This window comes from Mytilus edulis, chromosome 8, assembly GCF_963676685.1.
Source record: "Mytilus edulis chromosome 8, xbMytEdul2.2, whole genome shotgun sequence".
Taxonomy (NCBI): Eukaryota; Metazoa; Mollusca; class Bivalvia; order Mytilida; family Mytilidae; genus Mytilus; species Mytilus edulis.
Genome location: NC_092351.1, coordinates 71,682,636 through 71,741,052, shown reverse-complemented (window position 1 = coordinate 71,741,052; position 58,417 = coordinate 71,682,636). Strand labels below are relative to the sequence as shown.

At 32.3% G+C, this 58,417-nt stretch overlaps 2 protein-coding genes across 3 annotated transcripts; both read left to right on the top strand.

The window, feature by feature from the left end:
* The first annotated feature begins 921 nt into the window (after positions 1-921).
* LOC139484314 (uncharacterized) lies at positions 922-2,274 on the top strand. The gene has a single exon (XM_071268050.1). The coding sequence runs from the start codon at positions 922-924 to the stop codon at positions 2,272-2,274; it is 1,353 nt and encodes a 450-aa protein (XP_071124151.1).
* A 4,703-nt stretch (positions 2,275-6,977) lies between these two features.
* LOC139486205 (ATP-binding cassette sub-family E member 1-like) lies at positions 6,978-38,083 on the top strand. 2 transcript variants are annotated; one of them, XM_071270994.1, is made up of 16 exons: positions 6,978-7,078; positions 11,519-11,635; positions 12,307-12,392; positions 14,084-14,181; positions 14,421-14,538; positions 14,897-15,034; positions 17,305-17,374; positions 19,129-19,225; positions 19,533-19,744; positions 26,285-26,434; positions 27,286-27,417; positions 28,363-28,532; positions 29,458-29,600; positions 32,978-33,100; positions 33,767-33,878; positions 36,033-38,083. In XM_071270994.1, the coding sequence occupies exons 2-16, from the start codon at positions 11,524-11,526 to the stop codon at positions 36,078-36,080; spliced, it is 1,809 nt and encodes a 602-aa protein (XP_071127095.1). In that variant the 5' UTR covers positions 6,978-7,078; positions 11,519-11,523; the 3' UTR covers positions 36,081-38,083. The 2 variants fall into 2 exon arrangements, with proteins under 2 accessions (XP_071127095.1, XP_071127094.1); XM_071270993.1 differs by having other exon boundaries at positions 7,002-7,117.
* The last annotated feature ends 20,334 nt before the right edge of the window (positions 38,084-58,417 follow it).

Sequence of the window (58,417 nt, the reverse complement as noted above, 5' to 3'; positions counted from 1 at the left end):
GGCTAGAAACTTTTTCCAACATCACCCGTCAGACGTCAACCGAAAGGCATACGTTATTTCACGAAACAACTATAATAAAATGAAACGAAAAGCACAATGTAAATACAAACGTCAAAAAGGTATCGAACTCAGCGACTTATCTAGTACCGAACCGCGAAAGTTCTGGTCGTCGTTAAAACGAAAAGCGAACAACAAGTATAAAATTGATAACGAAACCATGATGAAACATTTTGAGTCAATACTAGGAGATAACTCCCAGGATCTATGTGAAGAAGTTCGTAATCTCATAGACAATACGGTATTTGGCGATATAAATGTTACACAATTAGACTCTGATATAACTGAAGACGAAGTAGTAGCATCAATAAAAAAAATGAAGTCCGGTAAAAGTTCAGGTAACGATTTTACCGATGGACTAATAAGTGAAATGTTTTCTGCCTGTCCTGACGTATTTGCGCCAATATTAAAGACTCTATTTAATTACATTTATAGTTCGGGAATATACCCAGATTCATGGTCAGAATGTCTAGTAGTTGCTGTCCCAAAGAGTGGTGATCTATCCGATCCTAATGATTATCGTCCGATTGTATTGATCAGTGTTTTATCGAAGCTTTATACAACTATTTTGACAAATCGTTTACTCAGTTGGTCCGAAGAAGAAGACATATAGATCGATAACCAATTTGGATTTAGACCCGGCAAGTCTAAATCCAAATTGGCGCTATAGTAGACGCTATATTTATTTTATTTGGAATAATTTCGCATACACTTCAAAATAAACAAAAACTTTATTGTTCGTTTGTGGATTTCCGTAAAGCGTTCGACAAAATTAGCAGGAGGATTCTCATTTATAAACTATTACAGAGTGGTGTTAGCTCAAAGTTTGTAACAATAGTTAGATCAGTGTACTCATCTGTAAAAATGCGTGTCAAAACTGCCGATTTACTGTCCGATTCATTCGAAAATTTTCTTGGTGTAAAACAAGGGGAGCCCTTATCACCTCTACTGTTTTTATTTTCTATAAATGACTTGATTGAAGACATGAATATTAGTCCTTCAGCTGACATAGTTAATATTAATGAAGTTCTGATATACTTAATACTATTTGCAGACGATACTATATTATTTGGGAAATCTCCTGAAATTCTACAGGAACTACTTGATAAACTACTTATTTATTGTAATAAATGGAATATAGAAGTGAATATTAACAAAACGAAAGTTGTTGTATTCAAAAATGGCTGGCAACCCGTAACTGCAAAATTTTTCTACAACAACGAAGAACTAGAAATTGTCGATTCGTATATATATCTTGGTATGCTGATACACTGTAATGGAAAAATTTTAAAAACACAGAAGCGATTAGCCTTACAAGGTTCACGATCTTTGGCAGCTCTAAATAATTCTACAAATGGTTTATACTTGACGAAGAAAAAGAAATGTGATTTGTTCGATAGTATGGTTGCGTCTGTGATAAATTATGCTTCGGAAATTTGGGGTTTCCATCGTGGAAATGATGTTGAAATTATCCATAACCGTTTTTGTCGATCTATTTTGAAACTGGGTAAAAGTACGCCAAATGTATTTTTATATGGCGAACTAGGGCGTTTGCCAATGAATGTAATTAGAAAACAAAAAGTTTTAAAATACTGGTTAAAAATTGTAACTCATAAACCACTTATTGTGTATGATATTTATATATTGTTACTCAGAGATGCAAATACTGGTAAAACTAATTGGGTTTCTAATGTTCGTGACCTATTGTTTAGTATTGGTTTAAACTTTGTATGGTACCAGCAGTCTGGTATAAATATATCATTAGATGTAATAAAAACTAGGTTAAAAGATCAATATATTCAAAGCTGGTCTGCATCTATACAGGATTGTGAGAAACTTACTATGTACAGAATTTTAAAATTAGATTTTTGTTTTGAAGATTACGTAGATTATAACTATAATTCACATTTTTTCACAAAGCTACGTAGTGGTACTATGAAGTTAAATGTTGAGGTGGGGCGTTATACAAATATACTAAGAGAAAACAGATTATGTACTTGCTGTAATATGAAAAGTGTTGAAGATGAGTACCATTTTACGTTAGTGTGTCCTGTGTATAGGCATGTACGACTGCAGTTTTTACCAAATTATTACTGTTCGTGGCCAAATGTGACAAAACTTATGTATCTGTATCAAACAAAATCTAGATCTTTAGTTGGAAAATTATGTAATTATTTGAAATCTGCCTGGCAGATTAGATCACATCTAATAAGTTGATAATTTGTCTATTGTAATATCTTATTATATTGTTCTCTGTTGTTTATTGTGTGTCACAATGTAAATATGTTTGTGTTGCTATAGCATGTAACTACTGCTTTGCAAATAAAGAATTCATTCATTCAATTCTCTTAATACTGAATACTGCTGGATAATTTATATTTTCGAAATTAAATTTTTGAACTTTAAAGGAAAAGGAGTAGGTTCAGTATGACCCCTTTTTGGCCCCAAAATATAGCAGTTTTAGAAAATTGTTAAAATGTAAACTTTTAGTTATTGATTGGACAGTAGAATGCTTCTGCTACATAAATGTGGGCTGGTTTTGACAATACAATGCACATATATCAGGGACTAGCACCATTAAGTCATGCTAAATTACTGAAATCCTCATAATTCTAGCATTTTAGTTAAATTTTAGACGGTTTTCGTGTAAAACGAAAGTGGCCGCATTCGTGTTCATCCTTAATATTGAAATGTAAGTTGTATTTTATGATAATACTTAACATATATAAAGGTTGAGGATGAACACGGATGCGGCCACTTTCATTTTTACCAAAAACCATCTGAAAAGTGACATTTTTCGGCATATTATGTAGATTTTTCATATTTGAGCATGAATCGGATCGTTTTTAATGACTAAATCTGTTAAAATCTTTCACATAAACTAATTAATTCAAAATAAATAGACACTTAAGTGTTTAAAAAGTGGTCAAAATCTTTCGTCAGATGAACCTGAAATTTGAGGCCAAAATCGGTCCTTACCGGACCTACTCCTTTCACGGTCGATGGATAAGATAGTCCAGTCCCTTCTGAAGTCCTTGATTTATCAATAAGGGCAGATGACAAGGTTATGTCCTTGAACAATTATGATTTTTTTTTAAGTATTCTTCTTACTTTTATTAAAAAACTTTTTATGTTTTGTAATAAAGCACTGATATGCGCTGGAAATTAATCTTCAAAATGTTGATGGTTTTCTGTACCTAAATAAGAAGAATATAAAGAAGATCTTTAGATGTTTTGTAGAATTTGGGTATTTTTGATGTTAGTAAAATTCGGTTGACATTTTCGATTTTTCGACTCTGTACACTATACACACATCTGTACGTCTTATCTAACCGAATGTCTCTTATTCAAATAAATGCATGGTCCTTTCATAAATCTGGTTTCCGATTTATGTGGTTCAACCCGATCATACAAACCTTATATTTTAATGAAAAACGAAAACTATCCTACAGATACTTATTCAGTCGCTTTGGTGAGACGAATAAAGCCGGTGTAAAATCTCCTTGACAATATCAGTGTACCTTTCAGCAATAAATTAAAAGTTGACCATTGTCGACAGGTTGTAGATATATCCATGGACATCAATTGCATTCCTGTATTGTCATCACAGCTATCTGATTTTGTCAAACTCACGATATAGAGATCCAACTAAGTTATGTGTATGATATAAATTTTCAAATTATACAAAATTACGACAAAACACAATTTTTCGTTTCATATTGTAAATTTCCCCTCTTTTTTATACGAATTGATGTTCCTAAAAAATTGCCTCTTCCTGCAGTGTGTATATTTCACAACTGGTTCGCTATACCAGGCTGTCACGGTCTGTGGTCACGTTTTAGATTTAGAGGAACGTCATTTTTGCATACCTGGTAACTGATTGATAAAACTTCAGGGATTTTGTTACCTGACAAATAAAATGGAACCACCAAACTCTAATTTTAACGGTGATGTTGTAGAGCCCGTAAATTTAGAAACGATCCATGTAAACTAATTTATGCTTTGAATAAACACAGTTTTAAAAGTTATCAATTTAATAACACTTTAGAAAAAGATCTTTGAATATTGCTTTTTTTTATCAGTACTAAAATCGATTTTGTTTTTGAAAGATCAAAATATAACTAAATATATAATAGCACGTATATACGACTAAATATGAGAACTCATGATCCGAAATCCTGTTGATACTTTTGCATTGCACAATAAAGGTCGTGTCTTCCTCAATCTGTTTGTTGCTGTTTGTGGCGTCTTTACATTTAATTTGTTGGATGTATACTGATTGATGCTTTATTCTGGGAGATCATAATTTATTTACATTAGTTTTGTTGTGATTGGCTTTAACTACTAATGCTGGTGCTCTTGCGTCACTCTTTAACTCATTTAAGATGCTCATAGGCGGATCCAGGGGGGGGGGGGGGGGTGCCCTTTCTTTGGAAAAAATTGATTGATTATATAGGGAAGCACTGAAGCATGACTTGAGCGGGCCCCCTTAGGTCAGTCAGAGGGCTTCCCCTTAGGAAAAGTTCTGGATCCGCCACTGATGCTGTATATATCAACTCAACAGAAATATGAAATGGTCGATAGTCTTGTTTGTTCGATCTTGAGCTAAGGTTCTGTGATAGAGGGTTTCATAATGCCAACTTGGACATTTAATTGGATCATAACAAATTTTGTAGATTTGTACTTGAAGTTCGTTAAAATTCACCTTTATATGCTCTTAACGGCGAACTTGGTTATTTGCTAATGCATATTATTGGAAAACAAAGAATGCTTAGTTGAAATTTGTTACCAAGAATTATTGTATTTGATGTATAAAACGGTAGTTAATGATGCTGAGAATGATAAAACAAACTGGGCGTCAAATGTTCGTACCTTTTTTTAAATGATCTTGGTTATAATTTTTTTTATGGTATAGCGGTTATAACTTAAAGAAAGTGTATTTTTTTCATATGATGTTTTGAAACTCTATGATAAGTTTTTACAAAGATGGCCTTCTTGTATGTTGGATTGTGAAAAAATGGATATTTTGAAAATATTTAAAATTGACTTTTGTTTGGGAAAATATTAGTTCTTGATGTCAATGTTAGACTCTTAACACAACTAAGATATGTTTCAACATTGAACCTGCAAGATATAACAACGTGCCTCGTACTGAAAGACTGTCAATGTTGCAATATGAAAACCATTGAAGATGAATATCATTTTGTAATGATTTGCTATACCCATTTGCGTCTAAGATCTTTTGTCTTATTATTCATGTTATTTTTGTTGTTGTCTTAATATGCCAAAATGTTTATCACTTATTCAAACTTGTTCAAGAACTTTTGTATTAAAACTTTGTTGTTTGTTAAATGAAAACTGGAAACTACGGTCACAATTGATAAAGTAGATTATGAGGTAGATTATAAGGTACTATTTGTTTAATAGGTTTTTTTTTCTTAATTATTATTTTGCTCTCTGTTTTCATTTATATTATTTTGCTCTCTGTTTTCATTTATATTATTTCGCTTAGTACTATATTTCATATTACATATGTTGTTGATGCTAAAGGACTTTCTTATATGCAAACTTATTACAATTACAATTTCAATAATTTATAATTGTAATATTTAATTTTTAATTGTAATTTTTTTTTTTTTTATGTAATAATTATTATGTATTCACTATGTTATATATTGGTACGTGACACTATAATAAATTATTCTGATTCTGATTTAACAGAATTTATTTTTTCCCCACGCGTTCAGTTTCGTTTTTTTTTTCATTCAAGGAGAATTGTTAGAGTATGCGTAATGACAAAGATAGGTGCACAGTTAGTTCCCATATTAATTTAGACAAAGTTATATGTCACAAAAACATTTTCAACTTGAAGAAATGCAAGGCCCTAATAAAGTCTGTGTATGTTTAGGAACAATGAATGTACCATAGAAATAACGTTTATCAATTTAACAGACGAGGCGAGTCCGACTGTTAGAGTGGGGCGCTCATATTCGCCGTGGACACAATTTCGCCGTTTTATGATTTTGAGGTGTAAAAACTCCAAAGGATGGCTAAAATGGAAGAAATATGCCGTTTAATTATATTTTTATAACAAATATGATTATTTTTGAAAATGAGGCTAAATTTCGGCACTTACGGCAAAGGACCGAAAAATGAACAACGATTTTCAGCCAATTTCCTGAATGAAAAAAAACATTTCAAAGAAGCATTCCTTAGTAATTCTTTGACTGATTGCCCTAAATTTAAGTTTTTACACCTTTCAAATGTCTGCTATTCGTCTATAATGAATTTTTTTTATAAATATTGTTTAAAGCTGCAGTTATTTGGTTTTAAATAGATATGTAAAAACGGCGAATATGTGTCCCCCTTTGACAAAAAATTAGAAAATTTCAAACACCCTTTAATCCAACTTTTCAGATGATTTTACTAAAAACAAACACGTTTTCAAGCTAAGAATATTTTGCATTTGAAGTTATATCAGTATACTTCAAAAACATAAAGACCTGAACATAAACTGAAGACAACATGGAAAGATATGGCGAAAATGATGATCACCCCACTCTACCGTATCCGTTTATCAAACTGCATCAGCCCTTCAAGTCAAATAGTCTTACCAAGCTATTTTATTTTTTTCCAGATTAAATGGAAAAGGTGTAAACTTCTGATTCAGAGAGTTCTCACATATATCCAAAAAGGTTGAACAATGCCCTCTTGCTGGCCTTAAGAATTTACAAACTTCCTTTAGTGAGCCTCAAATCCTAATTTTGTCCGAATCAGTCTTACGTTTTCATAAATATACTTGGAAAAATAATATATACTATCAAGACAACAAACAAAATTCTTAAACGTCCTTTTTATTACTTTTTTAATAAAAGATGAAAGATATGAATAAAAGAGTTATATATAAATGCAAATTTAGTAACGAAATGCAAGCAAACAATAAAAGCGTCTCTGATACGCTGATGATTGCGAAACATGTGGAAATAGGAGGCCGCCATATTTACCAGCCCTGAAGAAGCCGGTTGGCTCCACTGTGTATTTCTCAAATTTTACTGACATTGTATGAGTTTACAATCGTAACAATTTTTTAAATCATTCTATGATCATGGCATTGATTGTTGTTTACTTTTAATTGGGCAATATTCGATGTACTTTTCGATAATTTTGTCTTGTGAAGTTTTGTCACAATTTGCCATATGTCGGGTCTTCACAAATATAATGCATGTAATTAGAAAATTAATCCATGTTGAGGTAGATTTTCAGATAGTATCCAAATGTTGCAATTATGTTCAACTTCCAGTGATTATCATCGTCTTTCTAAAGAAATATGAGGCAGGCATTACCTGTAAGGCAGCAACCATTTGATTTTCTGGGGGGGGCTATGGTCATCTACTTATGGGATAAAGCAAACCTTCAATCTCTGAAGGCAGATGTCACCCTATTCGTATCTGACTTTGTCTCACAGCCACCTCATAACATGAACACTTGTTGGACTTCATTCCGGGACAAAGTCCTAACTCTGATGGACAAGCACATCCCACATAAACTCACTCGCTCACGATACACAAATCCATGGATGAACACAGATACACGCCGACTTGCACGACGCAAGGACCGAGCTTTTAAAAAAGCAAATGCCACTAAGAGCACTAGAGACGTTCGCAGGTATAAACATCTTAAAGCAGAATGTCAACGCAACATCAGACAGGCTCACAGCAATTATGTTAAAGACATCATTAGCCCGGAAGCGAAGCAGAACCCCAAAAAGTTTTGGTCCTTCGTGAAAAGTGGGAAACAGGAAGCCTCAGGTGTGGCTCCACTTAGGAACACCGACGGATTGATCCACAACGACCCGAAGATAAAAGCTAATATCCTCAACAACCAATTTAAATCTGTCTTCACAGAGGAGGATACAAACACAATGCCAGATAAGGGACCTAGTCCCTATCCCAAAATGGCACCAATTACCATCGGAACCACAGGTGTGGCCAAGCTTCTTAAAAATTTAAACCCACACAAGGCAACAGGACCAGACTCGATATCGTCTCGCTTCCTTAAAGAGTTATCATCAGAATTAGCGCCTGCTCTTGCACACATCTTTCAATTCTCAATTAATGTTGGGCAAGTTCCAGATGACTGGCGCATGGCACATGTGGTGCCCCTCTTCAAGAAAGGAGACAAGAGTACTGCGGCAAATTACCGTCCTGTGTCTCTAACAGCAATTTGCTCCAAAGTGATGGAGCACATACTCCACTCGAAGATAATGGAACACCTAGAAAAACACTCCATTTTAACACCAGCCCAACATGGATTCCGCACAAAACGCTCATGTGAGACTCAGCTGATTGCCACTATTCATGAACTGGCAAATGGACTATCAGATGGCCAACAAATCGACGCAATACTATTAGACTTTGCCAAAGCCTTTGATAAGGTGCCACACAAGCGACTTCTCCATAAGCTCCAATACTATGGAGTCAGTGACTATACTCTCAAATGGGTGGAGAGCTTCCTGAACAGTAGGAAACAACATGTTCTAGTGGAGGGAACAATGTCAGACGAAGCAGAGGTAGTTTCTGGTGTACCACAAGGTACAGTAATGGGACCCCTGCTCTTTCTTGTCTTCATCAATGACCTCCCTGAATCGGTTAACTCGAGCGTGAAATTGTTTGCTGATGACTGCCTGTTATATCGTCCTATTCGATCCACTAGCGATTCCACCAAGCTACAAGACGACCTTGATAAATTAGAAAAATGGGAAAATGATTGGCAAATGGCGTTCCACCCGCAAAAATGCACCACCATCCATATCAGCAAGAAACGCAAACCCACCATATGCGATTACCATCTGCATGGCCATACCCTTGAAAGCGTCCCAGGCGGGAAATACCTTGGCTTATACATCAGCAAGGACCTGTCTTGGCGTGAGCACATTAACCAGACCACAGCCAAAGCCTCCAGATCTGTTGGATTCCTGCGAAGGAACCTCAGATGTTGTCCTCAGGAAGTAAAAAGTCAAGCCTACACAACTTTAGTAAGACCCGTCCTCGAGTACGCCAGCGCTGTCTGGGATCCCTACCAGCAACAACAAATCCAACAACTGGAAAACGTACAACGCCAGGCTGCTAGATTCGTAATGGGGGACTTTTTCTCGAGGGAACCAGGTTGTGTGACTAAAATGACTCAGCAACTAGGTTGGGAACCACTGGAACATAGGAGAGCTAGGAGCAGAGTCATCATGTTCTACAAGATAATAAACCATATTGTAGAAGTTCCTGTTCACCACCTGCTCAGCCATCATGATACCAGAACCCGTGGTTCCGTGTCAAATAACATCAGACAGATAAGGACCAGACTGGACTGCTTTAAATATTCATTCATCCCAGCCACCATCATATCCTGGAACAACATACCTCCAGATATCCGAGCTTCCCCGTCTGTGGAACACTTTCGACACGCCATCCAAGATGTCAGCGTGTCGACACTACTCCACATCTAAATTACAGCACCGTTTTTAACTGTACATACAGATCTCTTTTTAGCTGTACATACTTGAAGGTTTTTAGCTGTTCACTCACGCTGGAGTATATACACTCAAATATGAGTCCACTCCTTGACGGGAAGATAGATAGATAGATAGATGGTTTTTTTTTCTGGACAAATTTTTTTTTTCGCCTGCGGCGAAAAACAATCTATTTTTTTCGCAACAAGTCGAAAACAATTTTTTTCTTTCAATTTTAGCATTACATATAGTGGCAGCTGAGGGGGAAACAAACAATTTTTTTTTCTCAGAATCAAAAACAAATTATTTTTTTCTCCGAAAACTGGAAACAAACTTTTTTTTCCAAAAAAAACCATAGCCCCCCCCAGAAAATCAAATGGTTGCTGCCTAAATGGGGACGAAGTCTGTATGAATTATTTTTTGTAACTTAAATATTTGTTTAAAAAAAAAGAAACGGAAATACCGTAACGTTTCCGATTTTGGTTCTGTTGTTAGGGATTTAGTTGTGACGTTATTTAAATTATGACGTCATATGCAATGTAAACAAAGAAACGCTATCATCAGGTAACGTTTTTTCATATCAAGGAATATTAAAAATGAAATTGGTATTGCGCGTTCCTTCCTATTTTATACTAGACTGATAAATATATATTTTACTCAAAGTTTCATACAAACGAGACCGGAAAAAGGAAGTACATTGTACATTTCTGCGCAGGTCCGGGATTTCAAAACACGACAAAAAAAAAATTGAACGATTTTGAGTTCAATAGTACAATGAAAAATTCAGGAAATTTTCCCGTATTTTTTTTTTTATTGAATTTTCTACTGTTATTGGGGACTCTGTCCCCATATAAATTGAAAAAAGAAAAACTTCGCGGGACCTCATTCATTCAAAATGCGAATTCGGAGTTCCTTACCTGGAAGAAGAAGAAGAAAATTTACAGATTGACTGTATTTTGAATGCAAAAAAAAAATGAACAGTGCATTTTTGCCCCCCCCCCCCCCCCCCCAAAAAAATAAATGGTTAAGGACTGCAAATGAAGAAAAATGCAAGGGATTTACTCATAAATAAAACAAATCTGTAAAAGTTGTTGCCTTTTATGTAAGGATTTTCTCTTGGCAATATTTTGCTGAAACCATAAAATGATATTTTGACTATTTTACTGATTATGTCTGTTTTTTTCACGCATCGTTATTAAAATAACGGATTTTGATGCAACTGTCATACAAGTATGAGGTTTAGCGCTATAAAACCAGGTTCAATCCACCACTTTCTACATTTGAAAATGCCTGTACCAAGTCAGGAATTTGACGGTTGTTGTCCATTCGTTTGATGTGTTTTATCATTTGATTTTGCCATTCGATAAGGGAATTTCCGTTTTGAATTTTCCTCTGAGTTCAGTATTTTTGTGATTTTTCTTTTTCCCTTGGAAGTTGGAATAAAAAGAAAGTAAAATTTTGCGCAGTCAAATTACAACCCATTGTGGGTGTTATATGTGAATTTCCGTTTTTTTAATTTTCCTCTGAGTTAAGTATTTATGTGATTTTACTTTTTCCCTTGGAAGTTGGAATAAAAAATTTTTTTAAATTTGCGCAGTCATATTACAGCCCATTGTGGGTGTTAAATAATACTAGTCTCTAACTTGAGATATATTAAAAAAAATTAAACATCGGGAAGACCATTTAACTCTCAAGGAGTGAAGGGTTATTTTTTGGAAAGAATTATTTCTGATTGACTGTCTGTGCCAATTAATAAAATTGAAAGGTAAATTAATTTTAGCCTACCACAAAAAATTCTATAATTTGATGCTTGTGTGTTGCCAAAAAAAACCAACATTTTGCTTTTTCAACCTTAAATGGTTCCTTAAAGCATTCCTCTATCAGTGACTATTTGGTAATATTAGACCATTTAGCAATATTTTACTGTTTACTTTTACAACTTCTTTAATTTATTTTCAGAAACAATGTCGAAAACACAAGATAAGTTAACTCGTATTGCTATTGTCAGCAATGACAAATGCAAACCAAAAAGATGCAGACAGGAGTGTAAGAAGTCCTGTCCTGTAGTAAGAATGGGTGAGTAGATCTACAAATGAGCTGTCGGATAAAATCAACCTTATTCAAATGAATATCATGATCAGTACATATTTTTATTTGATTTAGGTGGGGAAAAAAAATCTTTGCAAAGTCTTTAACAGTTTGAAAAATACATGATAAAAGAATCCTATTCAAAACATACCACCAATCAGATTTGATTTCGTATTTGAATGTTTCTAAGTCGATCAATGTACATGTATACATGCACTTGCATAATGTTGATTTCTATCTTGACGCAGCTCAATTGTAATTAAATTTTGACCTGTTGTAAAATTAATGTGCCAGTAGAAATATATGAAATCTTTTACTTTTGTAAGAATTGTTCCATCTATTGCTATGATTACTAAGGTAAAAAGTGAAAGTAAGTCCTCTGGCTCAAAATCAGACAAAATATTGACATGATTGTGTTCTACAGGTTATCTCAAGCATCATTTTCAGGATTGGAATTTTAAATTATTTTTGTAGCAACCAGGTAACAAAATCTGTTTATGACACTGACATGAATATATATGCTGCTTATAAAATTGAGTGAAAACCTTCAAAATAAAAAAAACCAACAAATATTGACTTTCAACATTATTCAGATTTGTAACTCTAAACCTATGGCAAGTCACACTGAATGCATACATCATGTTTAAATCTGTTTACAGGAAAGTTGTGTATCGAAGTGTGCCCTACAGACAAGATTGCTTTTATATCTGAAGAACTGTGTATTGGTTGTGGTATATGTGCCAAGGTAAGATTTTATGTATGAAAAACAGAATATCATATTAAGTTGTGGAACACATCTTGTGGTATATATAAAATAATTCTTTTTATGCTCCATTTGTTTTTCCGTCTGTCCTGTTTGAAGCTGCTTCAGGTTAAGTTTTTGGTCAAGGTAGTTTTTGATGAAGTTGAAGTCCAATCAACTTGAACATGTAGAAACTTAGTACACATGTTCCTTATGATATGCAGGCCTCGACAATAACACTTGTCCGATTGTCCAGTACCAGAGGGAAAAAAGGTCGGACAAGTAAAAGCTGGATCAAGCTTGTCCTTCGGGACAAGTACAATTATTCTGCAGAAAATAAATTTAATCCAACTTTGATGAACAAAGTGATATATTATAAACAAAAACAAGAAAACAAATAGTAATTTGACATGTTTCTGTATTCTGCTTATTCAAATGCAAAACCCTTTTCTTCAACAATTTACTTGCAATCGATAATTTTTAACTGGTTCTTTGTCAGGCACTTTTTAACAGGTAAAAGGTATACTATTCTCAGAAAACAGTCTTACTGATCGGAATCAATGATGCGCTTTGTAGATAAGGTAACTTTACAGGACAGTTCGTCACCTCAAAAGATTCAGCTCCAATTGTTTAAGAGACAGTTTGGCACCATAGGAGACATATTTAGTAGACATGATTGATAGACAGTTTGACAAGGCAGGAGACATTTTGGGACCAAGACAAATCTGTGCCTCATTTTGCTACCTTATTCTGTTCCTTATAATAAATACCATACCGGTAATTTTTTCACAAAAATTTTTTTTTTATTTACCATAAAATTCACAAAATCATATTTGATCATAAGTAGAAAAAAACATTACTTGCAATATGGTGACCTATAGTTGTTAATTTCTGTGTCATTTGGTCTTTTGCAGAGAGTTGCCTCATTGGCAATCAGACCTTATGATGGCTTATCTTCTTTTTATTGATTGCATTTGAATAAACTTTTTTTTTAACTTAATAGAAAATTTTTGGACAAGTAACAATTTCATTCGGACAAGTAAATTTTGGTATGTGCTTGTCCTACAGGCCTGATATGGTCTTTCTAATTATAATGCCAACTCTGAGTTTTGATCCTAATGTCTGATATGATCCACTGAAAATAGAAAATGATAGTGTGAGTGGCCTAGGGCATCAGTGTACTATTGACACATTCTTGTTTGTTGTGATGTAGAACATACATACAAGTAAACATTCTATTGTCTTATTGTCGCCAAAGGAAGACTTAGGTTTGCTGTTTCTGGTGGAAATAGAGGGGTTTACAATGGTTTATGTTTGGGACAAATTAACACAAATTTTTATACATGTACAAATGTATTGTAAGACGTAAATCCCAGTCTTTGGTGACAGTAATCATTCAAATGAGGATAAATTGTTGAAATTCTTAATACTTCAAATATTTAAGTATAGCCAACATTTATTACAGTTTTCCATGATTTTGTTTCTTGATGAAAAATATACAGCCATTTTAAGACCAATTGAATGTAATAATTTTCAAGAATTAGATTTTAAAAAAAATATTCATTATACATTAATCGTCCTTACCATTAATTTAGCCAGCGAAGATGTCTCCTCAATACTGTAATATGATGTATGACTCTCAGACAAGGACTCAAAGCTGGACACAAACAGTAAACTATTTTTTTCCATTTCAGAAATGTCCTTTTGAAGCCATTACAATCATCAACTTGCCCAGTAATCTTGAGAGAGATACTACACACAGATATAGTGCAAACTCCTTCAAATTACACAGGTTTGTCTTTTAAGAGAATTTCTCATAATTTTTAATGCTGAAAGTATTTAGAAAACTTGAAATGATTTTTTTTTAAACTCAAATATTGACCCTTAATGTACCATGAATGACATCAAAAACCATATTAAAGTGAAAACAAATTAAAAAAAATGTTGTCATTAATATATTAAATGATCATTTAGCTCATGTAAATGTATGTTTATTAACAATTGCTTCACTGAATTGACATTTTCTTGCAGATTACCCACCCCTCGACCAGGAGAAGTTTTAGGTCTGGTAGGAACCAATGGAATTGGGAAATCCACAGCTCTGAAAATTTTGGCTGGAAAACAGAAACCTAATTTGGGAAGATTTGATGTAAGGCTACGAAAGGGGTGAATCTTAATGATTTTTCGCCATGATTATCTTCATATTGTTTGTATTTTATGTGTAATGAGATGAAAATGTATATAAATTTAAAAGCATATGTCAATGGTATAAGTAGGTGTGGGTGTGAAACATAATAGATTAGAAACAGCAACCCAACAAGAAGGTGGCATTTAAAGGTTACCATATGCTCTACAACAACAGACAAGCACTTGTACACAAACACACAAGTGTAAAAAAACAAATTGGTGAGAAAACTTGCACTCTTTTTAACGATCACTTCAAAAATAGCTTTCTTTAATTTATTAACAAAATGGTTGTGTGACACATTTAGCTGAATATTTTGTAGGATCCACCAGATTGGACAGAGATATTGACCTATTTCAGAGGGTCTGAATTACAAAATTTCTTCACAAAGATCTTGGAAGATGATCTGAAAGCCATCATCAAACCTCAATATGTGGACCAAATTCCTAAAGCTGTCAAGGTGAGCCTTTATTTCTAATTGAAAAGAAGTATGAAATAAAAATTATGAAACACATGAACCATTTAATATAAGATGTTTTTTGAATGAGAATGAACAAAAGGAGTATACACCAATAAGAAATCATCCCAAAGACTCAAATTCTAAAGACATCTTCAGTTTAAACTTTATAACCTTTTAAAATTTCTATCTTGAAATGTGTGAAATACAAACAAAAAATATAATTTCAGGGGAAAAAAAATTATGGTAACAAATATAAAAAAACAAGATGTGGTATGATTGCCAATGAGACAACTATCCACAAAAGACCAAAATGACACAGACATTAACAACTATAGGTCACCGTACGGCCTTCAAAAATGAGCAAAGCCCATACCACATAGTCGGCTATAAAAGGCCCAGAGAAGACCATGTAAAACAATTAGGCCTAAAAAAAAAAGATATGTGTTTCCGGTAACATCATTTTGAAAAATAGGGTCGGTAGGTCAGAATTCTTTTTTTTTTTTTTTTTTTTTTTTTTTTTTTGACATCGTAAATGAAATCCGGAAAATTATCATGTTTTTTCCAAGTCCGGATCCGTAATTAGTTTCAAAAACCGGAAGTGTGCCATTTGCAATGTTTTTGAAGCACCTGCTGTGCAAATTTCTTGGATTTTAACCTATTTGGAATACCTTTTGACATTAATAAAATGTTTTACTGGCTTTCTATGCAAGAGGAAGCAAGAGAGAAAAAATATTATGCCATCTATCAGAAGCCTGTGTCAAAAACAGGGTCGGTTGATAAATTTTTTTTTTTTTTTTTTGGAAGATCCAATAAAAAAGTTAGGGTCGGGGCTAAAAAACAGGGTCGGTCGGGTTACCGGAAACACAGATCTTTTTTTTCTCGGCCGTAAAACGAGAAAACTAACGGCCCTATTTATATAAAAAAATGAACGAAAAACAAATATGTAACACATAAACAAACAACAACCACTGAATTACAGGCTCCTGACTTGGAACAGGCACATACATAAATAATGTGGCGGGTTAAACATGTTAGGCCAGACTTTTTTTATTATCTGTTTAACGAGATCCGCCGACTCCACATTGTCCGATTTCAGAATAAAAATAAAAGTAGTGCTTCCTACTTTTGTTTTTATTTTTTCCGCCGACTGTTACGAAATCCTCAAAAAAAAAAGAAAAAAAGTACGAGTTCGGGTCTGCGATTATTAATTTATCTCTTGTCGCATGGTCAAACAAAACGGCGACTTCCGGGAAGGGACCGTTTTTTTACATTAAACTTTAAGTCCGATCACTAGAGAGAAGTTCGTGTTCACTCAAATTTGTTAAGTGTAATAGAGATGAGGCAATCGGGGTCATGTTGTCCAATGAGTTACCGGAAGATGTTGGCATCAGCCGCATTATAACCAACGAGGCAGATGTTGAACCTGACATGCCGGTCAACGTTTTGGAAGAGTTTGGGTTTATATTTTTCCTTTGAAGTAGTATCGTAGTATGCATATTAAAATAGTATCAAAGATATCAATTAAAATCAATAATGCTTTTTGAATTTTTGTGTATGGATGGGACCAAATCATTTGAAAAACCACTTTTTTTATTCACGTTCACCCCCTTTCACTTTCGCACCCTACAGTACACATTTGCACCCTACACCGGAATAAAACTTAGGAAACTCAAGCTGGTAGCCCAGACCAAATTATTCCTAAATGATGTTTGTATTTTGAATTAAATTTTATCAAAATTTTAGTAGCCCAGCTCACAATCTAGAGGTCTGTTTTCTTCCATTGTTCTTGTATTTTGATAAATTCTTAAAAAAAAAAAAAAAAAAAAAAAGGTCACTTAGATTGGTTTTATTTTTATTTTTAGTGTCGACTGGACCAATTTTGCACTTTTTTTTTCTTTTTTTTTTTTCGTCCCCTCGACCCTATTTTTTACAAATTTTCTCGTTAAACAGATAATAAAAAAAGTCTGGCCTTAGCAGGATCCCAACCCTCCCCCTAACCTGGGACAGTGGTATGTATAACAGTTTGGTGTTAGATAAAAGCACATGATGTGAAAAATTTGAGAATTGTGCTCATTTGCACACATCAAGAATTCAGAAGAATGGTGTATATTCAAGGTGACTTATCTTTCAGCAAACTACAAGCACAGTAGCTAATCTATATATCACATTAACGTTACAAGTTGCAGTCCTGAATAGGCATAATAAATATGGATTTCAGTAGATATTTTGTGTGATTCTGAAGGCCAAAATATGTTATTTGTTATTTACAGGGATCAGTTCAAGCATTACTGGACAAGAAAGATGATTTGAAAAACCAAATTGAAGTCTGTAAACAAATGGGTAGGAATTAATTAAATAATCTTTATGGTTCTAGCTGAATTTCGTAAGCTTTCTGTACAAACTCCATAATTTTTTTTTAACCTGGAAATTCCCACTAAAAATATGTGTTTAAAAACAATTGGTTGTAATTGATGAGTGAAATATAGCTGACTATGCTGTATGACCTGTGTCATTTGGTCTCTTGTGGAGAGTTGTCTCATTGACTATCATACTGCAAATATATTAAAGATCTTTTGATATTTATCAAAACGGAAAGGATTGTTTTCCTAAAAGATTTTTTTTTCAAAAGGATAAAAATACCTGGTTTTGTCTTTTTTTTTTGCCCCATTCAAAGCACAAACAAGCAAACCGATATTGAACCAGTGATGAAGAAAAAATAAAATTGCTGTTCACATTCAGACATTTCTGGTGACAAATTTTGTCTGAGGTTCAATTGAATACTATTGGTGGATACAAACTGCCTAAATAGTCTTTGGTAGTGTGTTTGAGGGAATGGGTTCAAAAAACTGCCAGGTTAAACCAAAGACTTTAAAATTGGTAATTGATGCTTCTCTTGTAAGCACAGGGCATTAATGAGTAAGAGCAATGACTTGTTGACTAATAGTAAAAATAATATGTAAAGGTGAGGTGACATATCTTTCGAAGGACTATTGCCACATTAATAATGCAGCTCAGTGTGTCTGTCTAAATTGAGCAAAGCTGGGTTAATATTCATATTAACATTTACAATCTGCAATTATTTTTTGCCCGCCAACATTATAAGCAACCATCCATCATTCATTGCTCAATAACTTTCATTGACCAATGTTTAAGTGGGCTATCATTAGGTAGCAATATCTCAGAGTTCATTTTGTTATTGAAACTGTCCAAGTATTTCATGTTGTCTAGAAATATCTACAGTAGTTTCAGTGTATTGGCTTTTGTCTAAGAAAATGATGAGCAAAATGTACTGTTGAACCAGTGATGAAGAAAAAATAAAATTGCTGTTCACATTCAGACATTTCTGGTGAAAAATTTCTTCTGAGGTTCAATTGAATACTTAAAATATCTGTTATGAATGATTTATGAACTGATGTTATAGATTTAGATTAGGAAGTTGCAAACAAAAGAATTACTTTTAATAATAAATATGAATGTCTTAAATAATGTGTTAGAGTAATGTGACATATCTTACTATGGACTGTTACTCTTTGAACTAGCATGATGATAATCCAGCTTAGCGTGTCAGTTTAGAGCAGAGCAGGGTTAATATTCATATTTCATTAACATGTTCTTGTTCTGAATATGCATTTGCAGCTCTACACTAAGCAGCCATCCATCATTCATTGCTCAATTACTTTCATTGATTTATTACTTAAAGTAGGGCTATCATTAGTGAGCATTCGTTTTAATTTTGCCATTTGCTTTATACAGAATTACGGTTTAATATTTTCCTCAGAGTTCCTTATTTTTTGTTATTTTACTTTTCATAGTTCATCTTGTTATTGAAATTGTAAAGCAGCTTCAGTGTATTGGCTCATGTCTAAGAAAATGGTGTTCATAAGTGTGCTGTTGAACCAGTGATGAAGAAAAAATAAAATTGCTGTTCACATTCAGACATTTCTGGTGAAAAATTTCTTCTGAGGTTCAATTGAATACTTAAGTTTAAAAATAATTGCTTTGACTTCAAAAAATGATGTAATTGTTAGATTTAGATTGGGATGTTACACTCAAAAGAATAACTTGATGAATGTCTTGTTTTTATAAAATTTTAGATTTGATGCATGTACGAGATAGAAATGTAGAAGATTTATCCGGAGGAGAATTACAGAGATTTGCCTGTGCAATGGTGTGTATACAGAAAGCTGACATGTAAGTTAAATAGTTCTTTTCAAGTTACTGACTTTGTTTCAAAGTGAGACCACTCTTTAAGTGAATACCTTTTTCCACAAGTTTGTGAAAAAGAATAAAAGGATATTACATTTCATCATTTGGAGGTCATAATCAGTCTTCAACAATAGACTCATGTTCAGCTTTAAAAAGACATAAAATCAATCTAGTGATATCCTTAATGTTTTAAAATAGAAACAGACGGAAATTCGTTTTAAATTCTTATACAAGAAACATAAGCAATTTTATGCCTGTGCCTACAATATATCAAATGAACATTTTTTTTCAGATTTATGTTTGATGAACCCTCTAGTTATTTAGATGTGAAACAGAGACTGAAAGCTGCCTTGGCAATCCGGGAGCTGATTCATGCTGACAAATATATAATTGTAGTAGAACATGACTTGTCAGTACTAGATTATCTATCAGACTTTATATGTGTTTTATATGGAATTCCTGGTGCATATGGTGTAGTTACTATGCCCTTCAGTGTACGAGAAGGTAGGTTTGCTGTTACAACAAGCATTTGAAATGATAACTGCCACTTATGTAAGATTTTGCTATGAAAATGAAAAAGATGATGTGATATCATTGCCAATGAGACAACTCTCCACAAGAGACAAAAATGACCCAGAAATTAACAACTACATGTCATGGTACGGCCTTCAACAATGAGCAAAGCCCATACTATGTCTATTTGAATATCATATTATTAGTTTATTACAGCAAGAAAATGTGTGTGCATTAAAACAGCTAGGTCCAATTGTAATAACCAGAAGTCATGGTTTAAATGCTTAAAATTGACTTTTTGACTAAATTAAATGTTTGTTTTGAGTATTTGATCATGGTAATATTACAGTATTGCCACAAACATTTCCTATGTCTATTTTTTTTTGTGACAAACTTTTATAAGATCCATATAAGGTATCAACACAGGGTTATATATTTGGTGAAGTAAGTCTACCATCAACTTGAAGCATGTGTTGTGATTTTTTTTTAAAAGAAATGAAAAATTAGGGTTTTGACACAGATTTTACAGTTCATTGAACATGCTGCAGATGTTCTTCTTTTACGTGGTCTTTCTTAAGGTTTCAAATGCACTTTTTTGTTTGGTTGTACCAGATTTGCCACAGGTGTAATACAAATTAAATAAATATCATAGAACAGTTTGTTAAACCAATGATGAGGAAGATAATTTGCTGTTCACATTCAGACTTTTCTGGTGACTTTGTCTTTCTGAGGTTGAAGTCGATGTATTTAGAATAATTACCTCTTGTTTGTCAATATATGGAATGAGCTTTAAAAACTTTGTCGCACATTTTTTTGAGTACTATCTAACATGACTGCTTTATATTTTGTCAGCAGCACTGCAGTGCTGTCAGTTACAACATGTGAGTTACAACATGTGAGCATGTTTAAGCCCTTCACCTACTTTCTGTTTTCCATTTCTAACAATTATGAGTTCAGTCTTCTTAGCATGTCAATGTGTACATTTTTGTTATCTTTACTGTGGTTAGGTTGATTTCTCAATTACATGACTGCTTAAGTGCAAGTTTTAACGGTCATTTGAGTCCAACATTAACAAATTCTTTATTTTATGTTGCTTGTCCATGCCTTTTCTTGGGTATGTTGGTAGGAAACTTTTGCAGTTTATTTAACGTATTCTTTAGTATTCTTTTATAATGGTCTTTTTAATGCACTTTTCATACCAAATATATACAGAATGCATTTAGAGTAAATAATACCTTGAAGGAAAATCTTTTGTCAAACCAATGATGAGGAAGATAATTTGCTGTTCACATTCAGACTTTTCTGGTGACTTTGTCTTTCTGAGGTTGAAGTCGATGTATTTAGAATAATTACCTCTTGTTTGTCAATATATGGAATGAGCTTTAAAAACTTTGTCGCACATTTTTTTGAGTACTATCTAACATGACTGCTTTATATTTTGTCAGCAGCACTGCAGTGCTGTCAGTTACAACATGTGAGTTACAACATGTGAGCATGTTTAAGCCCTTCACCTACTTTCTGTTTTCCATTTCTAACAATTATGAGTTCAGTCTTCTTAGCATGTCAATGTGTACATTTTTGTTATCTTTACTGTGGTTAGGTTGATTTCTCAATTACATGACTGCTTAAGTGCAAGTTTTAACGGTCATTTGAGTCCAACATTAACAAATTCTTTATTTTATGTTGCTTGTCCATGCCTTTTCTTGGGTATGTTGGTAGGAAACTTTTGCAGTTTATTTAACGTATTCTTTAGTATTCTTTTATAATGGTCTTTTTAATGCACTTTTCATACCAAATATATACAGAATGCATTTAGAGTAAATAATACCTTGAAGGAAAATCTTTTGTCAAACCAATGATGAGGAAGATAATTTGCTGTTCACATTCAGACTTTTCTGGTGATATTTTCTGTCTGAGGTTGAGGTCAATGTACATAATATAAATTTGTATGTTTAAAAAAAAGAAGATTTGGTATGATTGCTAATGACAATGAAGGTGACAACTCTTCACAAGAGTTCAAATGACATAGGTTTACTTTAAGGAAAAAACAAATTTTTGGGCTAATTTGCTCTTGAATTTTTAATCTCAATTGCCCTTTTCTCTAAACACAACAACCTGAATGATAATTATGTGTCGTGCTAACATCTAGTGTGAGAGGAAAATTAACAATAGAACTAAGGATGAGATAGATAATTTGCTGTTCACATTCAGACTTTTCTGGTGATCAATTATCCTTGCTGAGGTCTTGGTTTAATTCTGAATGTTACACGACTTTACAGCCGATTGCATTAAGTGTGTAGCTAAAGGTAATGTCTTTGGCTAGCTTGCACTTGTTAGCTGAATCGTGAAGTCATTATTAGGTAAGATATACTATCCTTATGTGCTCCTTTTCAAGTAGTCTAATTCGACTATTGATAATATGTCAGACTAGTCTATTTTTAAAGGAGGGCAGTTTACCTAACCAAATAATGATTTTACAGTACAGCTAGCAAGCAAGCTAGCCAAAGATATTACCTTTACCTACACACAAAATGCAATTGACTGTAAATCTTAAAAGTCATTTATAGTATGGCTAGATGTTGTCTGCACCTTTGAATGGGCAGGTAGGTAAGTATGTAGGAAATGTTTGTAGTTTACAAAACATGTTCTTGTTTATTTTGGTCTTATCCAGGGTGTTTATAATCATTTCACCATTAACTGCCCAGACAAAATTATTTTTTAATTGTAAGCCCTATGCTTGAGTCAAATGAAAATTGATACTTGCTTGTGAAAGTTTTTAATCATGTATGGAAATAGTTAACATTTCTGATTTAGGCTTGTAGCCAGAAAAGTTTTTGGCACAAGGCTGATATGTAAGAATGCTCAGTTGATTTTGACACAGTTTTTAGCAAAAAGAAATACCATGTTTACACTTTCATCCAGATAAAATACAAAGAAAGATAAGGCAATGTTTTTGAGCAGAAATTTAACAGAATAATGCTTATCCAGGTTGTCAGCTTTCTGAATAATAAAAAATGGATTAATGAACTTTTTGTACAGAATACGACATTGATTGTAATAAAAGAATATAAAACAAGGAAAAAAAGTAATAAGTTGAACCAATGATGAGTAAGATAATTTGCTGTTCACATTCAGACTTTTCTGGTGACTTATGGTCTTAACTGAGGTTGGTTTTAATTCTGAAGGTAACATGAATGCTAAGCTTTATGCCAAATAAAAGTGTAAGTGTATTTCCAGTTTAATACGAAACACACCCTAGTTTAAACTCCCTGTCAGACCCTAGAACCTTTTTTCCCCCATTTCTAAAAATTACTTTTCGAATAATCCCATCTTTCGATTGTGAATTTCTATAATTAAATTCACAGGCTTCTGACATCTGAATTTCCGTTATAGAAGTATCCACTGGCTAAAATGCAACATATTCTTAACAGAATGTAATAAAACTAACTAAAAATGTAACAAATGATCTGTTTATTCTGCAACAAACATATATAGTAAATGTCAAACTTCCTGTAGGGACATATGTAATACTGAATCCAACTCCGTGAACACATGATTGTTTTCTGGATTTTGACTAATAAAAAAAAGAAATGTAAATGAAACCACACTAACATTTAGTCTTATAGTCATGTTAATAAGTAAAATTCTGTTCTATAAAGAAATTCAGTTTAGTGTACCAAATATGATACAGTTCGTAATGATAAATGTATATAACAATAATATACAATTACTGTCTTTTGATGAGGTAAATATGCGGTTTTATTGACTTTTGAAAAAATGATATTCACTGAGGCCAACGGCCGAAGTGAATATCAGTTTTTCAAAAGTCACTTAAACCCCATATTTACCATAACAAAAGACAGTAATTGTTTTATTCTATATTCCGAGAAAAGAAAATGTATTTAATGACAAACATATACCAAAACAAATTTTACACGAAACATTTTACCATAACGTTGCATGTAAAAGCGTGTGACGTTTAGCGCGGTGAATAACACTTTCTCAGGTGAAAATGCTTTTTTATTCAAAATCCAATTCATATAGAGAAACCTACTAATATAATTCCAATATAGAATAAAAGATATTATTCCACTGCATGTTGATTTTGATAGCGAAATCAACATTTGATTGGTTGAAACTTTAACATGTGACGTCGAAACAAAACTTCATATTCACCTCTGAGTATCATATTCCCCTCTGAAATGTCAGGACTAAATTGTGTGACGTTACTCGCGGTTTATGTACATAACGTCTTGAACTTCTTATTTTCTAAATAGCTTTAGCAAATATCATTTTCATGTTCAAATTTATTTCAGATGTTAAAACAAAAAGACTAATTGAATAATTAATGTTTATCAGTAGTGTTTATCAATATGTATGTCGTGTTTAGTAATAAAAACAAGCGGATAAGAAAAAATGCTGGTATGCAAACTAAAATTTGAAGTTTATATAGTATACAAAGCTTAGGCAGTGGAATAAAACATTCATTTCCCTTGGCCTCGGGAGATATGAAGATTTGATCACCCTCGAAAAATCATGTTTCCCTCGGGCAGAGCCCTCGTGAAATATGAATATTTTTTGGTGAACAAATCTTCAAATCTCCCTAAGGCACGGGAAATAAATGTATAGTGTTAAGTTAAAACAATGATGAATAAGATAATTTGCTGTTCACATTTATCTGGTGACAAATGGTCTTAACTGAGGTTGGTTTTAATTCTGAAGGTAACATGACTACTCAGCTTTATAGTCTTACATGTTGATTAAGATTCTGTTCTATAAAGTAATTCAGCTGTCTGAATTGGTTAAAAAAAGGTTCGATAAATTTGTACCAAATATGACACAGATAGTATTATAAGTGTATAAAACAATAAAAGATAATATTAAGATAAAACAATGATGATTAAGATAATTTGCTGTTCACATTCAGACTTTTCTGGTGACAAATGGTCTTAACTGAGGTTGGTTTTAATTCTGAAGCCGGCAAGTAAAATTCTGTTCTTTAAAGAAATTTGAACTTTTTGGGATATTTAATTTTCAGTAACTGGTAACCATCTGTATTTGAAAGTTACTTTTGCTGTTAGTTTGCCAATAATATTACTTGTATTGACATATATAAATAGACAAGATGATTATGAACATGTAATTAAATTCCTTAATCATGTTTATTGAAACAAATTTGAACTAGCTATCAACACAGTTCTTGAAAATGTGACTTTTCCATGTACAAACCATGAGTTATTTTATACCTACATATTACAATGGACAATTTACTGTAAATGATTATATTACGGAAACTGAACTATCTTGTTGATTCAATTTTCCCGAAAATGATACAGAATTCAAAAAGTGCATATTATATACTATATAGGGATATCTGTTTCTACAAGCAAACCACTTAACACAATGAGAGCCTTGGTGACCAAGTGGTCTATGTAGGTTGAGGTTGTGAGTTTAAACACGCTCGTGCGGGAGCACTTGACTCAAATCTTAATTGACTAGGATTGTTAATTTTTCTATCGAAGGTGGAGTGTTTTCTCCAGGCAATCCAGCTTCCTCGAAGATTAAAATATGGCCGCCACAAAATCGCCCAAAAGTGCACTTAAAAGTGGCTTTAAAACACCAACAATAAATCAATCTTAACACTATTTTTGAAAATGTGGTGAATATTTTACTACACATATTGAAGAATACTGTAAATGATTACATTACGGAAACTGAACTATCTTGTTGATCCATTTTTCCCGAAAATGATACAGTATTGATGTATTATATAGGGATTTCTGTTGCTACCATCAAATGCGTTGAAAATGTACCTTTAAATCAAACCATGAGTATTTACCTACATATATTGATGATTACTGTAAATGATTATATAACGGAAACTGAACTGTCTTGTTGATTCAATTTTCCCGAAAATGGTACAGTTTTGATGAAATGCACATATTATATAGAGATATCGCTTGCTACAAGCAAACTTTTTTTAATACAAATCATGAATACTTATCTAATACTTTAATACATATATTGATGATTACTGTAAATGATTATATAACGGAAACTGAACTGTCTTGTTGATTCAATTTTCCCGAAAATGATACAGTTTTGATGAAATGCACATATTATATAGAGATATCGCTTGCTACAAGCAAACTTTTAGTAATACAAATCATGAATACTTATCTAATACTTTAATACATATATTGATGATTACTGTAAATGATTATATAACGGAAACTGAACTGTCTTGTTGATTCAATTTTCCCGAAAATGATACAGTTTTGATGAAATGCACATATTATATAGAGATATCGCTTGCTACAAGCAAACTTTTAGTAATACAAATCATGAATACTTATCTAATACTTTAATACATATATTGATGATTACTGTAAATGATTATATAACGGAAACTGAACTGTCTTGTTGATTCAATTTTCCCGAAAATGATACAGTTTTGATGAAGTACACCAATAATTTAGTCATTTCTGATGCTGAAACCAATTTTAACAATGGTTATCATTTCTTTGACAGGTATCAATATATTTTTGGATGGATTTGTGCCAACAGAGAATTTGAGATTCCGAGAAACTTCATTGACATTCAAAGTGGCAGAAACAGCTATGGAAGAAGAAATTAAAAGAATGTGCAGATACGAATACCCAAATCAGAAAAAATTCTTAGGTAGGTGAACAAAAATGTTTCTTTAATAAACTGACATAAAATTATCTGTAAGGATTGGGGAAAACAATGCTTGGTCTTTATTTCTAGGGGGAAAAGGGGAATTAAAGAAGTCTTCTGGAATGGTTTATGATTTTGTTTAGAAGATGGTATTTTATTGCCCCCTTCATGACTGTAGGGGCCATTAAGATGTCTTCAGTAGTTCCAGTGCATTGGACTATGGTCTAAGAAAATGATGCACAAAAGCATGATAAGTATACTGTTAAACCAGTGATGAAGAAAAAATAAAATTGCTGTTCACATTCAGACATTTCTGGTGAAAAATTTCTTCTGAGGTTCAATAGAATATTTCAAGTTTTAAAACGAATACTTTAGATCATCCTACAAAAATTTGAAGAATGAGTTGTTTTAGGTTTAGATTGTGAAGTTGTACAAAAAAATACAGTAAATTTATATAGGATATGGCTTTTAAAATTAAGAGAGAGCTTGTGTAAACATGTTCGCTCTACACAAACATATAATCCTTTGAACTGTTTTTATGTCCCTTTTATAGGCATTATGTTTTCTGGTCTGTTCTGTTCGTCCGTCCGTCCGTCTGTCCAGCTTCAGGTTAAAGTTTTTTGTCGAGGTAGTTTTTGATGAAGTTGAAGTCCAATCAACTTGAAACTTAGTACACATGTTCCCTGGGATATGATCTTTCTAATTTTAATGCCAAATTAGAGATTTCCCCCCATTTTCACAGTCCACTGAACATAGAAAATGATAGTGCGGATGGGGCATCCGTGTACTGGGGACTCATTCTTGTTGCACAATATTTTTACTAGTAACTGAATTAATTCTGTCTTTTTTTCCAGGAAATTTCACACTCTCTGTAAAAACAGGGCAGTTCACAGATTCAGAAATTATTGTTATGTTGGGAGAAAATGGAACAGGAAAGACGACATTCATTAGAATGCTGGCAGGAAAATTAGCCCCAGATGAAGGAGGTAAGAAGATAATATATCATATACTCATTACAGCTTATTTCCTAATGCATGTAGAACAAAACTGGTTAGCTTGCTTGCTTTGTTTGTATATTGTACAATCATTAGGATAACATCCAATTGAATTCAAATATGATATATACAGGTTAGACTATGCTTATATAAATTGTTTAAAGATGTCAATCTTATTTACAAAGCTTGTATAAACAATTATACAAACAAAGCAAGCAAGCCAACCAAAGTTTTACTTTGCAAGCATTAGGAAATCAGCTGTAAAAAATAAATAGCTGACAGTTCATCTTGTTTTTAAAATTGTACAAGTATTTTATTTGACTAGCTATTATAGATATCTGCATGAGTTCCAATGTGTTGGACTATTGGCTAAGAAAATGATGCACATATGTGTACTGTTGAACCAGTGATGAAGAAAAAATAAAATTGCTGTTCACATTCAGACATTTCTGGTGAAAAATTTATTCTGAGGTTCAATTGAAAACTTTTAAGTAGAAAAAAATTGCTTTAAATGTACTGGATTCAAATATAGATGATTTAAAGCAGAGTATTTATTGAGGTTTACTTTGATTTGGTATAGTACTTGTCATATCAACACTACTATACACAAAATGACATTTGTGTTTGTTGCTGCTTGATTCCCAAATCAGAATTTTATTAAACTTTCTCAGGATGTGGCATATTATATCATTATGTACTGCCCTTTTATATTTGGTGTTTCCTGAAAGCAAAACGAGACTGACATTGTTTTATGTGGAGAGGGGGCATTGTTTTGTTAGGTTTTTTCCACACAATAACTTGATGTTTGTTTGTGTACCCGAAGGAAAAGTTTTGTTTTTGTACTTAATGAAATGTGAAAATAATGATCAATTTTATGTATAGACTTATAATATATTTTTTTTGATGATATGTTCAAATGAAATATTGTTTTTTCAGGCTCCTGTCCTGTATTAAATGTGAGTTATAAACCCCAGAAGATCAGTCCAAAGTCTCAAGGAACAGTGCGACAGTTATTGCACGATAGGATCCGTGATGCCTACATCCACCCTCAGTTTGTTACTGATGTGATGAAACCAATGATGATGGAAGCAATCATAGATCAAGAGGTATGAACACTGTCTTAGCAAATACTTTTGTCTTCATCGTGCTGGTGGTATATATTCCTCTATTTGTTGTGACAATTTTATAGATTAAATTTTTTTGATTTTTTCGTACCAAATTGAAAGAGTGGAATGTTTGTCATCTGATGCCTTATAGAATGCATGTCAGTCAGCTAGGAAAATAAGGGCAAATAAAAAAAAGATATAATCAGAATTGTCTGATGAGGGTTGTTGAGAATGATGTAATAGTCAAATGTGAAAAAAAATAAATGTTAATTTTCACGGAAAGTATATGTATCTACAAACAGTGAGCTTAGAGAGATATTGATGATTACTGTAAATGATTATAATACGGAAACTGAACCATATTGTTGATTCTATTTTCCCGAAAATGATGCAGTAATCATTAGATGTACACATTTTATAGAGTTATGTCAGCAACCGTTGTCAGAAGCTTAAATATGAGTAGATGTCAAAATAAGCAGTACAAGTATCCCTTACGAGAACATAATTTTCTAATCATACAAATCCATATTTTATTTGAATTATAACATTTTAGCAAGGAATGCATGGACCTTAATATCTGCATGGAAAAAAATATGCAAATCATTTTTAGGTTTCTAAATTTTGAAGAAAAATTTATTTTACATTTGCTTATAGCATTGCAGGTATTTTCTTATAATGTCAGAATTTTCCATGTGAATCAGTTCTACATTATCCATAAATTATCTTTAATATCCAGTGTTAATTTCTTCTCTTGCTGCATACTAGACAAACCTATATTTTATGCAGATATATGTGTGTAATGTTTGTTTACAATTGAAAAAATACATTTTATTCTCAAATCAAAGCACATTAAATAAAGTAAATCTGCAGAAAACAAAGGTATATTGGGTATTTTATTTCAGTTACACCTATTTTGTAATTACAGGTTCAGAATTTATCTGGAGGAGAGTTGCAGAGAGTGGCCTTAGTACTCTGTCTAGGTAAACCAGCTGATGTATACCTGATTGATGAACCTTCAGCTTACCTGGACTCTGAACAGCGTTTACATGCTGCCAAGGTCATCAAGAGGTGAGCAAACTGTTCTGGTATCCTTGATTGTGTGCTGCTTAGCTCAACATTGAGTGGCAAATATTACATTCATATTTACCATCACAATGAATTAAACATTCAATTAATTTAAGATCTTTCTGCTTTAAACGGGATTAAGTGAATGAAGACTGCCACTTTCAAAAAGGGGTCCAGTTCAAAAGTTTTAAGAACTTTAGCTTTGGTACATGTCACCTACAGATATTAAAAAGTTGTTACTGTGTACTATACTTCGAAATTAATAATATACATTCAGTAAGAACTGAAATATTACTCTGATGAGGAAACGTTAACATTGATCTTTTAAAAAGTTCATTTCTTTGAAAGACACTACACAAATTTGATAATAGACTAAAATGCTTTTAAACAAGGAAGATTACTGTAAATGATTATATTACGGATGCTGAACTTAAATGTTTAGTAATTTTCCCGAAAATGATACAGTAGTGATGCAAAGAAAAATATTAAGTTTTATTAAGATAAGAAGATATGGTATAGTGTCAATGGGACAATTCTCCACCAGAGACCTGACGACATAGTAGTTGACAACTATAGGTCACTACTGCCTTCAACCACAAGCAAAATCAATACTGCATAGTACGCTATAAAAGGCTTCAAAAAGACAAATATAAAAATAGGCCAAATGAGAGAACTAATGAAAATAAAATTAAGAATGGAAATGGGGAATGTGCCAAAGAGACAACAACCCGACCATAGAACAGACAACTAATTTATGTACCAAACAAGTAAAGCAAACATGGATCTTATGAAAAATTACTGTAAATGATTATATTACGGAATCTGAAATTTTTTGTTGATTCATTTTTCCCGAAAATGATACAGTAACCAACTATAGGTCACTGTATGGCCTTCAACAATGAGTAAAACCCATACTGCATAGTAAGCTATTATTAACAAAGGCTTTGAAAAGACAAATGCAAAACAATTGAAATGAGAAAATTGAAGGCCTAATTTTTTGTTGAAAACAAATACAACATACATGGATCTTATGTAGGTCCTGTATTTATAGATTATCGGTGATCATCTCATCAAGATTGATTTTCTCCCTTGAGCCGGGAGAAAGAGAGAAAGGCAATCGAGTTGAGATGAACAATGATAATCTTTTTATCGCTATTTTACCTATGACGACGTTGTCAATTTCATGTCAATTTTGTAAGCAACGCAACGTGCATGCTTAGTTACTAGCGATAATTATCCATCTCAAGCAAGTAGCATGATATGAAAATTATCACTAAAAAAGATCAAAGGAAAAATGCACAAAATAGCGATAAGAAAGATTACTGTAAATGATTATATTACGGAATCTGAACTTTTTTGTTGATTCATTTTTCCCGAAAATGATACAGTAATCATTCAGTGTAAAAAAAGTTCTTGTGATTTATGTTGCTACTAGCAACTAGGACGATTCACTAATGTTTACTGATAGCTTGATTTGTGAAGACAACAAAATTAAAAATTCAAGTATCTTCATTAAAAAAAAAAATTATCATGAAAACTAGAATTGGAGTAGATTAGGCTGTACTATTTTATTTTTATTTATTTTTTTCAAATTTTTCAGCTGGAAATGAAGTGGAAGGGGATACAAAAAGTTATAACTAGAATTGTTTCAATTATAAAGTTTATTACAAAATCACTATAGAAACTGAAATATAAGTCTTTAAGGTTTATGTACCCTTCTGTAGCCATTTTTGTACGAACTTTTCAAACTTCAATTGTTTCAAAACTACAGATATAATGAATAATAGAGATAGGCCATTTTGTACATATTCCAAGAGAAAACTTGATGCAAAGCATTATTGTTTACTGTTCCATTGCATTTAATAGAAAAAGAGGACTTTGTGGCAAATAAATCAAGATTTTTATAGAAAATCCACAGCCTTTATCCTTGTACTCTCATATTTAGCAATTTGATGACTGATAGATATAGGATTATTGCATGCAGTGCTAGCATTGATTTCCTTAAAACAAGTTTATGAATGTAGTTATTGGTTAAGACAAGTATAAATATGGCCAAAATCAAGTACACCTTGTAGGGTGCGCTCGACTTTAGTGACTCAACACGAGGTGTTTTGGAATTTATAGGTTACTTAGAACGTTTTGTAAAAAATAAACACTAGCACATTATAGAAAATCAAGTGAGTAATTTATGTTTCAAATTTTATAACATAAATCTCTGTATTAAAGGCTGTGGATTTTCAATAAAAATCTTGATTTATTTGCCACAAAGTCCTCTTTTTCTATCAAATGCAATGAAACAGTAAAAAATAATGCTTTGCATCAAGTTTCCCCTTGGAACATGTACTAAATGACCTATCTCTATTATTTATTATATCTTTAGTTTTGATACAATTGAGGTTTGAAAAATTCGTACAAAAATAGCTATAGAAGGGTACATAAACCTTAATTACTAAAAACTATAATGTTGATTTACTTCAGAATTATTTGTTTGATGGACATAGAAAATTTTGATAATAGACAGAAATGATTTTAAACAAGGAAGATTACTGTAAATGATTATATTACGGATGCTGAACTTAAATGTTGAGTAATTTTCCCGAAAATGATACAGTAATCTGATATGAAGAAAAGGGTACAAGAACTAGGGCTTTATTACTTTCATTAACATATTTTGTGTGTTAGCTAGGCCAAAACAATGTAATTGAATATACTTCTTTTCTCATTAAAAACATTTAGGCCGTAGTTTTTTTATTTTTAGTTTTACGAACCCTCCTACCCTAATTTTTGCCAAATAGGAAAAAAAATAAAATCAAAAATGTTGATTTTTATTTTTTTTTCTCCTCCGACCCAGTGTTTTTCATGCAAAAAAAAATAATTTTTAGTTCATAACTGTATGAAAGAATCTAAATTTATGCTCTTGGTGATTTAGTTAGTTGTTGCACATTGATTTTCAATTCAAACCTTGTCAAGAAAAAAAAAATAGTTGTTACACTAGTAGAAAATCTCCTGGTGAAATAAAAAATTTTTTTTTTGATATTGACAGTTGGTATTAAAAAAAAAATCAGCAGCAGCAGTTTTTTTTTTTTTTTTTTTTTCGTCCTCCTACCCATTGGTTTTGTCAAAAAATTTCGTAAAACTAAAAATATAATAACTATGGCCTTAAAAAGAAAAAAAAAGTCATGTGTGAAAAATTCCATTAATTAAGACAGCTCGCTACAGCTTTGGGTTATCACCTGAAATCATGAAAAAAAGGAGATTTGTTTCACCAATAGCAAAAGAAATTTAGTCAGACTACCGTAGTAATTATTGAGTCAAACCGTTGTTTCAATCATACTCCAATGAATTTAACATGCATATTGAATCACTTTTATTTTTAACAGATTTATTCTTCATGCCAAGAAAACAGCCTTTGTGGTAGAGCATGATTTCATCATGGCTACCTACCTAGCTGACAGAGTTGTTGTGTTTGAAGGAAACCCAGGCATTGATACAATTGCAAACTCGTAAGTGGCTTGGATTTTTTTCACATGATATCTTGACACAAAATGTACCCAGCAGGGTTAAGGGGTTATCAACAATCTTTTTTGCATGGCCTGATAAGTGGAACAATATTTCCATCTGTTGTGCCGTTAACATTACATAACAAAAAAAGAAAAAAAGGATAATTTGTTGACTAGTTTTTGAAAAAGATTGGAACGTAGGTTCTGTTTGTAGTACTGGAGAATACCTTAAAGGGTTACTATCAAGTATGTGTAGAAGAGAGTTATATCTAGCAATTATATGGTAAATACTATCATATGTAAAAAAAAAAATGTTTTTTTAGCCTTCATCAATTAGAGAAAAATACATACTATAAATGGCCCCAAAAATTTAGAACAGTTTAGCACGTAATTTATTATATGTTGAAAACTTGTAAATCTATTTTGAATATGCAAACCAAAGGAAAAATCATGATGAAATTCATCATCTACAAATAGAATGAGACGAGTTGTTACAACAGGGTAGGCATCTCCTGATATGCAAGATCACCTGCCATTAGAAAACAGAGTTATAAAAGGCCCTCTTGAAAAGTAAATGAAATAGGTAAGAGTCCTGGATTCCAAAGGTACAATTGTAATACAATAAGAAGAATAATTTTTAAATTGTTTTTGTGTTTATTTTATTGACAGACCATCATCCTTACTCAATGGAATGAATAAGTTTTTGAGGTCTTTGGAGATAACCTTCAGAAGAGATCCCAACAACTTCAGACCAAGAATCAACAAACGTCACTCAGTCAAGGTAAAATATATACTTAACTTGAAAATACTGATCGAAGAGTTTTATTCAAATAGAGGCCTTCACTTGTGGTTTTATCATTTATTTCAAGGTTTCCATTAGTTATCATTTATTTCAAGGTTTCCATTAGTTATCATTTATTTCAAGGTTTCCATTAGTTATCATTTATTTCAAGGTTTCCATTAGTTGAGTTCTTATTATACCTTATTGGTCCCACAAAATGTTTTGCCGCCATGCATAACATCTTTGGCAAGCATCAAATTATATTTCACAAAATAATTTCCACTTATGAAGTATCTCATGATTGCAGATGATTATATTACGGAGACTGAATAAACTATTTCTGCTGAAATATTTTCCCGAAAATGATGTAATTATTGAAATACTATTTAGTGGAAAATTGTGTTGATTTCGTCTTGCAGAAGACTTCCCTTGTGGTCTACCAGTTTGAAAGATTCTGCATTTCATTCTAGTACAGAAAGGTATTTTCTTGACACGTCAATGTGTTATTGTCCTCAATATGCAGGAAGTATTTGAACTGGTTGTTAACCCTTAGACTGCTACTCGCGACTATAGTCGTTTTCCGTACTCGTTTGTTTACACAGTTACCATGGAATGGGCGGAGTCAATATTCATGAGATTGCGGCAGTTTCGACTTGTATGGATTCTGATTGGCTTAAAATCTGCGTTCTTTCGAGTGTCTCTTGACTTTTAATCAGGTATAAGCGATAAACCGAAAGTGAAAATTTTTGATGAAAAAAGTGACAAAATGGCGGACATTGTTTGGAGAAATGGCCAACACGTTCAGAAGTATTTCAATGATAAAGATTTAACAGCGGCGGACGATTAAAAGGATTTGGACGAGAACCGAAGATATAATAGACAGAAATGGAAGTATTCTATCAAAACTGAAAACAGAAGACTTTTAAAGCGAGAATTACGGGGATTCCCAGACATTGTTCAAAATGGATGACATGAAACAGGATTTGCGATGTTTATCATTTCGCCTTTCAAATGTGAATCAATATTGACTAACATCGATAGACCCGAACTTTAAGTTTGTCAAGATTATATATTGATGAAAGCTTTAAAAATGAACTTGTCGTGTAAATATATTTGTACATGGAAGTAAAAGTCGGCGCAGTGAAAGTTGGAGGAAAATACCGGAAAATATTTGCATAAAAAAGGCCGTTGGTCTGAGAAGAAACTTTTATTTTTTGATAATCACAATGGAACTTAGTTCTTAAAAGAGATTTTAAACTATATTGGTTCAATTCTGAAGTCATGGATACTTTTACATTGATGGATCGTTTAATAAAACATGAAAAAATAAGTTTACCTTTGTTTACCTATTTTCGCACCTGTACAGGTAAAACATGACCAGAGACTCACACAAAAATAAAATAAATTAAAAATACAGAATCTAACAATACTTTTTTATATAACTTTTATTGATGAATATTCAATATTTACAAAGATACAGCAATTGTAAGTGAACATGTTTATTTCATCAGTGATTAAAATTTTACTCAGCATTACACAAAAGTACAATAGAAATCAATGCAGCAGTCTAAGGGTTAAGCAGCAATCAGTCAATCATTTTAGCCTCCATCAATTACACATGAAATTAGTGTAATAATGTTGGTTTGCATTTATAAAGGAGCTAATGTTCATTAAAACATGTATTCCTTTAAAATGGATGTGTGAGGGTAGGAGTGGACTTTCAAAATCACAATATTGTCAACACATTCTTTTGAATAAATCAAATGAAAAAAAAACCTTCCTAAATATGCTATAGTAACAGCATGCACCATGCCAACAAATAAATAACTCCTTTTCCTTCTTGTAATATCAATGGAATAGCATTTCATCAAATAGAACAGTCAATGTTGCATAAAACTTGGTCTTGGATGTTTTCAGTCTCAACTGATGCCATCACTACATAACTTTGATAATTGCTGTCTTGTTTGGTCATAGCTATGTGGTGACAGTGTGACAAATTGAACATGGGTATTTTGCCTCTAGTTCTTTTCTTCTTGCCGTTATGATCCTTAATGAAAATAATGTAACTCCTTTATATCGTGAAAGGAATTTGTACATTTTATATAATTCAACTAATTGACGAAATATCTAAACGTTCTTGATCTTCCATTTCAGGATTCAGAACAGAAGAAGACCGGGAACTTTTTCTTCCTCGAGGACTGAAATTGTTTTAACAACAATACAAATAATTCTTCCTGCATGGGCTGTCCGCGGCAAACTGGTGGTGTTACGACAAGACCAATTGGAGCATGAAGCAAACTTTGACCTCTATGCATGTTATTGAGCTATATATAGAAGACCTTTTGCCGCTCAAGGGAAAAATAGCTGTCAATTATCAATTTGTTAATGATCATGTGATAGATTTGAAATGATGAGGATTCTGAAATTATTTTTGTTGGGATATGTATTGTGTAATTGATGATATGAATTTTGAATCAAGGGCATTTGCTTTTAATAGCAGAAATAGTCGTCTCATATATCATAGGTTGTAAATGCAGTAAGGCTTTTTTTTTGACAACTGTTTTTACTACATGTTTGAATATCTATCTGACCCTTGTAAAATGTTAATGCCAAAATATATTTTGACTATGTGTCAACGATTAATGAAATTGTAGAGAAATTGACCAGCAATCGTGAAATTTAGTACCATATGGAAATTCAAGTATTATCCTCAGTTTATTATTTATATAAAATATTTGTAAGTGCTAACTTCAGGCATTAAAATTGATAATTGTTGAAATGGGGTCAGCCATATTCTATCAGAGTTAATCACATGTGTACACTTTTTGGTCCAGTTGTTGTCTTTTTGACACATTCCCCATTTCCTTTCTCAATTCTATATTTGTCAAGATTTTAGTAATTTCGGAAACTTATGTTATATATATAGTTACAAAGTTAATTAGTTAAAGACCAGCATTATTACTACCATTCTTCTTGATAAGGAATTTTGAATATAAGACTTTCAAACAATTTTCCAAAGTCCAAAAAAGAAAGATGTGTAACTGCATTAAAGACTCTTAATAGATGGAAAATTTCACAAGCAAGTGGACTCACATAAAAGCCAAATTCTTAAGATTCCTAAAAAATTTGAAATGCATTTGTGATATATGGAAGAATGGTCATATTTTCAACAGAAACCATTATTCAAATTCATTAAAACTTTCTAACCTTACAGGTATATAATACAGACAGAATGTTAATAAAGTTAGTTCTCTGTACACTTGTGAGTAATATTGATAATTATGTATGACCTTCAAGACAAATTTTGATATCATTGTAAGTGGTGTTGACAGCTATTTTGACTACTGTGATAGAAGGCTGGACAGGATTATAACCTGTTGCAGGATAAATTGATTTATTTTTATACATTGTTAATTATTTATTTGCATTTTTAAAACTTAACGGTAAGATGTTGGTTCCTAAAATGTTAAAATTTCATGGAAACTTGGTGAAAAGATTGTCTTTTTTTTTAAGTTGATTAGTTAGTTACATAAATTACAGTGGAAGACACATTTTCCTTTGAAATATCTGTTTTTTAAGACATTTGGCAAAAGATGAAGAGCTTTGAAATAGTTTTCATGAAAGTTAAGGCAAATAATTTATTTATTATATCACATACAAGTATTTTAAAGTTCAATATCAAAAGAAAAATAAAAACTTTACAAGCTAAAAACTATTGAGTGTATTCTGTTATTAGTCAAAACCAAGTGCTAATCTGAAAAATGATCTTTGACATTCTTATTTAAATTGTAAAAGAATATGAAAAGATTTTATATGTTCTTTGCATGTCTTTGTTCATAAGGTGCTATTTAAAAGTTTGTACTAAATATTACCAGTTAATGTATTCTATCTTATTTAGATTATTGAACTGGTATTAAATTTTTATGGTCAAGTTTAAAAATTAATCTAATTTATTCTTATCTGAGCAATAAATATTTCATCTGGTAGGTTTCAACATTTTTGAAAAACTACTGAAATTATTTGTTAGAATTGTTCACTCTGAAAAATTGTATAATGTAAATATAAAAAAGAAGATGTGCTATGATTGCCAATGAGACAACTCTCCACAACCATTTGTTTAAGTGGTTAAGATTTACACACAATTCTATTTGAATGAAATCTGTAGATTAAATGTATCATGGAAATTAAATGTGGGAAACAATCTATTTCTTCCATGTTTTCAATTATATTAAACACAAAGGATTAAAAAAACCAAACAGATTCAAAGAGTGAATATATGTATTTACCATGATTGAAATAGTTTTTGTAAATATTTAAAACAAAACAAGAAGTAGTACCAAGGGCTTCAAGTTTAAAAATGTACAGGAAATACTGTTTTTTTCCCACACACTTGATATTATTTAATATACAATTTAAAAGAATGAGAGAAAATCAAATCATTTAATGATTTTGTCTCCTTTAATAACTAGAGATTCATTGTTTTAAGCATGATCTCTTTGTTCTGTTAAACTTTGAATTTGAATCATTGACAGGTTGGTTTAATAACAATAAATGACAGTCATTTAGTTTGTAATATATTTCTGCCTAAGATGAAGGTTGGTGCTATCCCAATAGTTGACCTCTATTTTTACCAGTGTTGCAAATGGTAAGAGCACATTTAGTAACTTTTCTAATCCATTCAACAGCAGTCAGAAAAACCTTGTAGAAAATGTTCGTCAAACTTCTCTTTGTCTTTGATGGAAGGAAATGATTAAATATTTGGCCTGCAGCTGTACTGTTTTGTAGGATACCAATGTTAGTATGGATAAAGTGGGTATGAGAAACCACAAATTTAAAAGTGCAACAACTAAAACATTTTCTGTAGGCTTGTATACAGACTGACAAAACCTGAAGACCAAATGTATCTATAAAAAGTAAGTTGGTATCATCTTTTGAATAAATGAATCCTCAGTATTCAACATGTGGGCAGTATATGGAAGAAATCATTTTGTGGTAAAATTTGCTATTGTTTGGTGGATCATCTCTGATTATTACAGTCTAGCCTTTGGGCCTATAGAAAACTGAACGTTGAATTTGGGTTCAAAATGCAAAGGAATCTCAATAGCCAATTTAGCTCTGCAACCTATAAAATTTATTGAATATATTGTATGTGAATATGTTATGAATACAGCCTGCTTTAAACCAATTCTTCAATTTAATTTACCTGCTCAGTGTGAGAAATTACCATTACTTGGTGTCTGTTGTTTTTTGACTTTTAAATGAATCTTCACTGAAATAATTTGGCCAACTATATCAGATAAAACATGCTTCAATTCTTTATGAGAGTTTGAAAAAGAGTCTTTATTTCTAGTAACCTGCAGCCTGCTAGTATATATTTGTGTTTATCAAAACCTTGTTCCCATTGTTTTTTGTTGAGTCTACAAATACTGTCCCAGAAAGCTTGACATGGGGATAGATCTTGCATATCTCTCACAACTGGACTTACCCTTATTTTTATACGACCGCAAAAATTTTAATTTTTCGTCGTATATTGCTATCAGGTTGGCGTCGTCGTCGTCCGAATACTTTTAGTTTTCGCACTCTAACTTTAGTAAAAGTGAATAGAAATATATGAAATTTTAACACAAGGTTTATAACCACAAAAGGAAGGTTGGGATTGATTTTGGGAGTTTTGGTCCCAAAATTTTAGGAATTAGGGGCCAAAAAGGGCCCAAATAAGCATTTTCTTGGTTTTCGCACTATAACTTAAGTTTAAGTAAATAGAAATCTATGAAATTTTGACACAAGGTTTATGACCTCAGAAGGAAGGTTGGGATTGATTTTGGGAGTTTTAGTTCAAACAGTTTAGGAATTAGGGGCCAAAAAAGGGCCCAAATAAGCATTATTCTTGGTTTTCGCACAATAACTTTAGTATAAGTAAATAGAAATCAATGAAATTTAAACACAAGGTTTATGACCACAAAAGGAAGGTTGGGATTGATTTTGGGAGTTGAGGTCTGAACAGTTAAGGAATTAGGGGCCCCAAGTAAGCATTATAGGAATAAGGGGCCCAAAGGGTCCAAAATTGAATAATTGGGGTTCTTTGATATGCCGGATCTAACTGTGTTTGTAGATTCTTAATTTTTGGTCCCGTTTTCCAATTGGTCTACATTAAGGTCCAAAGGGTCCAAAATTAAACTTAGTTTGATTTTAACAAAATCGAATCCTTGGGGTTCTTTGATATGCTGAATCTAAAAATGTACTTAGATTTTTGATTATTGGCCCAGTTTTCAAGTTGGTCCAAATCGGGGTCCAAAATTAAACTTTGTTTGATTTCATCAAAAATTGAATAATTGGGGTTCTTTGATATGCCAAATCTAACTGTGTATGTAGATTCTTAATTTTTAGTCCCGTTTTCAAATTGGTCTACATTAAATACCAAAGGGTCCAAAATTAAACTAAGTTTGATTTTAATAAAAATTGAATTCTTTGGCTTTTTTGATATGCTGAATTTAATCATGTACTTAGATTTTTGATTATGGGCCCAGTTTTCTAGTTGGTTCAAATCAGGATCCAAAATTTTTATATTAAGTATTGTGCAATAGCAAGAAATTTTCAATTGCACAGTATTCAGCAATAGCAAGAAATCTTCAATTGCACAGTATTGTGCAATAGCAAAAAATGCTCAATTGCACAGTATTGTGCAATAGCAAATATTTTCAATTGCACAGTATTGCGCAATAGCAAGAAATATCTAATTGCACAATATTGTGCAATAGCAAGAAATTTTCAATTGATTGGAGTTATCTTTCTTTGTCCAGAATAGTAGTTGAATCAACTTAAATCATTGTTTTATACAATGAACTGATAAATTAAAACAATCTTTACCATTCAATGATAACAAGCACTTTTTGTTATACGACCGCAAAATTTGAAAAAAATTTCGTCGTATATTGCTATCACGTTTGCGTCGTCGTCGTTGGTGTCCAAATACTTTTAGTTTTCGCACTCCAACTTTAGTAAAAGTGAATAGAAATCTATGAAATTTTAACCCAAGGTTTATGACCACAAAAGGAAGGTTGGTATTGATTTTGGGAGTTTAGGTCCCAACAGTTTAGGAATTAGGGGCCAAAAAGGGACCCAAATAAGCATTTTTCTTGGTTTTCGCACCATAACTTTAGTATAAGTAAATAGAAATCTATGAAATTTAAACACAAGGTTTATGACCATAAAAGGAACGTTGGTATTGATTTTGGGAGTTTTGGTCCCAACAGTTTAGGAATAAAGGGCCCAAAGGGTCCAAAATTAAACTTTGTTTGATTTCATCAAAAATTGAATAATTGGGGTTCTTTGATATGCCGAATCTAACTGTGTATGTAGATTCTTAATTTTTGGTCCCGTTTTCAAAATGGTCTACATTAAGGTCCAAAGGATCCAAAATTAAACTTAGTTTGATTTTAACAAAAATTGAATCCTTGGGGTTCTTTGATATGCTGAATCTAAAAATGTACTTAGATTTTTTATTATTGGCCCAGTTTTCAAGTTGGTCCAAATCGGGGTCCAAAAATAAACTTTGTTTGATTTAATAAAAAATTGAATAATTGAGGTTCTTTGATATGCCAAATCTAACTGTGTATGTAGATTCTTAATTTTTTGTCCCGTTTTAAAATTGGTCTACATTAAAGTCCAAAGGGTCCAAAATTAAACTAAGTTTGATTTTAACAAAAATTGAATTCTTGGGCCTCTTTGATATGCTGAATCTAAACATGTACTTAGATTTTTGATTATGGGCCCAGTTTTCAAGTTGGTCCAAATCAGGATCCAAAATTATTATAATTAGTATTGTGCAATAGCAAGAAATTTTCAATTGCACAGTATTCAGCAATAGCAAGAAATCTTCAATTGCACAGTATTGTGCAATAGCAAGAAATCATCAATTGCACAGTATTGTGCAATAGCAAATATTTTCAATTGCACAGTATTGCACAATAGCAAGAAATATCTAATTGCACAATATTGTGCAATAGCAAGAAATTCCAATTGGATTTCAATTTGAGTTATCTTTCTTTGTCCAGAATAGTAGTTGAATCAACTTAAATCATTGTTTTATACAATATACAATGTATATTCACTTTTACTACCAACTGATAGATTAAAACAATCTTTACCATTCAGTGATAACAAGCACTTTTTTTACATTTTAATATTTTATGATGTATTTAAATGAGTAGTTATTGTTGCAAACTTCATTAAAAATTTGAATTGAGATCAGTTTTGAAATAAGGGAAAGGGGGATGTGAAAAAAAAATTGGGGGGGTCAATTTTTTTCATTTCAGATTTCATAAATAAAAAGAAAATTTCTTCAAACATTTTTTTGAGAGGATTAATATTCAACAGCATAGTGAATTGCTCAAAGGCAAAAAAAAAATTTTAAGTTCATTAGACCACATTCATTCTGTGTCAGAAACCTATGCTGTGTCAACTATTTAATCACAATCCAAATTTAGAGCTGAATCCAGCTTGAATGTTGTGTCCATACTTGCCCCAACCGTTCAGGGTTCAACCTCTGCGGTCGTATAAAGCTGTGCCCTGCGAAGCATCTGGTTACATTTTAATATTTTATGATGTATTTAAATGAGTAGTTATTGTTGCAAACTCCATTAGAAATTTGAATTGAGATCAGTTTTGAAAAAAGGGAAAGGGAGATGTGAAAAAAAAATGGTGGGGGGGGGGGGGTTAATTTTTCTCATTTCAGATTTCATAAATAAAAAGAAAATTTCTTCAAACATTTTTTTGGGAGGATTAATATTCAACAGCATAGTGATTGCTCAAAGACAAAAAAATTATTTTAAGTTCATTAGACCACATTCATTCTGTGTCCAAAACCTATGCTGTGTCAACTATTTAATCACAATCCAAATTTAGAGCTGAATCCAGCTTGAATGTTGTGTCCATACTTGCCCCAACCGTTCAGGGTTCAACCTATGCGGTCGTATAAAGCTGCGCCCTGCGGAGCATCTGGTTTACGACTGCAAAATCGATTTGGGGATTGTATAGTGGTATGATGTTGTCGTTGGTGTCCGGAGACGCATTGGTTTCCAGACAAAAACTTGAGTTTAAGTGGATGGATCTCTATGAAATTTTAAGAAGGTTCAATGCAACAAAAGGATGGTTGGGGATGATGATCCCAAGTGTGTAGGAATTAGGGGCCCAAAATAAGCATTGTGCTAGTTTCAGGATAATAAATTATGTGTAAGTATTTCGGTTGCTCTGAAATTGTACCACAATGTTTAATTTAATACCACAAGTAGAAGGTAGGGGTTATGCAGCCAACAGTTTAGGAAGAAAGGGGCCAAAAACATTTTTGTAGTTTCCAGAAAGAACTTTTGTGTAAGTGTATTGATCTCTCTGAAATTGTACCACAAGGATCCATATAACAAAGCGAAGGCTTGGATTCAGTTGGGGGTTAATTGCCCCAAACTTGTAGTATTAGGGGCCAAAACAAGCATTTTTATACAACCGCAAAAATTATTAAATTTTTGGTCGTATATTGGTATCAGGAATATAAGCATTTTTCTTGGTTTTCGCACAATAACTTTAGTATAAGAAAATAGAAATATATGAAAGTTAAACACAAGGTTTATGACCACAAAAGGAAGGTTGGGATTGATTTTGGGAGTTTTGGTCCCAACAATTTAACTTGTTTGATTTGAGCAAAATTGAAAATATGTAGTTCTTTGATATGCTGAATCTAACCATGTATTTAAATTTCGATATTTGGGCCCCTTTACCAAATGGGTCCACATTTGAGTTCTAAAGGGTCCAAAATTGAACTATTATTTGATTTCATAAAAAATTGAATTCTTGGGGTTCCACGATATGCTGAATCGAACCATGTATTTAGATTTTGGATATTGGACCTTAATAGGTAAATGTCCAATTTAATTTTTTTAAGTTCCTGCACCACATTCATTCTGTGTAAGAAACCTATTCTGTGTCAACTATTTAATCACAATCCAAATTCAGAACTGTACCAAGCTTGAATGTTGTGTCCATACATGCCCCAATTGTTCAGGGTTGGACATCTGCGGAGCATCTGGTTCTAGTTTCTAGTTAATACATTGTACCTTGTGATTAAGTGTATGGATCTCTCTGAAATTGTATCACAAGGTTCCATACTACAAGGGAAAGGCTGTGATTGAGTTTTGGGTTATTGCTCCTAGGGTTTTCTCAAAAAGTTGGGAGGTGAGGGATTTTTTCCCCCTTTTTTTGAAGGGTTCATATTTTTATTTACAAAATTATTTCAAATTTCGAAATTTTAAATTGGGCAATACATTTGTACGATCTTCGACCACATTTATTTTGTGTCGGAAACCTTTATTATGTCAAAAATTATAAAAATTAAGACATTAGCAATAAATATATATATGTCAACTAAAAAAATATAATCTGCAATACATTACATTGGATCTAAGACTTACACAAACACTATAAACAGTAGTCCTCGATGGTGAAACATCAATAAAATTCCTGTAATATGGAGTACCACAAGGCACAGTTTTGGACTTATTTTATTGTTAATGTTTATTAATGATTTAGCAGAATATATATTGAAAACATAGTACACTAGAATGGCTTGCAGATGACATCATTATTTATAGAGAAGTTAAGAAACCATATGGCCAATATAAATTACAGTGCGGATTTGAGATCGAGACTGGCTCATTCATTTTCACCGTGATAAATGCAAGTTTCTCATTGTAAAACAAAAACGAAAACCTTTAATTTCACTTACAAATTACATTCTCGAAAACGTTGACTGTACAAAGTATTTGGGACTTTCTTTTTAATCAAACTTAAAAGTGATAAACATGGTGATTACATGACATCAAAAGCAAATCAGTCACTTGGTTTAATTCGTAGAAACATTAAAATTGCCTTCCATAAAGTTAATTATTCACAATTTTTTGAAAAAAAAAAAAATTAGAGAAGAGCAGCCTGCTTCTCATACAACCGCTTCCATAACACCAGCTCAGTTACTGAAATGACTGACTCAAAGTGGTACCCACTTGAAATTGGGGGTTTACACAATTTTTGCAGTCCCTTCATTTAACATTTTGACCTTACTAGACAATAGAACCAGACAGCTATCCACTCTTGTAGCCATATACAAACGTCTAGAGACGGCTATATGTATTCATTTTATCCTAGAACAGTAGTTTGGCCCAGGAATAATTTGCCACAACAAATAGTTTCATGCATGACTTTACAAGGCTTCAAGAGTATGATCTCAGAATCTGCTTTCATCCCTACTTTCTATTTTTTAACTGTTGTTGTTATCAAATGTATACAGTTGTATCTAAAAGATTTTTTTCGAAATTGCAGCAAAATAAATTGAGTATAGGTAAAGGTAATATCTTTGACTAGCTTGCTTGCTAGTTGAATCATGAAGTCGTTATTATATAAGGTATACTACCCTCCTTTAGAGTAGTCTAGTCCTACAGACAGATAGATCGATCGGGGTTGCGTTCAATATCGTAGCAGCTATGTAGGGCTCCGTAGAGTTTGAAACAGAAATCTACGTATTCTTATGAAGCTACTACGATAATCGGAGGCGGATTTAAGGGGGGGGGGCCCTTTTTTGGAAAAAAATTGGTTGCTTATATAGGGAATCACTGATGCGTGACTGGAGCCCCCCCTACCTTAGGTCAGTCAGTGGGCCCCCTCTTATGAAAATTTCTGGATCCGCCACTGATAATGAACGCAACTCGGGTTGTGTTCAAAATCGTAGCAGCTACATAGGACTACGTAGATTTATGACTATTGAACCTTGTAGCTAGCCTAGCTGCTACATAGATCTTGATATTAGTTAGGCTAGCTACTCGTTCAGTAGACAAAAATCTACGGAGCAGTACGTAACGTGACGGTAACCAAATTGCACCTATTTTGACAGTTTTTTCATCTACGTTTTTTTATGATAAAGACAAACATGTCTATTCTGTGTTTATTTTGTAGCCGTATCCTTCTTTATTATAAAGGTACACCAATTTGATTTTTATTCCATATGGAATCATACAAAAATTGGTCTAAACTGACCTCCAAACCATCAATGATTCTGAAATGAGGAGTCCCCACATTGCATCCATGCTTAAATTCACATCGTCAAAAGTCTAATAACAGAGCTTTTGTTTAATTTCTTCAAATATTTTGAACAATTGGATATTATTCCATGCTTACTCTTCATTTTTGTCGAGCCTTCGACTTTAGTCGAAAAAGCGAGACTAAGCGATCCTACATTCCGTCGTCGTCGGCGGCGGCGGCGGCGGCGTCCACAAATATTCACTCTGTGGTTAAAGTTTTTGAAATTTTAATAACTTTCTTAAACTATACTGAATTTCTACCAAACTTGGACAGAAGCTTGTTTATGATCATAAGATAGTATCAAGAAGAAAAATTTATAAAAATAAATTTCCACTTTTCCCTATTTTACTTATAAATGGACTTAGTTTTTTGCCAGACACAAATCATTCACTCTGTGGTGAAAGTTTTTAAAATTTTTATAATGTTCTTAAACTATCCTGGATTTCTACCAAACTTAGACAAAAGCTTGTTTCTGATCATAAGATATTATTCAGAAGTAAATTTTGTGAGAAATTTTTTTTACTTTTTCCGTATTTTACTTATAAATGGACTTAGTTTTTCTTCCAGTTAACATTACATACAGTCTGCAGTTAATGTTTATAAAACATTTATTAGATTCATAAACTATCCTGGATTTTTTACCAAACTTGGAAGCTTCTTTCAATCAAAAGACAGTATCGAGAGGGAAATTTTTATTGATGTTTTTCTTCATTTTTGTTGAGTCTGCGATTAACAGCAAAAGTAGACGAGACACTGGGTTCCGTGGAACCCTTACGATTTTTTTTTTAAATGGATACTTGTAACATATTGTATTTGCATGGCGACGTTTCATGCAGTACATTTTGCTTTTTTCAGTAAACACTTCATCTGTTGATAAATACTGTGAACGTTTTGTGCATGTCTAAATAGTTTAACCTATGTTGAAATATGTGCTTAGTATCAAATCATAAAAATACAAATTGTTTAGTCTCTAGGAAATCTTGTAAGATTTTCGCTGCTAGTTTTGCTAAATAGGTGCAATTTGGGTACTCGGTGCAATTTAGGTACCGTTACGTTAGCCGTTACGTAATTGAAAGCAACCCCGGTTATATGTCGGACAGTCTACTCTTAAAGTAGGATAGTATACCTAACCTAATAATGATTTCACGGTGCAGCTAGCATACAAGCTTTTTCAAAGATATCACTTTTCATTTTTGTTTCAATTTTTTTCTGGTTACCTTATAAATAGTTATCAAAGGTAACAGGGTAATTACGCCAGACGTGCGTTTCGTCTACATAAGACTCACCAGTGACACTCGAATCTAAAAAGTTATAGAGCCAAACAAATACAAAGTTGAAGAGCATTGATAAATTGCAAAAAATTGTGCCAAATTCGGCTAAGGTAATCTATGCCTGGGATAAGAAAATCCTTAGTTTTTCCAAAAAACTCAAAGTTTCGTAAACAGGAAACAGGAAATTTATAAAAATGACCATATAATTGATATTCATGTCAACACCTTAGTGCTGACCTCTTTGCTTGTGATACCCTCGGGGATTAACATCCACCAACAGTGGCATCGGCACAGTGATGTAAATAGCTATGAAAGGTACCATTGTAATAATTTATTACGCTAGAACCAGGAGCGCGTTCCGTTTACATAAGACCCATCAGTGACCCTGGAATCAAAAAAGTTATAGAGCCAAACAAGTTGAAGAGCACCGAGGAACAAAAATTGAAAAAAAATGTGTCAAATTCGGCTAAGGTAATCTATGCCTGGGATAAGCAAATTCTTAGTTTTTCGAAAAAATCAAAGTTTTGTAAACAGGAAAGAGGAAGGGCCAATTTGCCGGGATTTTTTTTCATTCGATAAGATAGGTGAATCATGTTTTTAAATAGCCCGATAGATGCTAATTATAGTACATGAAAATACGTCACATCATCTATTTTCATACCTTTAACAGGTATTCCTACAAAAACCAGGCCAAGACTATTGATTTTTTAATATTGATTTCATTTTATTATTAACATCCTTTATGCAAGGTACAATACTACGTAACTTGTCAAATAATATCGAACAAATTCAAATCGTGTTTTTCTCATTCTGAATATATGTATATCTGTATTTGTCCTGGTCTTTTAAGGTTTTATCGTCTATAAAATAAGATAAGATAAGACATGTATATATTTTAACCGGAGAACATCTTACATCTGTTGGTCATAGATCACCCTGTGTTACTAACACATGTTATATTGCCTTTTCTGGCATTTTAACAAATCGACCCTTCGTTGTGATACAGATGCAACAGCTTCTTGATGTTTTACCTACAATCACGATTTGTAGTGTAACTGATGTGTTCTGTTGTGTTGTTTTATTTTCTGATGACTTAGGTACCGGTGTGAGGGACGATGGTAATTAAACATTTCAGTGCTAGTATCTACACAGTTTGTGAATTGGCGACAAAATTGCTGTTGACTGCATTTGTTACATATAATACCATGTTCAAAAAAGGTTTCGAAAAATCGTGTGTGTTGTTTTGAAACTTGTATAAAATGGCCTTATTTCAAGTTATGTGTATATTACACCCGCAACATTTGGGCTTGATTGCTATAGAATCAATTCTCATGTAATTGGTTATGTACAGGCACCTACATCAGTTTGACGACAGTTGTTTTTTGAATATATACGTCATGGCTAAAATAGAACATAGAGGTAAAATGCAGTTTTGGGCTTATATCTCAAACGCTACAGCATTTAAATAAAATCTGATAAGAAGCCCTGAAATTTTCATATGAATCTAACAACACACGTTTTTAGTTATTATCTTGAATATAAACCATGTAAACTGTAAACAATAAAAATGTTCAGCAAAGTATGATCTATAAAAAAGTTTATTTGATCAAAATTGTCAATCGACACCTTAAGGAGTTACTGCCCTTTAAAAACATTTTTTTCTGAATTTGTTCATCTAGTTTGCTTGCTTTAAAACTGCTCAATCATTTCAGCAAAACTTAGGCTGAATGAGGTTCAGAATATCTATTAAACATTTTGTATTTTATTTCCTTGTACGTCAAGACACATATCCACTATGATTAAAATGGAACACAATTAAGGGGCTAAAATGCATTTTTCGCTTTTGAAGAAAATATGACAGTTACAAAGAACATTTAAATGGAATTTTAAGACACTCATTAATATATATTGAAAAGCAAACTAATCATTGTGAAAAGATTTTAAGAAAAAAATAACAGGTGAGCGATTCAGACTCTTGAGAGCCTCTTGTTTTGTTTTAATAAATGACGGCATGCCCTTTATTCTTTTTTTTTAAATGACGCCATTGTCTCGAAAATGCCCTAAATAGAAGCCTTTTCAAAAATAATATTCAAAATTTTATGCTTATCAGCAGTTTCTGAAGTAGCAGGCATCACTTACTGGCATTAAACAAATAAATGGTGTGGCAAAATGTGATATTAACTCCATATGCTGTAGAGAAACAAAGAAACTGAAATTTTGAAAGACTTCAATGCATACAATATTATATCATACATTTGTAAAAATTAAGCTTATTAACTTTAATTAAAATTATACTGCAGAATGATGTCTCCCTTTGTTCAATTATGAAAACAACCAACAGCAAAGTAGAATATTCGTTATGTAGTATAAAAACTAAACAAATCAACACCATTTAGTAGCATTGACCCATATTTCTTGCTTGAGTCAACAAGACATCAGTATAATAAACATTTATAAAGTATAACAAGTACACACCCGTGATATCGCGGGTCCGTGACTGAATTAAAGTATATAACTATGCCTGAGCTTTATTTTAGTAATTGGTATTGTCATCTGATAAGTCATGTCGATTATAAGATACACAGTTTTCTCTGCTTTCAAATCTTTCTGTTTGAAGCCGTCGACCTGGAACTTATCAGTTATTGGAAGTATTAATTATTTGGAAAACAAAATGGAGTATTTTTTAATCAACAGCATTGTCCTATATTAGTTATCTTAGAAAGTCTTGCTGATTGCTGAATAAAACTACAATAGGGAACAATTTGACAATGATTGAATTTAGTAGTGTCAGTCCTTTGATTATGACCCGTGTATATAGCAAAATCCTAAATACACCGTTTGGTGGTGCGCCTGTCAAATGCGAACGTACAGATAAGGTAATAGCTGAATATACTATTTGTATCGGTATCGGATTCGACCCGGAACTTGTTAATTATTGGCAATATTAATTATGCTGAAAACAAAAGGGTCTGGAGTGGTGTAATTTTTAATCTACACCATTGTCCTATATTAGTCATATATAGAGTTGAATTCTTTGATTTGTCATTTTTACCTGATGACGGCTGACAAATTGGACCTCGTAATTTTAGTATTATAGATATTTAATCATTTTTATTTATGTTAAAAAACACTTTTCTTGGATATTTTTTATTATTGTGACCTACATTTTATGATTGACTCCTTCATTTTATGTTATTTATGAAGTATGTTGGTAATCTTTACATACACATGATTGATCTGTATTGTACATTTTTTTTAAAAGTTTTATTTAAATTATTTTTTATATGTATAAGGAAGATCAGAGCTTTACTAGTTTGACAGAAAGATAGCAATATTGATATTGTTGGTTTGCAACAGAACTATTCTTTTGTTTTATTTTGTTTTGTATGTAAAATTATAACTTATATTTTATTGTGAAAATTCTAATTGACTAATAATGCTCAGCAAAGTAAGACCTACACAAAAAAGTTAATATGACCTAAATTTAAGGAGTTATTGCCCTTTTTAGATCAATTTTACACAATTGTTCATCAAGTTTGCTAACATTTAAAAATCTTCTTCTCTGAAACTATTGAGCAAATTACCTTCAAACTTTAACTAAACGTTTCTTAGGGTATTTAGTTTATAAATTGTATCTGAATACAGGTAAAAACGATGATAAATATATATTGTTAGTCTATAATTTGACATTTAACAGACATAGAAAAATTCAATTGCACGAGTTTCGCTTTCGCTTTCTATCTTTATCTTTATCTATATTAATGTTATAATCGCTTATATGACCATCGGCAGTATTCAGAGGTCAAGACTAAAATACACACGAAACGAAGCTGCATATTATCGAACCCATGTCCTGTAAATTATTTATTTTAGACTTTTTATAATTTGGATAAATGTTTAACATGATTATAAATCGAATCGGCACCAGAAGCGACGAAGCAGCGCATCTATTTTGGGTGGGCAAATATCCACTTTTTGATATGGGACGAGCTCTGACGTCCCACGGCCCCAGCTTGTCTGGCAAAACAGCCGTTGGACGTCAGAGTAATCTCGGACTAGTTTTATATAACTAAATAGATAGTTTTCATTATACAACTTATTATACTTTTTTTGAGGATAATTCCTTAATTTGTCCACAATAAGAAGAAGCAATTCGCCGACAAAATTTCCGTATGCAGTGACCTGAGCGGAACCCTCCTCGTAAAAATCCGGTGATCGCAATACGTATGGATCTGTCATTAAAATAAACAATTATCTGATTGTACGTGTTAAACACGTGCTCAATACCCATGCTTTTTGTTATTTGTTTACTATAAGGTGACAATCGGTAAACTTCGGCTTCAAAACACGGGCCGGCATTTAATGAGGCTTGTATAGGGTATATTGGGATACAGGATATTTGCCATTTTATTTTTAGGGATATGGGATATTTGTCCTAAAAGTAAATGGGATATGGGATATTGATGCATTTATAAGGATATTGAATTTTTAACATGAAAAAAAATAGTGGAATTTAAAAGTTAAATACAGAAATATTTACATCTCACTTGATAAAATTGCCCAAAAAAGTTTAATATTGAAGGTCACTTTAGTGCTTTGTTGATTTTCATTGAGTTTATGGTCGTTTTATTTAAAAGTCATCCAAACCCACCCAAGCAAAAAGTATTTATCTATTTTCGATATTTTTTTATAAGCTCATATATATGTAGTGATAATTTTAAAAGTATTTGTTTCGCTTTCCATACTTCGTTCCTTATTGTTAATTTTCTTTTTTTGGATGGTGATGTTCCTTTGTCAATATCTTACGGTGTTTGTATATCACAACTCCTCCACTATGCCCGTGTCTGTTCTAACGTTTCGAATTTTAATGAACATAATCTATGTATTACTGGTAAATTATTAAGTCAGGGATTTCGTTACCACAAATCACTTAAAATCTTTACTAAATTCTTCCGTAGATGTAAAGATTTGGTTTTGAAATTTGGTTCTACCTGTAGAAAACTTATTTCAAACGGGATAGCACATCCTCATTTTACGGAGATGTTGTTTACCGTTTACATGGCGAGGATCTTCAGAGGTCTCCACGTTTCACAGATTGCTCTGATGTGCAACGGCTGTTATGCCAGACAAACTGGGGCCGAGGGACGTCAGAGCACGTATTATATAAAAAAAAAAGTAGATATTTCGCCGTATGAAATGGATGCCTTGTTTGAATTTGAAATTATCTCTTAAATAGCTTTTTGAAAGCTTAAACTATGTTAATAACCGTGACGAAAAATTACTAAATGATCAATGTAAATTAATGTATATTTTCTTTTATTACTGGTGTTTTGAGTAAGGAAATTTAAAAAAAAAGGTAACAAACATATTTTGATCTATGTCATTCATAAAGTTCAACATCACAGAGTCAAATGTTGGGTTATGTCTTTGCAAAACAGGGCTGTGCACATTTTGCCTGCTGTAAAAATATTGCAACAGTTAAGTTTAATGTAAGTGCATTAGCAGAAAGCTTTCTTGTGTTAGATTTTGAGTTATTGAACTTGCATGCTAAATATCCACTTTTTGATAGGACGTGCTCTGACGTCCCACAATCTCAGCTTGTCTGGCAAAACAGCCGTTAGATGTCAGAGCAATCTCCGACAAGAAACAGGGTCTTTCCAACATAGGTTAACGTGTAGGATGAAGTTTCTAATCAATGAAAGAAGAATGCTATCAAAATGAAATTTTCCAGTCATATGCATCCCGGTTTGAACAATTAAAAAAAAGTCTGAAATTAGTCTGAAATTAGACCCCTTACACTAAATTTATCGTTTAAGATCACATAAAAAGATAATGCTCTAAGATGGAACACCTCATCTTTTGGACACATATATTCTTATTTAACACTGGAAGTATGGACTGTAAATTTCCTTTACCACAGTTTGTTTTCCCTTTATATCCTAGTTTAACAAGGAATATAATTTTAATCAAATGTTAGTATTTTGAAAATAAAGAATATAATTTGGTCATTTTTCAGTCAAAATTGTTGAACAAGTTGTGATGATGCGGGAAAAAATGGGCTTGGGAATGAATTTATAATGAGTTTTTGGGATATTTCAAAATAGTTTTAGGGATATGGGATATTTGTAAAAAATATTTATTGGGATATTAGGGGTAAACATTATAGGGATACGGATATTGCGATAAAAACTTAATGGGATATGGGATATTGATACCCCCCCTAAACAAGCCTCTTTAATGAGCAGCCATATTTGTTAAATCATAACAAACAGAGAGAAAAAAAAATTGAAGATTAAAGGATATATTTGCGTAATAAATGATTAATTCGTGCACAGAGGACTAAGTTTATGATATATACATGCATTGGTTAAAGAATTGGATAAATATTATTTTTCACCACTCACTCGTTTCATATGACTTTAAACAGTTAAACAGATAATGACACGTTTGTTTTGAAATTACTGACATTACGGGCTGTCGTATATATATTGATCGCTGTTTATCAGGCCGTAACCAAACAAATGACTTACAGGAAGTTGCAGATATTCAAAGTACACATTCATTTAAATTCATTTTTTCTGTGAGAAGATTTACTTTTAGCATACGAAAGATTAAGAATTAAAACAGGTAATTCGAGCCACTGACTCAACCATTACACTGCATTTATATGTATATGTACTATGTACTAGATCGTTACTTAATGTTAAACTTCAATCAGGTAAATTCTGAAATGGGTCATTGTGTGTGTAAACATCTTTCTCGGTCTTGTTAGTTAAATGCATTAAGACGGAAAATATGTCATTGAATTCATGAACTTAGACTATGCGCTAGCGAAAAAAAAATCCATTTTGCACGTAGCTTATTGCTAGGTTCCATCTTATCAATAGTCAAAATATAAAACAATGTATTTACAATAACAACTACGTAAACAATTGTATAAGGAACCGTTCAATATTTATCAGATGGATGGGCCGGTGCATTATTAATAATATTGTTTTATTAAAAAAAGTTATTGCCCATCCTTTTAAATTCTTTCTCCTTTCTCCCACCCCCTTTCTCATTTCTCCTACCCCCTTTCTCCCTGTCTCCCTTACCCATGTCCTCCCCCTCCTATATGTATATCTATGAGTGTATCAGAACCATACATTTTATTGATTTTCAAAACCAGTATGAATATACATGTACAGATTTGATTTTATATGTACAGCCTCAAATACAATATTGATTTAAAATAAAGGAAATCATTTAAATTAAGGGACAATAACTCTTGGACTAGTAAACATATTATCACATACTGAATTACTAATTATTGTCCTAATAACAGAACATGTTTATAGTTCAAATATCAATGTCCCTTTATCTATTCTACTTTTCAAAAAAAGAAATTTAATATGGTCTTTTTTTAGCAAATATAGGCAGACATGTTTTTGACTTTAATGATGCAGCCTTTTTCGCCTATCAATTAATTCCCTAAATTTGACAGCTTAACACAAAACTATAAAACAACCTGGCATTCTTTAAGATCAATATATAAATGAGATAGCTGTACTCTAAGTTGATTTGAAAAAGTTATAAAAAAAAATGAAAGGTGACCATCTGAACTTAGTCTAAACCTAAAATTGTAGCTTTTTTTCAACCTATTAACTAAATCCATAAAATGACAGCAAAAAACCAAAGTACTAAACAGCCTGGCATTCAGTAAGATCAATATAAAAATGATATAGCAGTAGAGTTTTATGAAAATGCAAGTTGATTTGAAAAAAATTAAAGATGACTATCTTGAAATAACCAAAAACTGAAAATTTAAGCTTTTTCTTAAACCTTTTTATTAAATCCATAAGAATGACAGCAACACACCAAACTACCAAACATTTAGGCATTCTATAAGATCAATATATAAATGAAATAGCTGTAAAGTTTTATGAAAATCCATGTTGATTTGAAAAAGTTATAAAAAAAAATTAAAGATGACTACCTGGATTTAGCCTAAACTGAAAATTTGAGCTTTTTTTTTTTTAAACCTTTTTAATTAAATCTATAAATTTAACAGCAATACACCTAACTACCAAGCAACCTGGCTTTCTATAAGATCTCAATATATAAATGAGATAACTGTAGAGTTTTAGGAAAATCCAAGTTGATTTGAAAAAGTCAGAAAAAAATTTAAAGTTCACTATCTGAATTTAGCCTTATCTAAAAATTTGAGCTTGTTTTTCTTACCTATTACTTAAGACCATAAATTTTACCGCAATACACCGAACTATTAAACAATTTGGTATTCTATAAGGTCAAAATAATTTAAAAGATAGTCTGAACAGAAAATTCTAGCTTTTTATTCCTTAATTAAATCCTTAAAATTGACAACAAAAATGAGCCAAGCTACCAGTTTGTTGAGACATGTTTTGAGTGCCCGCAAAAGAAATATCTTACAATCCAATAAAATTGATAGCAAAATTTTTCCTATAAAATATGTTCTGGCCCATCCACTAAATATTTAAAAAAAAAGTTCTTGCCCATCCAAATATTTCCACAAAAAAAGTGCTTGCCCCGCCCCATTTTGCACCGGCCCATCCATCTGATAAATATTGAACGGTCCCTAACAAATCATGTCCGCTCTGTATTTTGTTCTGTTAACGTTCATCATAACAAATGGACAAATATGACCGTATTTTCACCTCAAAAACTGCCCTGTGTACAGACTTACCTGTGCTGTTTGGAAAGTTTTAAGGCCTAGCATCCACTAGATATATAAAAGTTAAATGCATTTTGTGTTTAAGAAAGATAAAATCTTTCTTGGTTTTTGATGGGGATTTTTTTTTCATTTCTGTAGAAGGTATAAAACAAGAACTATCTTTAAAAAAGATATCCGACGTATTTAAATTTGAGTTTATGTTTAAAACTATCATTTCATGTTTAAAACTATCATTTCGATAACCTTCAGAAGCACAAAGATACCATTAAATAACGTTTTCTCTGTTTGTGTTCAGTATTCTCGGTCCTCGTATCTTTCTGTTTACATTCACCAAAACCCCGTGGAAATCTCACATGCGTAGGTGTGTTCTAAAAGTCATGTACGTTCGTACAACAAAGTTTACATTAAAAACTAGTATCTCAATTGTTTGTAAAACAATTGAAAGGTCTTTCTTGTAAAAGTGATGTTTTCGTAATGTACTTTGTACGACCTTTCGTTTGATATACATGTGATATACGACAAGCATACCTTCTGAAACTTTTTGCTTTTTACACTTAATGACCCCATCGGCCTACATTTTCGAGATTGGAAGTATGATATATGTACCATTTAAGACTTGATGATCTTTCATTTGATATGCGACAACGCCATGTTCTAAAAAGTTTGGTTTTTGTAACTTATAACCCCATGCAACTCATTTTTGGAGGACAGGAATTTGATATTTGAAATGTTAACGTTATGACCTTAAATTTGATATACACCAACCTTACCTCAAAGAATTTTTTTTTGCACTCAATGACCCCACCCAACCCATTTTTCGAGGACGTCAATTTGATATTCGAAATGTACGCATCATGGACTTTCATTTGATATGCGACAACCTAACAATTTGAGAAGTTTGAAGTTTTGCACTAAATGACCCCACCCTGCCCACTTGGATGAAAAAGGGGTTTGAAATTTTTATTTTTGAGTAGAGCTCATTAAGACTTTCAATTTGATGTATCATATGACCCTATTTTGCAAAGTGCCAAAAATGACGCAATATCAATTATATAAATAGAACTTTAATATGCAACTTACAAAGTCAATGCAAAACATGAATATTTCAAATTGATTTTTTGGTGTTTTTTTTCATGGAATGTTTTAGGTATTTGTTCAAACATATAACTATGTTACCCTCTTCAATTTCTAAAACATTTTAGGTGGTAATCTGTTGTTGATTCAGAAATACATGCCTCCGCTCGCAAAAATTTCAAACTGCATTATCTCTAAAACGACAGCAGATATCTCAAATCTGTTAAATGATAAATGATCTACAGTTGAAGGAAAACATTGTAGAAAAGATTTCGACACTTCAAAGGTTCATCAAGGTCACAATGAATCATCAAATATATGATGCAATAACAAACTTGAGAACCGGAAGTAGTAGAGACATGGGACTACCACCAATCAACTCAGGACTACTTGACCTTTCAAATGTGACAAGGTCAAGGTCATACTACACTTTGAAGGTCAAGGTTAAATTTCATGGCCTGACATTGACCTCAAATTGAAGGTCTTGAATTACTGATCATCTTTGCAGTTTATAGTAGGTTGATATCTGTTACCTTTTAAAATATATACACTTGTTACTATAGTTTTAAGAATTATGTTGTTGTAACTTTTGAACAGACAGTCGGACATTTTTTAGCTTAAGTATAAAATGTAGAGCTCGTCGAGAGGAACATTTTATACACAGTATGAATGCAGCAAACTCTTATAGTTTTCTTAATATGCAAGCTTGAAATTGCAGCGTAATTTCTTTTTGCACTCGGTGACCTTTGACCTTGGTGCAAATTAAAGGTCACATGAATTAAAGAATATTGGTGAAGGTCCCAAGTCTCTATGACTTCCGGTTCTCGAAATATAATTTTTCCAAAAATGTATAATTTTTCAAGGGAAATAACTTCTTATCAGGGTAAATAACCTACTAATTTTTTATGTTTATTAACATTGCCATCTGTTCCTGTACATGCTGCCATTTTCAATTCTATTCTATCTCTAACACTTTTTAAGAAAAATGCAAAAAAAAAATGCTTCAAGGGGATATAACTCTCAAAGGGGATGATGAAATCCTACACAGCCTCCTCTGGAAATACGTCATAATGAGATCTATCGATGGTCAATATTTGGTCTTGATGACTTCAATAGAAACGGGGGGAGGGCATGTCAAAAAATTGTTGGAAGAAAAAAAAACATTAGAAAAACAATTAGGTCTTTCCTCACGTAGGGGAAGACCTTAACTATATAATTGTCCCGAATAAGCAGCTGTCACGGATGCAAAGAGCTATTGGAGAAACAATTATTTTAATAAAAATATAAATCTTTGTAAGATCTAGTTCAAATATTTATAGTGTTTCACTTGCTTTCCATCACGATATAATTAACGAGACGTTTTTTCAAACACAACCTAATAA

Coding starts and splice junctions, on each gene's coding strand:
- LOC139484314 (XM_071268050.1), top strand. CDS start 922: ATGCGTGTCAAAACTGCCGATTTACTGTCCGATTCATTCGAAAATTTT.
- LOC139486205 (XM_071270994.1), top strand. CDS start 11,524: ATGTCGAAAACACAAGATAAGTTAACTCGTATTGCTATTGTCAGCAAT. Junction 28,533..29,457: donor AAGCAATCATAGATCAAGAG/GTATGAACACTG, acceptor TTGTAATTACAG/GTTCAGAATTTATCTGGAGG. Junction 33,879..36,032: donor ACAAACGTCACTCAGTCAAG/GTAAAATATATA, acceptor CTTCCATTTCAG/GATTCAGAACAGAAGAAGAC.